The sequence below is a fragment of the Notamacropus eugenii genome, chromosome 7 (assembly GCF_028372415.1).
Source record: "Notamacropus eugenii isolate mMacEug1 chromosome 7, mMacEug1.pri_v2, whole genome shotgun sequence".
Classification (NCBI taxonomy): Eukaryota; Metazoa; Chordata; class Mammalia; order Diprotodontia; family Macropodidae; genus Notamacropus; species Notamacropus eugenii.
In genome coordinates this window covers 44,002,503-44,074,591 of record NC_092878.1, presented here as the reverse complement: position 1 = coordinate 44,074,591, position 72,089 = coordinate 44,002,503, and the positions used below count along the sequence as shown (strand labels likewise).

Here is a 72,089-nt window from a genome sequence, read left to right as displayed (position 1 = left end):
GAGTATTTATACATTTTTCAGAGCCAGAGGGCATCACAACCTTAAGGAACTAATGTCTTAGAAATTAACAAAAGGTATGGGTCTCCCCTAATCGAGCTTCCTTTAATGGGCAGGCTCATCAATGAGTGGAGAAAATCTTTAACTCTTTAATTAGCATTACAGTTACTCCCTCTTTGAGCCACTTCTTACGAGAGTGTGGCTCAAGCACTCCCTGCCACTTTTCCCATCTTCTTCTCCACTGTAAAAACTCTTTTGTATCTCTTTTTGTGAGATAATTTATTTTATTCCACTTTTCCCTTTCTCTTTCTCCTGATGCTTTCACCCATTTTATTTTGTTTAGATGCCATCCCATCATAGTCAACTCACACCCATGCCCTCCAACGAATGTGTACTGCTAACTGCCCTAATAATGAGAAAATCTTAAAAGTTGCAAGTATCATCTTCTCTTGTAGGAAAGTAAACAGTTTTACCTTACCAAATCCCTTAAAATTTCTCTTTCCTGTTTACCCTTTCAATGATCCTCTTGAATCTTGTATTTGAAAGCTAGATTTTCTATTCCCCTCTGATGTTTTCATTAGGAATCAAGCCTATCTTTTAACCTTCAGTCCAAATTCCTCCCTGCTTTCTACTCTTTCATAGCCCTCTACCCTTCAGACACTGGTACAAATGCTGTTCCTATTTAGATCACCATTGTGCTAAGTTGGAGTGTTCTTCCTTAGTTCACTGTCTCTGTGGTATCTCCCACTTCTCACATGAACTCAGGTTATCCCTTCCAACTTGCTTTTAGGAAAGCATGAGCTTTTACCTACAGAACAATATAAAAATTCTTCCTCTTTCTCCTAAATCTTTCTTTTTTATCATTAGCCCCTTAGATCTTTTTTGTTTCTTGATAATCTCTCTTTATCCATTATCTTACATTCTAATTTCTTTACTTAAAAAAAGGTAATAAATATGAGAAAACATTTCATTCCTTAGCAACTTCATGATAAGCGTGCTTAAGTTTTCTTGTGTTTCTCTTGTTTAGGATGATTGCAAGTTATATTTTCTATTCACTTCTATTTCTTTTGTGGGGGTAGAATGCTTCGAGTGACTTAGGTCCTTTTCTTTTCCCCTTGCCCCCACCACCTTTATTCTAGGAAATTAAACTTAGTTTAGTGTTATTTTGATATACAGCTTGAGCTTTTTCTTTTATAATATCCTATTCTGCTTTTTCCTCCAATTTCTCATAGTTGTATAATAATACTGTTATTTGAATTGGAGCATCCTTTGTCTTAGCTGCTATCAAAATTTGAGTTTTGAATTGAAACTGTAAAATTTAACTACTACTTATTTTGCAGTCTTAAGTACTTTGTCCACATTAATATTCTGTTGATAGACTTTATTACTTCCTATGGTTATCATGAGGTTCAAATGAGATAATTTATGTCAAGGGTTTTGCAGACCTTAAAGTATATAAAATGCTGTTAGGAATAATTATAGTTTAAGAGCTCTAGTTTCTTTCCTAACATCTTATTTTAAAAGTTTTATCTTTCTTTTGAACCATTCTGGCATCTTTTGATGTGTTTTATCCAATTTCTGGGGAATTCATGGAATTCTGTTCACTCCCTCACTCATTCCCTCTCTCTTCCTCTCTCTCTCACTCCCTGCATAATTTTTCTACACAGTATAATAATATAATATAATATAATACTCATTGAGACAGTTAGGAGGTGCAATGTAGAGTATTGAGCTTGAAGTCAGAAGGACCTGAGTTCAAGTACCACTTCAGCCACTTACTAGCTGTGTGTACCCTGGACATCGCTTCAATGTCCTCAGCTGAAAAATGACGATAATAGCACCTATTTCACCAGGGTGTTGTGAGGATCAAATGAGAAAATATTTGTAAAGCACTTAACACAGTATCTGGAACATAATAGGTATTACATTATGTATATTCCCTTCAGACTACCCCCCTCCATTCAAAATGTTATAGACTTTCCTTAAACTTTTATTCATTCTGTTTTCTACATGTAGGAGTCTTCACTGTACTTTTATCTACTTGGCCGCTAGCTTGTAGCTAATCCTTTTCTCTTGCACTTTGACATTTAGCATTTTACTTATATTCTCAATTGTTCAGCCTGTATACTAATTCTTAGTTTCTCTTTCTTCCACTATTATAGAGACATTCCAAACTACTAGACCTCCTCAGTTCTGTGCTCCAAAGCAGTGGTGGCAAACACCAGTAGAAACATATCCCTGTTGGTTCCATATTGCTGTACAAAACTACAAATTAATATTATCTATATTGAATTGTATTTTTAAATTTTATTTTGTTAAACATTTCCAAATTATATTTTAATCTGGTTCAGGTGAGTCTTACAGGCTTTGCACTTGATATCTTTGCTCTAAAGATCATGGCGTCTTACCTCATTTGTTTCTCAGAGTAAACTGTGCAGATGATAAATGGCCTAGTTGGGTTTCAAGTCCACTTTCCCATTCCCTAAAGATTCTGCATAGATGGTTTTGTGTTGCCTTTGTTACTACCCAACTCCATTTCTCTTTGAGTAGTTGGACACAATCAGTATCTTTTGCTTATTATGAATTAAGAAGAGATTCAGACTGATTTATTGTCAAGAGGGATATGGGCAGTGGCCCAAATAGTTGAACTCTGAAGACTTTGAGGTTGATTGATCTAGCTTATCAGTAGAGCAACATGGGATATGTGGGGGATCTTTATGGAAATCCAAATATTTTAGTTGACCAATGTAATTACATGAAGTTTTTACCTCTTGTGTTACTTTTTTCTTATGGATTCTATCTACTTCCAATAGTTTTTGTGCACTAGATTTTGATGTGAAGTTGGAGCAACTTTTGGAATATAATCGCTCTGCCAAGTTGCAGGTCATATTTCTCCCCTCCCTTTTTTGAAAATAAGGAAAGTAAACCATATTCTCTGTGGTCTTCATTTTCCTCATCTCTTAAATAAATACGGACTAGGGGATTTTCAAGTTACAATTTCAATTCTGTAATTATTTGGCATGTATATTAAAAAAGATCACCAAATTCCCCATTGAATCTAAGATCATAAAGGTATAAAGGTAAAGAAGCAATGCTTTGGAAGACAGGGTTTATTTATTTATAGCACTGGTTATAATTACTATTGAAGAGAACTCTCTAGGAAATAAAAACACTCTGGGAATACAATCCCTAGTTTGACCTGCTTTTCCATGGATTGTCTTCTTGAGTAATCTCATGAGCATGATTTTTTCCACAAGTCATAATCATTTGGAAATAATTAAGACCTGTGAAAAATGATGGATTTCATAGTTATTAACTAATTGAAAATGAAGAATGATGGTCTCTATCATTTATGTCTACTTTCTTTTCCTTTAAGAAATAGTGGAATTCCTCATTTTCAACTTTAGTCGCCTCATCAACTTATTATAGTTAGATATAATGTGAAACAATCATAAACCAATTCAATAGAATCAAGTTGTCATCTGTTAAAGCTATTTTCATAAAATTAATTTCAGCTAAGTACAGGATACGTAATGAAATATGTAACTTATAAAATGTTCCTTTGGTATATTTGTATGTTTTCAAATTTGCCATACCTTTTAAATCCTAGACTTAAAACATAGTGTTTGTGGATCAATTTATGGCAACCAAAATATCTTCATATATGTATTTGTTTTATATTTTGGATATATAAATACATGAGTATTAAGGAAAACTATGGTCAAACCTTGTTAAGAAAACAATTTTTGCTACTACAATCTACCTTACTTCTACATTGAAGTGATATTGACAGAGTCACAGAGTTGCAAAGGACCTAAGAGGTCACTAGATGCAAATCCATTTCTGACTGAGAATCCTCATGGCCCGCAAACATGTCTACGTAGGGATCACTGAAACTTCCATGGGGAAAAGCTATGTGGAAAAACTTAATATGACATAATCCAACACATTTCAATTTTTGGATAGCTTCAACTATAGCACCATTACATTTCACCTCATTTTTTTTTTTTTTTTGTATATTCCACCCACCATTTCTAATTTATCTTTTGGAGCCAAGAAGAACAAGTCTGATCATGAATGGCCATGAAACTGTCGAAATCAAATGTGTGGTTGACACTAGTTGGGAAATAAATGAATGAAGGAAGGAATTAAAAATAAAATGAACAAATAGTTGAGCACAGAAATATACAAATAAATGATCAAGGTACATTAATCTCAAGCCACTTTTAAAAATGTAAGAAAACTTATGTGCATCTTTTATGCTGCTTAAATTTCCTCCTTTGCCCTCTCTTCTCCTTCTCCTAAACAAAATAAGTAGCCACAATTGGTGGCTAATATTATTTTGTTTTCCTTTTGGGACTAGTGCTAACTGGCATCAGTACTATTAACTGGCTCCAGTACTATTAATGGAATAGGAAAAGAAATAGCTCTTTTGTTCATTTTTACTTGGGATGGGATTTTGAATTTAGCCTTTGCCAGTAAAAAGGTGTTTAGAAACTTGTGAACAAAGGCAGCCTTTTTTTTTCCTTCTAGGCAGGGAGATGATGACAACAAGGTTGTGAGACATGTGGTGTTGCCTTTAATAATAGCTTTCCAAAGGATGGACAGATGTAATGGACAGATGGGTGGACTAACTGAACTAAGTGTATTATTAGCTGTTCAGACATTTGTTGAACGTCAGCCAAAATGACTGAAACATGGCAATCGAGTGCTCTGAAACACATTCCCATGGGATAAAAACCTCAGTGCATAAGATAAAATTGTGGCATTTTTATCCTAAGCCTCCTCAATTGAAAGAAAGGTAGAATTCATAGCATTTATACCAAAGTGATGTTTTAGTTAAATTCCAAATGGGGCATTAAAGTTGCTTTTCCACCAACATTTAAAAAAAAAAAAAAAGAAACCACCACATCTTGTCTTTCTCCCTCTCCGTAACTGGAAAACTAAAAATTAGTTGTTGGTATTTTCATTGTTTTCAAAGCAAAGACAATAAATCAGAATGTTTGGCCATAATGTGACATTTAGTGGGGGAGGAACAGGAAATCAAATTCTAGCACCTAGTGATAAAGCAATAAGGCAGATCAAGCTTCAAGTCTGCATTAAGCACATGCTAATTGGAAATAAACTTTAAGTTACCCAGAAGAAGGTCAGGTTATGTGATCCAAAACGTAATGGTGAATAACACTGGAGAAAACAATCTGCTTTCTAACATGACAAGGATTATTTGCAGTTAATAATGGGAGGAGGGGAGAAGGCCAGGCATTTCTATTATCCTTGGTTTCACCTAGACAAAAAAAAGAACCATTCCTGTTGCCTGTGAGTTCCTCACTTTCTTTCTGGTCATTACAGCTTAGTTATATCTTCGTGATGAAATCTGTCATTACTGACTTTATTGACATTAAAACTGATTTATGTGTGTGCCTGGAGAATAAAGACTGCTTTATGTGACCTGCATGCATTCACTGCTGCTCCAGTACTTGAGATGGTGAGTGCAGCCCTCACTTAATTGTCTTTTACTGGTTCACTTACCTTCTAATCTCAGTTGATGCAGGCTAGGGGGAGTTGCTGCTGCAGGATGTTGAAGGTGAAGAAATATAAATAAATTTGATTTTGCAAGGAGTACCACGGGAACTGGGTCATGGTCACCATTAATAACTATGAAAGACAGGATTTGAATACACATCCCTCTAAACTCCAGGTCCAACTTTTTTTCCATTAAACCATTCTATTTTTTTTTATGAAATGTGCCATACTGTTATCCATTATAAACTTGAGAAGACTAGTTAAGGATAAATGAACTGTCCCCAGAGTAATGATTTCCTGAACGTGTTGTTTAGACCTGTGACCAAAAATATTTCATTTGTGTCTGTATACACACACATATATGTATATGTATGTGTATAGTTTGCAAAAAAATTTACTTTTCTGTTCTTAGCAACTGTCATATTGTGACATATGAGAACTATAACATGATCTCATAATTATGTTGTACAGTCTGGCTGGAGGAAGTCAAATATTGAATGTGACATCTGTCTAAGGTAGCAAAGTTTTTTTTTTTTCTGCTAAAGCAAGCAATGTCTTACGCCAAACACACTTTCTTACCTACAATATGTTCACTAATGCCAAGTCAGGGAGTAAAACAGGGGCCATTGTCACTTCCCCAAGATTTAGCCCTACTTTATAGAATATTGCTCCTCTTTAAAATAATCCTTACCTTAATCACTTTGCTAAGGAAATGGCAGCAGACTTTCATTCCTGATGGTTCTGTCTTCAGAGTAATCCAAACGATCTATTTCTGAGCAGGAGAAATGGAAAATGAGACCCTAAAATAAAGTCTCTTGAGGTGATCCAGAAAGTCTGTCAAGTATATTAGTGCATAGAAGGCAGAACACTGGAAAATATAATTTTATATATTTACATATATGTGTGTGTGTGTGTATATATAAGTATACTTATTTCCTTATTTATGTATTTTCGGTTTCCAACATTCACTTCCACAAGATTTTGAATTCCAAATTTTCTCTCCATCTCTCTCCTCCCCTCACCCCAGGACAGCATGCACTCCAACCACCCCTTTCCCCTATCTCCCCCTGCTTCTATCACCCTCTTTCCCCCTTCTTCCTCCCCTCTGTTTCTATACTCCATTGCCTGTAGAACTTACTTCCAAGTTGTATGCAAAAACAATTTTTAACATCCATGTTTAAAGCTTTGAGTTCCACATTCTCTCCCTTCCTCCCTCCCCATCCACCCTCATTGAGAAAACAAGCAATTCAATATAGGTCATACACGTGTAGACATGCAAAGCACTTCCATAACAGTCATGTCGTAAAACACTAACCACATTTCCCTCTATCCTGTCCTACCCTCCATTTATCCCATTCTCTCCCTTGACCTGTCCCCCACAACAGTGTTTGCTTCAAATTACCTCTTCCCCCCAATCTGCCATCCCTTCTATTATCCTTCCTCTCCTTTCTTCTTTCCCCCTTCCTTCCTGCAGGGTAAGATAGGTTTCCATACCCAACTGAATGTGTGTTATTCTCTCCTTGAGCCAAATCTGATAAGAGTAAGGCACACTTATTCCTTTCACCTTCACCTTCTTCCCCTCCGCTGTAAAAGCTCTTTCTTTTCCTCTTTTATATGAGATGCTTTAGTACATTTTACCTCTCCCTTTCCCTTTCCATTCCTCTCAACACTTAATTTTATTTTTTAGGTATTCTCCCTTCATATTCAGCTCACTCTGTGCCCTCTGTCTATATCTATATCTATAGATACACACACATACACATACACATACACACATACATACACACATATACAGGCAACATATAGACATATATTTATACACACATACATATACCTATACATATATAATATACACATACAACACACACACACACACACACACACACACACACACACGCATATTCCCTCTAACTACCCTAATACTTAGAAAGGTCTCATGAGCTGCAGATATCATCTTTCCATGTAGAAATATAAACAGTTCAGTTTTAAGGAGTTCCTTATGGTTTCTCTTTCCTATTTACCTTTTCATGTTTCTCTTGATTCCTGTACTTGAAACTCAGATTTTCTATTCAGCTCTGATCTTTTCAACAGGAATGCTTGGAAGTCCTCTATTTCATTGAAATTCCATTTTTCACCCTGAAGGCTTATACTCAGTTTTGATGGCAGGTAATTTGACCTCCCACATATCATATCCCAAGGCATCTGATTTCTTATTGTAAAAGTTGCTATATCCTATGTTATCTTGGTCATGTTTTCACAATAATTGAATTGTTTCTTTCTGGCAGCTTGTAGTATTTTCTCCTTGACCTGGAAACTCTGGAATTTGACTACAATATTCCTAGGAATTTTCCTTTTGGAATCTCTTTCAGGAGGTGATCAGAGTATTCTTTCTATTTCTATTTTATCCTCTGGTTCTAGAATATCAGGGCAGTTTTCCTTGATAATTTCTTGAAAGATGATGTCTAGGTTCCTTTTTTTTTTTTTTGATCATGGTTTTCAGGTAGATCAACAATGTTTAAGTTGTCACTCATGGATCTGTTTTCCATGTCAGTTGTTTTTCCAAGGAGATATTGCACATTGTCCTTTATTTTTTCAATCTTTTCGTTCTGTTTTATAATTTCTTGATTTCTCATAAAGTCATTAGTTTCCATTTGCTCCACTCTAGCTTTGAAGGAATTATTTTTTTCAATGATGTTTTGGACTTCCTTTTACATTTGACCAATTCTACTTTTTAAGGCATTCTTCTTCTTATTGGTGTTTTGGATCTTTTGTGCCATTTCGGATAGTATACTTTTTATGGTGTTATTTTTTTCAGCATTTTGGGGGGTTTCTTCAGCAAACTTTTGACCCCATTTTCATGATTTTCTTGCATCATTCTCATTTTTCTTTCCAATTTTTCCTCTGCTTCTCTTACTTGATTTTCAAAATTGTTTTTGAGCTCTTCCATAGCCAGAGACCATTTCATATTTTTTGGAGGCTTTGGATGTAGTAGCCTTGAGCTTACTGCCTTCTTCCAGTTGTATGCTTTGATCTTCCTCATTGTAAGAAAATACTTTTTCACCAGGAAAGTAACCTTCTATAGTCTTACATTTTTCCCCTTTTTGGTCATTTTTCACAACCAGTTACTTGACCTCTGAAATCCTTGCTAAGTATAGGGTGCACTGCCCCAAGTTTCAGGAGCTTTGTTAAACTGCTTTCAGAGATATTTCCAGGGACCTCTAAATTCTCAGCTACTCCAAAGTGTTATGATCAAAGCAGAGGTGGTTACTTCTCTTCTAGCCTGCACTCTGGTCTGTAATGGAACCACAAGCACTCTTTTATGCCCTGGATATGCAAGTAGGATTCCCTCTCCACATCCACCACCAGTTCCACCACCACCTTCACCAGGCCAACATTCTCCATTGCCCTAGGACTACCATCTAGGACTGTGATCCAGATCAGCAGCATGATTCTCTCTCTTTTTATAGGCTGAGAGCTCCAGAAAAAGATGCAGCTGTGACAGTGGCTGCTGCCACCCAGGGGCTGGGGCTGGGCCAGAATACATTCCATTCTCACCCAGTTGAGACAATTGACCTTTGAAGCTGTCCTTGGCATCTGTGGTTTTAGAAGTCTGAAAACCATGGCTCAGTGATTCAGTGCTCTGAGGCCTGCTCCAGCCCTATCTGTGCAAGCATAGCCCATGCTGGCCTGTGCTCAGCTCTGAACCCAGTGCAATAGACCCATGCTGTCATTCTTCCAGATTGTCTTGGGCTGGAAATCTGCTTAACTCTTTTGTTTTGTGTTTTCTGCTGTTCTAGAATTTGTTCAGTCATTTTTACAGGTATTTTGAGGGATTTGAGTCGAGAGCACTGAAAACTTCCAAAACCCCAGAGCTAGCAAAGAAAATTACAATGCAAAAATACCTGAAGCTTGAGACAGAGTACCTGTTTTTGTAGGCCAGGAACAGAACCTGACTTTAATATAAGGTTCTAAATCAAGAAATGAGGTATAAAAAATGAGCAAAAAATAATAACAAAGAACCTGACCACCAAAAAAAAATACAGTGGAAAACTCATAATACAAACTCAGAAGAAAATGAAGCCAAAGCAGTTACAAGCAAAGCCTCAAAGAAAAAAGAAATATGAACTGGACAGAAGCCAAGAAAAAAGTGTCAGTAGTACTTTTCTCCCAATAGTAAGTTATTATTATCTACTTTAAAGCAAATAAACCCCATTAAATATTTAACTATTTTCAAACATTTTTACCACTTTCTTTTAGTACCTCAATTCATAATTGAACAATGTTTGGATTGGAAGAAAAGTGTTTCTCTAATAGCATTTCTGATGCAATGGTTTACTAAATTTCACAATATGAGAAAATTTGGAAGCATTGTGATAATATATAATGTGATAATAAATAAAGTATAATATAAAGTGATAATATATACAATTTTAGGAATTTAGGACTTTCACACATGACATGAAAACTTATTACCAGTCAGATGACATCAATTTAGTCAAATTCATTTCCAAATTATATTACATAGAAAATCATTCATCTTATTAACTTTGGTATTTTATACCAATCATATCTAAAATGCAGCATAGATTTGTCCAGTATGGAATAACTACATTCAATTAAAGAAATGATAATATTAAGAACAGTTAACAGTTATGTAGCTTATACTATATTCCAGCTGATTTCTACTATTATTATCACTCTAAAGATTAGGAAACTGAACTAATCAGAGATGAAATAACTTGCATAAAGTTACACATCTAATCAATTTCTGAGGCCAGATTTGAACTCAGGTTTTCTGATCCATATAGTTAATGCCAAATAGCAAATATATCTGATTTACCACAGTTATCATAACAAGAGAACATATCTTACTGTAAATGATACCACATCTTACTGTAAATGATACCACATAATTTAGTTTTAGAACAAAATTTCAATCAGATCAATTTTGCTTTTATAATCATATGGTCCTCCAAGAGTCATTTACTGAAAACATTTTAAGTAACAGGGAATACTTCTTTCAGTTAGTCTCCTACCAAAGATTTAAAGTGGTAGTATCATATCCTTCACTTCCTCTTTTATGGTTATTAAGTTTTTATATTCTTCATATAACAACTAAAATATACTCAGTCTTTCAAAGACAGAACTTCAGCAACCTATCCTTATTCAGTGTTGTAGTTACATTTCTATATTTTCCATATCATAAACAGCAATCAAAAAAAGTTTCTCTTTTTTCTCTTACCTGAATGAGATCAGGTATTTCCTTTCTCAAATATTTCCAAAACTGCAAAACCCTTTACATTTCAAACCCTGTATTCACACTGTCAGTGCAAGCAGACTACCAATCCTTACCCTTCTATCAATCTCTTCTTATCCCTACTTGCATAAACTTTCTCTCTTCTTTTCTCTCCCAGTTTTATCCCAGACTACCTGTAGAACAAATTCATTGAATTTCTATTTTGCAAATTAGTACAAATTTTATTATAGATTACCCATTGTAACAGCAAGCAAAGTAGGATCTTTGTTGTTTTACTGGATTGAGTTTTCAGCAGTCACAAGATCTGAGTTTCTTCTTACAAGATATCTAGATAGAATGAAGTAGACAAAAAAAAGGAAGTTGAGTTTTCATGTTTTGATGCCTCAAATAAACAAAAAAACCCAAAACAATCTATTTCATGGTAACATAAAGGAGTTATGAAGCAGAGGAGTTACAGTCAGACTTTAGATGTTAAAGCAATATTAAAGACTAATAATGTCATCTCGTAAAATCACCAAAAAGAGAATACTCAGCAATATTGTAACCAAATTCCAAAGCTTCAAGCAGAAATTATTCAGATGCCTTGGAACCACAGTCATGATAACACAAAATTTATCAACTACTACTGTTAAGGAGTGGAAGCCTTGGAAAATGATATTTCAGAGGGCAAATGGAGCAGGATTACTACCAAAAATGATTAATCTATCCAGGTTCTGGAGAGCAATTTGGAAATATGTCCAAAGGGCTATCAAGCTGTATACCCCTTTAATCCAGCAGTATCACTTACAAAGGATCATAAAGAAAGGAAAGTACCTACATGTACAAAAAAATTTATAGCAGCTCTTTTTGGGATGGCAAAATATTGGAAACTGAGGGCATGCCAATCATGTGGGGAATGATTGAACAAGTTGTGGCACATGGATGTAATGGAATACTATCGCTCTACAAGAAATGATGAGCAGGTGGATTTCAGAAAAACCTACAAAAATGTACAAGCACTTACTTGAAAACTTACATGAGGGTGAACGAAGTGAGTAAAAAAGAGAAAACTGCTTGGAGTTTCCTTTTTCCTGACTATATTCTTAACATTTTCCCTTTAGTCATGACCTGAAGGAAAGGAGAGAAACTAGAAGAAAAAAGTCATGCAAAATCTCTTTCTCCTCCTTTTCTGTATACTTCTGCCTATGCTATCCACATTATCCTTCCATACCATCTTTACTTATTTTCCTTTTGAAACTTAAAGGCATTATGAACCCCCCTTTTCCCCCATAGAAAATATTATCTAAATGTTAAACTACGTCAGTATCGTACCTTCTCTGATCTTTTTCTTAGAACATTGATTCTTAAAGTGACTTTGCCCTTTCCTTTGTCCAAACTTTATAAAGATTTTAACAGACTAGGGAGGCCATATGATTTATTGGAAAGAGGACAAACTTGCCATCAGAAGGCTTAGTCTTGGGATCCGGATCTACCAGTTCCTATCTGTATGATCCTAAAGAGTCACTTAACTCCTATGGACTTGTTTCCTCACAAAATTGAGGACAAGCATGCACATATCATGTATCTCATGAGATTGTTTTAAGAATCAAAGGAGCTAATATATATATAAATTTCTTGGTAGCTATAATGTGTCATATAAATGTGTCACATAATTCACAGTAGTTTCTTCATAGAAGGAAATGTCCTCACTAGAAGAAGAAAATGTGGTTCTTGTCCTTGAGTCTTTCACAGTTTCACATGTTTAATTCATAATCATTTTAAAAAGAGGAGAACACACTAAGCTCATTGTTCCTTTACTTCATTAGTCACAGATGTGTGAGCCAATGATTGTTTTGGGCCCAGGAAAATACTATATATATAAAATGCTATTTATAAAGCTTCTCTCTTTATATTTCTTGTTCGCCGCTATTCCCTAGATGGGACACATTACTCTATAGCCCATATTAAAAACTCAGTGCTGTGATACTCAGCAGCTATCTGGTGACATGTTAAGTGAAGCATTGATTAATAAAAATTTTTAAAAAAAAACAGTAATAAAAATCTCACAGATTTGAAGTCCATTATGGGATCAAGTAAAGTTTCTTATAAAGAGAAATACTTGTTATTAAAGTATCTACTCTTCAACAAAGCTGACCTTCTCAAATGCTAGTATGTCACAAACCATGAGATTTTTTAAAAATCCAATAACAAGTCTCCCTACTGTGGTTTCAATTGCATTTTCAGCTCTCCCACAGTGTTTTGATTCAGACTGAGATAATGCAGAAGGTTTATGTCCAAAGAGGGTAAAATAGCATATTTTTATACCAGAGTAATCAGAAATAGTCTTTCAACATTGGTCAAATGATTTAATATTTGATCAAATCTCCATTTCACTTGGCTTTATTATATGAATCCTTAATGTGAGAATTTACAACATTTTTGCTACTCATCTGTAGAGAGTTTAACGATATAACTCATTTCATGTAGTTCATGACACCATATTTTTAAAAATCACATGTTCATTAATTCCCTGTAATCTATTTTTCCTTTCTTAGGAGACTACTACAATTTCTGTCCCCACCAGCTTTTAAATTTCCTAATCAAATGGTCTTTTCTACAGTCTCATTACATTTGTCCTTTTTGTATTGTTTGATTATATTGACATATGTGTATATATATATATATGTATGTATACACACACACATACACACACATACATGTAGTGTATAATATTCTCTCCTCCTCTGGCTTCCATGACACTGGTTTCTTCTTTTCCAAATCCTACCTTCTCTCTGACCATTCCTTCCTTTGAAATCCTTTTTGTCTCTTCTTTTCTCTTTACACTCTTATCTTTGGGTGATTTTATCCATTCTAATGACTTTAATTATCAACTGTATGTGACATTGTGATATCTCAAATTAATATATCTAGTCCTTGTATCCCATCTGACCTCCGGACCTATATCGCAGACTTGAGCACATCTCCCTCTCCATAACCTAACACTTCAACTCAAAAAACTACTAAGAGATGGTATAGACCGTAGTAAAAGCTAAAATCAAGTTATAAGTCAGTTATAGGAAAGGAAGGGAAAGATAAAAAAGAAAAATACCCCTAATATGTAGCATTTCACTTTATTGGTAAACCAGAATAAATTATAATGTGTGCCATAGTAATAATAAAGAACGTTAACTTCATCTCCATTTATTAATTCTCTGCTTTTGAATAGGAAGTCATCCTGGTGACATTTTCTGATAGTCATGAAAGCACAATTGTTAAACAATATCTTAACTCACCCATGTGATTCTTTCCATTGAAGACTGGTGGAGAGCACTTGAGACATACGGAAACTAGGATAATTTTTTTAACCTCTAACTTATAAAAAAATTTTTCCTTTTGCATGGAATGTTATGACCACATGATGAAGTGAAAGAAAGAGAAAATGTGTATTCTTTATTTGTGTAGGGAAAAACAATTCTGCTCTTACATATGTCAGCCTATTTGTGGGTTGAGATTTTGGTGGTGGATAGGGGAAGTCGAGTGTGAGTTGAGGTCATGCAGAAAACAACCATTAGAGCTTTAATTCTCAAACATAAATACACACAAGAGGGGAAAAGTATTTTTTCCAGTATTTCTGTGAAATCGCTGATTATCTAATAGTCTGAACATTTGAATATTCATATTTCTCATAGTATGGAATCAATGAAGCTGAATTTAGTCTTGGAGGAAGTTTCTACATTGAAGGAAATAAATGCAGAATATTTATTTTAAAAGCTTGTAATAAACTCTCCTTAGACTAGTCTGATTTTAACTGGAGAGGCAAGGATAAATTTGATTTGAAACTAGGCACATACTTGTTTTTAAGTTACAGGGAGTTTATATCTTATACTTAAATCTAGATTCCCTATTGAAAAAAATTATTCATGCTATTTCTATGATATGGATAGCAAGAAACAAATGCAAGGAGATGATTAAAGAACAAAGCTTAATTACTTTGAGCATAAGTCAGACTTGTAGGATGGCACTGATGTTCAACAGCTTTGGAATCAGGAAAATGGAATAATGATCTCTCTTTGATATACATATTATCTCTGTGATCATAGAACTGGAAGGTATGAGGTGGGTCATCTAATCTAAACCCCTGCACTTTGCAGATGAGAAAAGTGAACAGTAGGGAATTTAAACAACTTACCCAATGAGTTACCACTCTTCTATATTGACTTGTACCAATGAACTCTTGTATGTGCAAAACAAAAAAAAACAAAAAACAACAACAACAACAACAAAAACTGCTTACAATGAGATATAGAATGTTTGGGGAAAACAATTTTTTAAAGATGTGGGCCTCAAATATTTGGAAATTGAATCATGATACTAAACATAACCAAAGAGGAACTGATTTTACAATTTTGTTTTACACACTTTAGCTAAGGCCACAAGACCCAACTTGGAATCACTAAGGATTTGAATCAGATTCTTAGAGATGAGCCTCTGCTATACCACTGTGATAAAATGAATCTGTCTAAGTTTTCAGAGTTTAATCTGCATAACTTTGTATGGCAAACATGACCTCAGACAACAGAGGCCATAAGTACTACCTTCAACTGCACCAAAGCAAGCATGGATTTTAGTGGGCAGAAAGTCTTTCTTTCTTGTCTCCCGATATGCTGGCTTGGTAGTGAAACAAATGACAGCAGGACTAGAATAGACCTTTTAAGCAGCCCCCTGGTTGTTGTAGGGGAAGAGATCTCCTGGTTTTGAGGTTGTTTTATCATAAAAGTAAGATAGTTTTATTTGATTCTAGCTGAGAGAAGCTGAGTTTTCTTTCCAATAAAAGTGAATGTTAAACTTGATTAGGGAGATGGGAAAATCACTCTGGGAGAGAAGAATCTGACAGGTGGAGTTTTGGCTGATAGTGGAAGGTAGTCAGGTGTGGAGTAATCTGGGTTTCAAAGGAACCAAAAGACATTTTCAGATGTCTCCCTAATGTACCAGCCAAGGGCACATTTCCCATTCCCTCTCTGTGCCCAGCAGAAACAGAAGCCACATTGAAACGGGATTTAGGTCTCAATTTTCTTCACTGTTAAGCCTAGAGCTTAATTCAGGCAGGATCTAGCAGGATCCATTTTCCTTCTTTTTTTTAGGCTAGAATATATAGGTGCCTCTTCCTGAGGCAGTTTTGTAACCAGAAGTGGGACATCTTCTTTTCTAACTCTATAAATAGCCTTGAGGTATAATTTCAGTATTACACAAAGTAGGTGGTTGTTTGCTTTAATCTTTGAATTTTTAGCAAAAGCTCTGTGATTTGACTATAATTAGCTGGAGAGAAAAGGAAACTGTAAAATTCTTTCAACTTCTGTATCCAACGGTAAAAAATGAAAGATTATTTACCTTGGGAACTCCAATGACATTACCAAAGAATGTTTTGTGGGCTACGGGAGCTAAAAAGCAAGATATTTCTATGCTCTTTGCTTCTTTAAACCTCTTTCCATCTTCCCTGTGTTTTATTCAAATCAGTGATCATGATAAAAAGAAGAAAAAAAACATCTAAAATGAGATTCTGCAGTGTTTTGGTTTTTGGGGTTTTTTTGTTTTGTTTTTTTTTTGGTTGCTAGCCATGAAGCCTTGCTGCCACAAGGTGGGAGTAAAACGTTTGGACAGTTTCAGAACTGCCCTTTACTTTCAATTTTGGTGAGAATACAGACAAAACCACCACAAACAAACAAGCAATCAAAATCCAAAGACATGTTTTAATAAAGTGTAAATATAGTTACTTACACAGAACATTCTGTGTGACACATTCATCAAGGCTCCCAGTCTCTATCCTATAAAGATTGGGAATTAAAATTGGGCAAACATTGATATCCTTTTTTTCCCATTCCTATACATGAAAATCACAAAATGCCCTTTTTCTACTAAACCTCAAGGTAGACATGTAAGTATATAATTGATCGTGAAGCCTATATTAATAGTAAAAATCACTCATACTGCAGAGATGTAGGTGAATGATGCTAGAACTAGGCTTATGTACCATAGATTCAAAAATGTCTTGAACAAACTTCTTCTATCAGTAGGTTATTATAGAGTGAGTAGGAAGGCAGCCTGGGAGAGTATACTATACTATTTGAGAATGTTTTACAAGAAATCTCATACTACATGAACGTATACAAGAAGTTAAAAAATTTAAATAATCTCTGTTCATTGCCCCTCCCAGATTGAAAGCCATGTAGGATACTGTATATAGTATTGTTACTTCAGGTTGCTCCATATTTAATAGCTTTAAGGACTCTACTGCCTGCACTTGGAAGTATAAGTTTCAAGCTGGACAGTCTGGGTATACTTGACCATAGTGGCAATGTGAACAGATTACAGAGCCTCTGAGGCTGAGAGCTTGAAGCAGGGCTCTCTAGGAAACTGACGTGTAGAGGTGACAATGACAAGCCCAAGGGACCATAGGTGATTCTAAGTGGAAAAGGCTGCTACCTTCCTTGTATAAGAACATGCAAGGGTAGAGAGAAGGCATAAATTGGTTTGCCAATTTCAATAGTTTGGTCTCCTTCCGTACATGAATAAAGAATGGACTAATGGATGGAACTGTTGCTGTTGCTGATGTTGTTAAGATTCTCTGGGAAGATTTACCCAAACAGTTCTTTTTATCCTGAATATACAACAGACCCAAGGCCACATTGCTTGCATCAGTTTTCCTTTTTCTTTTTTTTCCCCAGTGACAGCAGTGGCAGGATAGACACAGTAGTGCCTCAGGCCATAGGATTGATGCTTTGCTGAATGGATGTGCAGAGGCTCAAAGGGAAGATGCACAAAGGTTTGGAACATAAATTCTGTGTTCCAAGGATTGACAAAATATTGCATTTATACACAAAGTTGTGTGTTTGTGTGTGTGTTTGTGACTAGGTGGATATTTTTGAATTACAGACATTTGAGACAGTCACCCAATGAAGAAAAATGTAATGATGCTTGAGAATAATACATTAGACAATTTTAGAAAAGATGTGTAAAACTTGAGGCTGTTAAGAAAGAACATAATTTAGTGTAATGCTTTTCTCTAAAGCATGGGTATATGACTACCAGAAAATCACTTCCTCTATCTGCCTTACAAGTTCATTCCTGTTCCTGCATTAAGGATATTGTCCACAGTATGGGATTTGTGGAGGACAGAAAAAAAATCATTGATTACCTTAGAATGGAATTTCAACATAATATAGAAGGATGCCCGTTATATTCCCCATATACTTACAATTCACACTAATTGTTTTGCTTCCATGCTATCTACTTCAACTCAAAGTTCTTCAAGTATGGAGACTGTAACTTATTATGTTTATATTCCAATATGTCAGTGTCTTCCACATAAATATTTCTGAGATTATTGAATTTAAGTTTGGGTTATGGATTTTGCACTAACAAACATTAAAGAGAACTAGAGTCAATCTCTAGAATGGACCTAAATATCAGTTTCATATACTGGTTTCAGGAATCATTGTGATTGGGACTGATTCTCCACCTTCTCTCCCTCCTCGTATCCAAGCTGTTTTCATGTCTTGATTGTTTTACATCCACCCTTTCTCTCCACTCTCATGCTCACCACCTCATTTCAAGGTTTTATCACCTCTGACTGGGACCATTTATATCACTCAGTAAGTAGACTATATCTTTTTCTCCCTCTTCTTACAACTACTGAAATTGTCTTTTTAAAATAAAACTTGACCATATCACTCATCTACTAAACAATGTTGAGTTGCTCCCTATTATCTTCAGAATAAAGTAAAAATTTCTCATTTTTAAATATAAAAGTCTTTTACATTCTTGTCCTGATCGTTTTTCTATGTCTATTCAATGGAACTGTCTTTATACTTAGTATATACTATGGTATATACTATATACTTAGTGTATATATCACAACTTGGACAGAATAGGAAATGGTAGAAAAGTTGAGGAAAAATACGAGTGGTAGAAAGGTGACTTTAACTATCCAATCATCTGCTTGATCTCTCTCTTTGGAGAAAAGAGTAATATTAACTTCTTGATTTGCCTCACTCCTTCAAAAGTTAGAAGAACCATGCAGAAAATCAAATCAATAGTGGATATGATTGTCATAAACAAGTTGCTAGGATGAAAATGATGGAAGCATTAGGAAGGAATCACTACTCTCTACTCTAATTCATAATGGAGGAGAGGGGAATTGATTTTACTCTGAGAGGTACTTTGTAGAGAACACGGATTTGAAAGGGTCCCATAATATAAAATTCTACACAAAAAAGAAATAGGGAACTTAGTATGAAGACAAAAGGGAATCAATTCCAGTGAAGAGGAACAATAAGGATTGCACATCAACAACCTTAAATTTTTAAAAGATGTATGTGGTAGAGTTAAGACAGTGCAGTGGATAGAGCACTAGACCCGGTCAAATATGACTGTGAGCAAGTCCAAAATCCTCTCAGTCACACTTTACTTCATCTACAAAATGGGGGGCTTACTCCCCAGGGCTGTTGTGGGGATAAAATGAGGTCTTTGTGTTTTCTTTGAGATATGCAGCAAATAGAACAAAAATGAATTTCAGCATTGCATGATCCTGTAATAGTATCAGAAATACTAAAGCTCCGAATAAATTGAACCTTGAGTAGGGAGCTAAGGACACACACATAGAGACACACAAATATTTAACCATGTTATTAACTGATATCATATAAAGCAAATTAGCCAAGATGACAGAAGATGAGGACTACCAACTTTCAAGAGGTTTTGTGAAGATAGGCATATGAGTGCACTGTTGGTGGTGATACAAAATAAAAATCTGGAAAGTATTTGGAATGGTGCAAATAAAGTGACTCATAAGTTATACCTTTTGACTCAGAGATTCCACTTCTAGGCAGACATATGTGCCAAGGAGATGGTTGTTAAGAAGAAAGCCCTCAAAAAAACCAAAGTGTTTATTAACAGAATTTTTGTGATCCCTAAGGACTGGAAACAAAGTTACATCCATTGACTTAGGAACAAGTAAGCAAATAGTTATATGTGAATATGTGTGAATGTAGAATTTTGTGTTGAAAGTAAGAATATGATGAATGCCAAGAAGCCCAGAAAAACAAACTGATTCAGAGTGATGTAAGCAGAACCAAGAAAATATCACTACATAGTAAGTAAGACAACACACATAGAACAATCACAAAATTTTAAAAAAATGATGCAAATTTAAAAAGAACATAACCCCAGAGAAGAGATATGGAAATACACCTCCTACCACCACTTCTTTGCAGAAATACAGAGGCATGGAGCTTGGCATGTGTCTTTAGATCATTTTTTGATCTATTGATCACATTTGTTGATGTTTATTTTTCTTTTAAAATTCTTTGTTATATGGGATGGTGGAGGGGGGAATGGGGAATAACACATTGGGGAATATAAGCAATGTACAAAGTATATCAGTGAAAATTTTTTTAAAGAATTTGGGGTTTTTGTTCTTATCCTTTTTTAGTTCTGTTGGGAAAAGGAGAAAGATCAAAGATCAGGCATCATGTTTTAGGGGGAAGAAATTAGGAAAACGGACAAAAGTTAAAGGGGTGAGTTGTATATTTTGTGTTTTAATTTTGCTTTCTCTGCAAAGGATGACTTCTGTACTAGAAATAACCCCACAAAAATTGTTAACGTGGAGTTGATATCTAAGATAATCAAATCAATCGCAACACTTACTTGATTTTTGCTGAATTCAAGACATCTGAACCAGATGAATGCCATCTTTGAGCAGTGAAAAAATGTAGTTCAAGTTCACTTTGATTTTAGAAAAGTATTTGCTAAATTATTTCATATTATTCTTGCATAAAAGAATGGACGTGGATTAGAGTGTCTAATCCACATCCCTCCATCTTTTGTACTTGAAATTGAATTTGCAAACTGGTTGAGTGGCCTGATTTGTAGTTTTTTGTTTTTTTTTTAATTCTTCTTCAGTGAACTCATGTTTTAACGTTGCCTACATTTCCACTCACATCTCTCCTCCCCAAAAGGTGCATTGTATATAACATAGAAAAAAAGAGCTAGATAAATAAGAAAATAAATGAATGATGAATAAATGAGGAAAAGAAAAAATCCAGGAAAACCAATCAACACATCAAAAATAGATATGATATAGTTAATATGGAAATATATTTTGCATGACTTTATAGGTATAATGGTTGTCATATGACTTGCCTTAATGGATGGAGGAAAGATTAGAGAGGGAGAGAATTTGGAACTGAAAATTTTAAAAATGAACATTAAAAAACAAGCATGATAAATATGGTGGAAATGTTTGATAGCAGTGTGCTTGAAACGCTCCTATAGTTTTAGTGGAGTAAATGCTCATCATATGTCAGCAGTGTGTCATAGTCAAAAAAGCGAACAAGATCTCGGACTTCATTGAGAGGCATACCTTTTGGAAATATGGAGGCAAGAACCTGTACTTTGTGCTAGTCAGATTACATCTGGAGTACACAGTCTCATTCTAGCTCACATAGTTTAATAAGGATGTTAAGCTATAGGAGTCCAGAGGAGGATAACTAGTTTGACGAAAGACTGAGTTTGCCTGATAAGAAGATCAGGTAAAGGGCAGTGTATACACACATATACAAATACACATACATATACATATACACACATATATGTATAAACACATGTACACACATGCATATATGTATAAATATATATGCATATATACACATACTTCTCTCTGTATGTATATATGTACAGGAACTAGAACTAGTTTTTGTTTCAGGGAAATAGAAGTCATTTTTTTTTCTTCTTTTGCATTATTTGCAGGTCATTTAAACTTTCCTGGACCTCAGTTTCCTCATCTGTAAAATAAGTGGGTTGGACTAAATTACCTCTACTGTCCATTTCAGCATTAGAACTATGGTCCTCTGATTCTTTGAACTATAGATGTTTTGCTTACAGAAAATTCAGGGGCAACAGCTAAGTATTTGAAAATCATTGAAGGAGAGACAGGGCCCATAGGCAAGAACCAGAAATAAGAAACTGCAGAGAGGGAAATTTGATGTTGGGGAAAATTTCCTAACTATTGAAGCTGTCAAAAAGTGGAATGAGTTGCCTTGAAAGGTTGATTTGTTACTCTTTGTTAGATGTCAAGAAGAAGTTAGATAACCATTTGTCAGATATGTAATAGTGGGAATTCCTTTTGGGTATGGTTTAAAAACTTACATTTCCTCAAAACTATAATTCCAGTTCTTACCTCCATGTTTTTGCTGTTCTTAAGTTCCTGGAAAACAATTCCACTTCAAATGTGCCTTTTAGAATATCTAACCATTCAAAACTCATTTTATTTGCCAAATCCTATAAGCAAACCTTCCCAATCCCCATTGCTGGTATTCTTTCCTTCTTATATATTTCATATTAAACAAAATATATGTTGTATATTTCCTATATGTATATTGTATATTTCATATTCAAAATATATATTGTATATTTCATATCAAACAGAAAAAGAAAAGAAAATGTAAGCTTCCTAAAAATGAGACATTTTTTCATCTTGCCTCCATATTCCTAGAGCCTAGCATAGTGTTTGGAACTAGGCAGGTACTTGATGTCTTCTTCTTAGGTTGAGTTAACTTGGATCTAAGCTAGAACCCTTGGAGCTCATCAGGGAAACCAAAATGTGAGGCTGACAGTTTAAAACTGTACTGGGCTTTGGATGATATTTTCCTACTTAATGAACTTCCCACTTAACATGATGTCTTGTAAGGTAGGTACTTAAATACATATCTCTGGGATAAAAGTGAATTGAATTGAGGATACATTCAAGGGGTGAAATTGTTTAAGTTCAGAGGCTTAAAATAGTACTTGAAATCTCTGAAAACTCTTAGGTACCCTCATGATATATTCACATGCTGCAAATGGATTGTCAGGAAGGTTCAGGCGATTAATTCATTTTAGAATCAATCCGACACCATAATGAACCATAATAACAAGAAATAAAGTTTAGAGAGTGTCTTATGTTTTAAAGAGGCAGGGAAGTATGGTGGATAGAGAATGTGGTCTAAAAATCAAGAAACATTGGGTTCAGATTCTGTCTCTTGTACATATATGGGTTATGTAACTCTAAGAAAAGCCACTAACCTCTTAGTGTTTTAAGCAAATCCCTTTTTGTGAAACAATCCCAGCCTAGTGGCCCTTGAATCCTGGATGCTCTTCACAAGGTGAGCTGTTGCTCCTTCCCTCTCAAAGAGGACCAATGACCTCATAAGGGTGAGGTTTTTATTTGCAAATGAATTGGGTTTAAGTGAGACAGAGCTGTGCAGAGTTATCAGCCTCACTCTCTTCCAGAGTCATTAGAGACCTTACCTGGGATTTCTGTAAAACAATGAAGTCACAGGTTGAGTTCCCCTCCTCTTTTTTGGTTTACATAGCACTTTCTTTACTACGACCTGATGAGTTTGGCTGTGTTCAAGTATTATGTTTCCCATTTTATACATGAGAAAATTGGGGTTTACCCAAATATATGTTTTCTAGGGCTGGAAGAGAAATGAGAGATTTTCTAGTCCAACTCTTTTGTTTTTCTTATAGGGGATAAGATCCAAACAACTGTACTGACTTGTCTAAGGTTACCCATTCAGTCAGTAGATGTAGCAGAGCCAGGAGTCCCCTACTCGAATTCCAGTGCTCTTTCAAATTCATTATTCTTTATTTTTTTAGTCAGTCAACAGTTGTTGCTGGCAACAAAGCTTTTTCTTCTCCCAGTTGAGTTATTAATCTAATAATGTAATATCACTTTTATTGAACCACTTCATGGGAGGAAAAAAGAAATGCATTTACTGCTTAAACTTCATGCCACGGTGCATAATTGTATTACACCCCAGAATGAGAATCTGTAACTGGATTAGCTGTCATTAAATTTGGTTAACAAACTACAGATGAGTTGCTTGTAGGAATATTTTTTTATTTCTGTTTCTGCTATGATTTCTGTGGCAAAACATCGCAAGAAAGTACCAAGATCTTGGTTAGTGAAACCTTTGTAAAGGCTCACAAATCAATAGCTGAAAGGGATATCAGCAGCCACTTAATCTAATGTTCTCCATCCCTGTTATTTCAGAAATGGGGAAACTAAGGTCCAAAGAGTTTAAATGTCTTGCTTAAGCTAACACAGATGGAATTTGAAATTAGATCTTCTGACTACCAAATCAGGCTCTGACCATTGTACAATGCTGTCTGAAAATGACAAACTCTATCTTATTGTTCTTCTCTGTAACTTAAAGTAAAATAAAAACCTTTAAAAAAAATCTAATCTAGGCTTCAGTTGTCTCTGTCTGTCAGGAGTGGAATGAAGGATGGACTGTAGCCTCGTTTTTTTTGGAATTTGCCTTGGCAATTTTGTTTTTTCAAAGTACGCTGGAAAATTACTTGGCACCTTTATATGAACTCCTAGAAATCTATTAGGCTTTTTCTCGCTCCTGGTCTCATAATTGATTCATCCACCAGAGGCTGCAATAGTGCTTTTCCTGAGTGCAAGACAATGATAAACAGCAAGGTTCTTCAAGATATGAGCAAAGGCAGCTATTGACATTTTTAATACAGATATACATATACATTATGTGTGCATATAATACGTATGTATGTGTATGTATATATATGTATATATATATATATATATGTGTGTATACATACACATTAACAAATAAAGATCAGGTGACTGTCTCTTAAGGCATTAGATTGTGCTTAATCTAAGATTGAGTAAGAAAGAAATGAGAAAACACAAACAGCATAAACTTATTTTATGCCCCTGCATTAGATGTCAGTTTCATTACTGCCTGCTGAACTCCTATTACCAAAGCTAAATCTGAAGTCCTACATTGCTCTGTGTTGAATTATCAGAGGGCTGATTTTGATATGAATTGACATCCTGTCTTGCTAATATTCTTAGGACTCTGTAGCCTGACTATGTGAAAAGCAGAATATTTTGTAGGGAGAAATCCTTCCAAGTCTCCCTGGGAAGAAGTCTCATGAAAAGAAATCTATCCGTTCCCCCGCCTCAACCCCACCACTGTTTTTTTGTCTTTTGCAAAGCCAGTGAGTACAAGCACACATTCATTTCCTATGACAAATACTAAAATCCAAAATAACAATTTTTTTTTTGTCTCAGCCCACACTCTTGAGCCATTTCGTGATTATACATTATCATACAGATGGAGCTGTTGGTATCAAAGCCTATTTGAATTTTTTGATAATAGCTCACTTCCATAGTCAGTGATTGAATTCAATAGGAGATAGGGGATAGGTTTTTGTACTTAAATGCCTTTCTTTTTAAAAGTACAACTGCGTTGTGAACAATGGAAGGAGAGTACAAAAATCTATCACATGTGACAATAACCAGACACAATGGACTCTGATCATAAATACTGCAATGGGCAAAGGAGAAATAAAAGACTGGATGTGTTAAGTTTATATATGTATGTTATGTTACATTCAAATGACTCCCAGAGGTGCCTGCCTTACTACTTCCAAAAAGTACCCACGATTGAGGTGCCATAGGTCTTGTCCCCTGAGCCTCCTTAAAGAAACAACAACTGTTCTGTAGTAATGTAACAGATGTTAGAAAGAATCATTAGCAATCTAAGTGTTTGTGGGAACAGATGTACCACTTCTGTTGCAGCTAACTTTGGAAGGGAGTGGGGCGGGGAGGCAAGGAGAATAGAGAGAGGCTGAAAAGTTTGAAGAAAATCAATTAATAAGCAGATCTGTGGGAGAATTCTCTTGGAGTTTTACTTGTGGAGAGTCGGGGGGGTGTGTAGGTGCACTAAGATGCTACTCTTAAGGAAGACAATGGAAAGAATTTACCTCCCCCCTGCTCCATTGACTTGGCATGTATTATTAGATCAATGAGAGGTAAAAGTAGTGCAGCATTACCAAGGAGTTAATTCTAAAAGTGTAGTTGTGATGTATTCAATGAATTTCAATAGAAAAAGTAGAAGTGGTGGAAAGGGGAAGAAACTGGAAAAGGCAGTGAAAAGAAGTAGCAAAATGAGAGAGAGAGAGAGAGAGAGAGAGAGAGAGAGAGAGAGAGAGAGAGACAGAGACAGAGACAGAGACAGAGACAGAGACAGAGAGACAGAGAGAGAGAGAAGAGCTTATTGGACTAGATGACACCAAGTTGTGTCTTTATTTCCCCTTTGTGGCAAAGATGACATGATTAACTTCACTATTTGTTTCACAGTCATTCTTCTGAGATTTCCTTTTCTTCACTGATGATCATGAATCCTTAGGATGTGTTTCCTTTCTTCCCACCCCCCCCTTAAAAAAGTGATAGAAGCCAGAAAATATTTTAATTCTGATCAATTTCCAAAAGCAAATATTGAAGAAATGGGGGAAGGAGATAAGTTGGAAAAAATACAAAAAGCTACCTTATAATTTTGGATTTCAAACTAATATGCAAAATAATTACAGGGTATAAAAATTGATAACCATTAATAACATAGGGAAAATCCCATAAAAACATGAATTATACATTTGGGAGCATTTTTCCTTATACTGTGAAACAAATTTAATAACAGGTTTGTTTTGGCACTGTCTACATGGAACCCCCTATTCAAACATTTTGATCAAAAACTTTCTTTTTCGGTACCAGTTTACATGGCAGCAATTTAAAAAAATGATCTAAAGGGCAATTAAATAGATGGTAATTGGATGAAGATGCATGTACAATAAAATGCATAACCTCCTGCCTCTAAGTAACTTGTAAAGGCAGTTTTGATGTTAGTCTTTTACTTATACAAGTAGTAATTCTTTTGATGATGTTCTACTCCAGAATTATTCTGGCCCAGCAGCTCTTGCCAATACCCAATCAGGTAGCAAGATCAAGAGTTCAGGTGAGAACAAGAAATATGAAAACACTTTGAATGACACTGAAACCTCTGCTTTTATCTTTAAAAAAAGTGGTCATCAAATCTTTTTCCTTCCTTCCTCCCTCCCTCCCTTCATTCCTTCCTTTCTTCCTTCCTTCCTTCTTTCCTCTTTCCTTCTTTTCCTCCTTTTCTTCTCTTCTTCCTTCCTTCTCTCCCTCCTTTCCTCCTTCCTCCTTCCTTGTTTCCTCCTTCCTTCTTTCCTTCCTCCCTCTTTCTTTTTTTTGCCTAAAATGTTTTGCAGTTGTCCTCTAAAATTTCTGAAATTTCCTGAAGAGGAAATGACTGGAGCTTTATAAGCAAATGAAATCCAAATTTCAATTATAAACCACAAAAAAGTGACATTTTATGATAATAGACTGACCACTTATAATAGATCATCACACTGTGCCAGATTGTAAAGGTTAATAGGGGTTTAAGCAATTGGACAACTGGAGAGCTTCATTATTTATTAAATTCAAAGATATTCACAGTGTTGGTACTATATATCTCTGGACAAAAATAATACAAAAAGAATGGTCATTTCATGTCCAGTTTGAGAGAAGCAAAAACAGTTTCCTTACTAATCTATGGTGAAATTCTAAATCCATGTATTAGTTTTCTGGTATTCATTTGATTTTAATGTTTCTAGAATATTTTTACATGCTGGAAGAGAAATTCGGTTCTTAGAAGTCATTATTCCTGACTTCATAGAATATACAGTCTAGGAAAGAGATAAGACATAGTCATAAAAAAATAGATAATAAATGACAAACTCATTAGAAACTGCTATACAGGTAGCATTTGTTTGACAAAACAATTGCTTTGTGATAGGTAGCATCCTGTAGAGCTTAACATGTTGGATTTTGGATGGGACAACCAAGATTGGAATCCTTCTCCAGATGCCTATTACCTGTGTGATCATTAGTATTTTACTTAACTTTTCAGAGCTTCAGCTTTCTCACATTTGTACTGATTACTTCACAGAATGATTGTAAGCAAAGGGTTTTGCAAATCTTAAGGTGCTGAAGTTAAGTGAGGTTCAAGGAAAAAAAATTCTTACACCCTAGATTTGAGGGGAAAAGGAAAGTTTTCATGGAGGAAATTAAAGATAGATAAAGGGCATTTCATATACAGGAGACAGTTAGAATAAAGACACAAAAGTGATGAAGTAAAAGGCAAGTTCAAAGGACCAAAGTCAGGTCTGGCTGGCACTTGGAATCCATTCCAGAGAATGCTATTGAAGTAAGGTTGAAAAAGTTGGGTGGCATCAGACTATATCTCACCTAAATGCCAAATTACAAATTAAGGAAAGAAAAGATATTAAGGAAATAAAGGCATTTGATGCAGTCATTTTTTTTCAAGAAATATATTAACAATTATCTGAATTTAGAGCCATTGATCATTAGTTTAAAACTCATAAATGTATGAGGGTTATATATGAGTCTTCAATATTACCAACCCTATACCACTTGTCTCCTACCAACCTTACACCTTGATTCTGTTTCCTTTTCACCTCACTTCTAGCGTCTTGATCTTTTAAACCATGATTCAGTTTTCATGACCAGACCCAGATACCCCAAAAGAAGATAGAAAGAGAAAGGGGAGTTCCTCAAAATCTGTGGAGTTTGTGAGAGATGTCAAATACATGGTAGGTATCCTATCTAGGAGCTATGGATAAAGTGAGAACATCTGAAGACTCATCTTAATTTAAGAATGAAAAATGGAGATTCAGTGGCACAGCATATGAACAGGGAGGTTCCTACCCAAGGAAACTGGAGGGTGAAATTGTGGGATCCAAGTGAAAGGAAGAAAATCTTAGAAAAATCAGAGACATTCCAATCCTGGACATGAAAGATAAGTAAATAATCAGTATCCTAGAGCCATTATGAGCTCAAAGCCTGGATTAGATTCCATTGATTGGATTCCAGAATGCTAGAGCAGTGAAGACAGTGGCATTAAAACAATGGAGTTCCCAGGAGAGGTCTTGGCAACGAGCAGCAAGGCTAAGAAGAAGGAACAGAACTATAGCATAACATATATGGGATAGTAAATGCTAATTTTGCTTCTCAAAGGAAGAATATGATAAAGATGTTGACTGACTTTTTAGGAAAATCTAAGTTATTTTCCCTTCATTTGATCGGGCATAATAGAGACATTGGAAAGAAAAATGCTTTCCTTTATTTGCTATAGATTCAATTTCAAAACCCTTCTCTCTCCTTAATTATGTCACTAAAATGTGTTCTTATGTTTGATGGCATAGGTACTAAGGGGAGCTAATAACTCCTTAAGGTTAAGTTCTTTAAGTTAAGGAACTGTGTTACCTTGATATTCCCATATACAATTGAGTAGGGTCAAATGAGCCAGATTTGTGAGATAAGCGAGCCGATGGCCATTCTTTAGGAAGAGGTAAATGCTGATAACACCAGTTCACCTCCTTAGAAGATGGTAAATCATAAAATTTAGCAATCCCCAAAGTGTTTGTAGGGTACTTGACACAAAGGTTACATAAGAATGATAAACGTGATGAATATGGAAAAGAGAGAAAGAAAATCATCCTAGACATTTGAGGAATCTAGAAAACATAAAAAAGTTAGAGAAAATACCTTTGTCTGAATTTCAAAATACAGGAAATCAGTTCTCCTCTTATTCCCACAAATGATACAATAAAATCCAGCAAATATATTAAATATGTGAGTGTGTGTGTGTGTGTGTGTGTGTGTGTGTGTGTGTATGTGAGGGAAGGACATGTTGACTAGGGAGAATTTAAACTCATGTCTCTTCAAAGAAAACAGCAACACAAGTTCTCTTTAAGCTAAGAATTTGATGACTGGCCCCAGCCATTGTTTTTATTCTCCAGTCACAATTCTCTTAAAAGAAACTTTGAATCGCTAGATGAAAAAGATCTATTAGGTCATCTTGTCCATCTTACTGCCAGCAGAGGATTGCTTCTGACAGTAAAGAAGTTAAGTTATTGACAGCACTCCTTAAGCAGCAATTTACCAGGTGAATCCCTAAAGGCAGGAATGACTTCTCAGGTTTATCTTTCCCTTCTTATCATTGCTGTAGTTAGAAGACCCATTCAATCTTCTCTACTTGGATGAGGGAGAGAGCCTAAAACCTTGAAAACTTTTTCTTGCACCTACAAGAAAATTAAGAATGCAATCATTTGTATTTTGAAACTTTAGATTCAGAGAGGGAAGTAGTTCTCTTTCTGCCAATTTAAGCCCCATTTTGTGGAGTTCGGGGAACTACGTGTCCTTCTGTACTATAATCAACAGAAAATTATAGGAATTCAGAGTCTCCTTTAATACAATGGAAAAGAAATGTTTAATACACACAAAAAAAGGGGGAAGATGGAGAATAGTATTCTGGAGAAAGGTCTCCAGAGCAAAAATCCTAGGGCTTTAACCACCTACTAGGTGATAGAATTTATTATCAATCGTCATCATCATCCAAATAACAATAATACTCATATACCTCATGAAGTACTTTATTCAAAGCACTTTACATGTTATTTCATTTCATTTGATCCTTACAACTTCATGTTAGTACTAGATAATCCCTATTTTATAGATGAGTACACTCAGGCTAAGAAAAATGAAGTGACCAAGGTCACAAAGCAAGAAAGCCTCTGAGGCAAGATTTGAACTCAAGACTTTAAACTCCAGCTGCAGTACTTTATCTATTCCTCTGTCTCAGGGCAAATGCTGGCAGAAAACTATGTAGGGTGTTAGTGCATATCCAAAAGTGGATTTTTCTTGCTTTCTCTGCACCATGATCGCAACTCTTTCAGATCTAACGAATGAAATAATCTCTACTCTCTAAGAGCTTAGGGAGAAATATGTAAATATATGCAGAATAAATATTAAACTGGTTAAATAAAGGTTAGATAAAATGTAATGTTAAGTGGTGATAAATAAGTTGCTAAATTAGGGGAATAAAGAGTTAAAGAAGGGGTTAGATGAGATCTCCACTCCAGATTCCCCAGACTTTTCTATCATGACAAATTAGCCTCCTTACCCTGGATGTTCTACCTCTGGCCCCCACACTGCAAGTATTTTGTGTCCCTATAAATTTCTCTGACAGACTGATTCTTCCAGAACCTTCATATTAAGAAAAGAACCCAGACCAGCTATGTCTTTTTTCTCCTCTTGGCTCCTCTCCTAAGGAGTAACTTTCTTTAACTATGCTCTCCATGTCCTCTTCCCTGCTCCTCATTTTTCTACTTCTTTTTGTATAGTTTTCACCAGTAGAATATATGTTCCTGGATGGCAAGGACTGCATTTTTTTCTGCTAATATTTGTGTTACCACACATATCACCAAAGCAGTATTCACAGCACTGGTGCTGACTGTGAATATGCATAATTCTCAATCACAAAGTATAAAAGACTGTCCATATAGAAGACGAAAAAAAAAACAAAAACATTTATTTAGACACCAGAAAGTCAGATTCCAGAACCAGAAAGCAAAACTCACTCACTTTCTCCTGGTTCTGCTCTACCCTTCCTGTTCAGCAAGCTCCTCCCAGCACCTGTGTCTTAGCCTTCCAGGTGATTCAAGCAGATCATGTGGGCCTCTTAATGAATGAGAAAGCTCTTTCCATTTAAATTGCTATTGTGCCACACTGCTTGTACCATAGCAAATGCTTAATAAATGAGAGTTGACTTGAGAATAAATCCAAATACCACGCAATTGTATTTCCAAACTACAATGTACTTCCAAACTGCAATGTAGATTGGAAGGGAAGACATTAGTATTTGGAAGTATCTGGAAAGTCTTCATCTGAAAGATAATCCTTGAACTACATCCTGAAGAGAAAGATTCCATGGGGCAGAAATAGAGAGAATGCATTCTATTGGGTATGAGGGTAGGAGATAAAACTTTTGGCTGTGAAAAACAGAAAGGTCATTATGGCTAGTTTAATGAATGGAGATAGAGGTGTAAAGTAATATATACTATGATGAGGGTAGAAAGAAAGGTTATGGCTTGGTTGTGAAGGATTTTAAACATTAAGTAAAGGAGTTTGTATTTTATCTGAGAAGCAATATAGAACCATGGGAGTTTATTTAGTAGGAGAGTGATACGATCAAATTTATGGTTAAAGAAAATCACTGTGGTAGCACTGGGTAGAATGAACTGGAAAGGAGAGAGATTTGAGGCTGGAAAACCAGTTAAGAAGTCCGTGCAATAATCTAGGTGAGAGACGATGAGAGCCTGAATTTAAGGGCTTTCTTAGCAATGAGAGCTCAACCTATGTATAGATTAGGGAGCCACCCAGGAGGTGCTATTTGAGGGGCTCTGACAAAAGAACTGTTTGTTCCTTGAGCAGCATTTATCAAAGTAACAAGAAATAGAGGGAAAAGTTAAGTTTTGAGGGGAGTTGTTGTGTTTCTCCTTCCTTTTCAAAGAAGACCATGACATCAGAGAAATGATGATATGACTTGCACTTGATTTTGTTTTTAGTGAGGGAAAGCTGTGCAAGGTCACCAGCCTCACTTTCTCCTCCTGAGTCATCTGGATCCAGTGACCAGATATTCATCAGAATGACAGGAGATGGCCCAGGATGCAGTGGAAGGTGTTGGCCTTTTAGGCTAAGGTCATTTCAGGTACACACTTGGAGGGACATAATGCTCACTCAATGAATGGGCCTCTTTAAGAAGTAGTCTGGGAAAAATCCCTTTAAATAGAAAAGAAAAATAAATAAATCAACCTGGGAGGGGCAGGAGCCTCAGGACCCTCACGATTATTGTTTCAAGGGGAAACAGTTACTTATGACAGTCATTCTAAGCCAGGAGTGTTCAAAAACAGCCACTGAGAGGAGCTTGGGCAGGGACCCATTGCTATTCAACCTATAGCTGCAGAGTTCCTCCAGGTACAGTTGGGTATTATCTCAGGCAGGCCTAGAGAAGGACATCCTCCAGGGTATAGAGAGGATTTGGAGAAATAGGGGACCAAAAGAAGGTAAAAAGTAGACAAAGAAAGTTCCTGTCTTGCAGCTAAGGATGGGGAAGCATCTTAATATAGTAGGGTAGAGTTCTGGACATGGAGAAAAAAACTCCTTAAATGTGCCTCTGACACTAGCAGAGTAATGAGTAAGGTTAATGGCATATAAGATCTTCTATGCCCACTAAAAGGCCTCCCATGGAGTCCTGAGACAGTCAGTTAGACTATGGGCCACAGGGATTCCCACACCTTCCCAATTAAGTGCTGATTTCCAAGCTTCTCAGCACTAAACGAATCAAGTGCTCAGTCTTTGATTGGAAACTATATATTGTTTTGCTTAGAGGGAAAGGTGTGGGCAGAGAGAGAAACCGGCTGAGGAAGAAGCAGACTGAGAGAGGAACTTATCTAGGGGAACTTGCTTATGAGGAAGCTTGACAAAGAGAAATGTTGATGCTCCCTGGATTGGTAAGGAGTACTTTAGTAAATCTTGCCTTCTGGTATCCTAATAGGGATGTTTCAAATAAATATTTTGATTTCATCTTGGAGAAAGAGAGTTTGTTACATTTTGTGAACTAACCCTGGAGATATGCATATATATTCACTGTCCCTCTGTATCACCACCTACAACTAGGAGCTGCTGACGTCTCTAATCCTGGAACCATTCAAGGTTCCTTCCTTCCTTCCCTTCCTTTCTTCCATTAGGAAAGCTACTGAGAAAGCACTGTCACCAACCTATTGTTATTGGGGTCCATAAGAGATCTTATCTTGGAAGTAAGTCTGGGCTGGAAACCAATTCCTAATACTGAATGGAATGGTGGAAATGGAGTTGAGAAGACTTGAGTATAAGCTTTGCCTCTGGACATTGTTAGTACTGTGACAATTAATAAATTTTTTTCTACTTGTATCTTAGTTATATCATCTGCAAAATGTGGATAATAATATCTACATCAGAGGATGATTGTGAAGCACATACTTATATAAAATGTTTTACAAAATTTAAAGTGTTTTACAAATATCACTTATCTTTCTCAGTAAGCGAGAGGCTTATCTTGGAGGAGCAGGTTTTTAGGAAATGCATTTGATGATATCTGGGACTTTTAGGTACCATCAAGCTAAAGAAAATTTCTTGTATCACTGTCAAAGGAAGGAAGGAAGGAAGGAAGGAAGGAAGGAAGGAAGGAAGGAAGGAAGGAAGGAAGGAAGGAAGGAAGGAAGGAAGGAAGAAGGGAAGGAAAAGAGAAAAAAGAAAGAAAAAATCTCAGCAGAATTTTCTCATGTCCTTCCAACTCATCTTACTGGTGAAAAAATGGCAATAGTCATTTTGGTGATCAGAGAATTAAAACTAGAAGGGACCTTTTAAGATCATCTAGCCCAGAGGTAGTGGCCTGCAACAATCCAAACCAGGTTAAAATGTAATTGGAAAATATTAACAAAATAAATAAAAATACAATAAAACATAGATCATGTTAATGTGTGGTTTTCTAAGTAAATCAGCAGGAATTCTTATGGAAGATTTGGTGGTCCTTGCTTTTATTTGAGTTTGATACTACCGATCTGGCCTATTCCTTTATTTTACAAATGAAATAATTCAGGCTTCTGAGGAGTGATTTGTCCAAGGTCACAAAACTAGTAGATTGCTGGGATTTAAGTTTAGTACCTTTGGGTTCCAATCCAACATTCTTTCTATTATGTTATCTTCCCTTGAATGAACTGTTCTGCTTTGTAGCAAAAAAAAAAAAAAAAAAAAAAAAGATTACTTGGGATTTGCTGTTTTTCTTTGTTATTTTATAGCATCTTGGCAAATAAAGGTGCCTTGTTTAAATTGTTACTGAGTGTATATTCACTGTGTGAAAAAAGAAAAAAACTGATTTTGAAACATAAAATTCTTACATGTGTAAACCTCTACAATGAACCCTTAAATTGTCAAGTTGATAATTAAGGTTGTAATTTTGAGATAAGACTTTACAAGAAGTAGCAAGGCCTTGTGGTTAGCATGCTTGCCATGGACTCAGGAAGATCTCTGTTCAGATCCCACCTCTTATTCTAACTACTTAACTGTGGCTAATTCATTTAACCATTCTTAACTTTAGATAACCCTCTATAGTACAAAATTATGGGCTGTTTTTTATCTGCATAGGTGTGGGAATCTGCTTATTGGCATCATATTTCACAAGGAGGCAATGAAACGTTCCTGTGGAAAAGTGTGGAACAACTAAATGGCTCAATGGATAGAATACTGGACCCAGAATCAAGAAAATGTCGCCTCAGACATTTACTAGTTGTATGATCTTGGGCAAGTCACTTAACCTCCATTTGCTTTGTTATTGAAGAGGACTATTGGGGTTGATGTCTTGCTGTGAATTGGATTTAAGAGATGTCTTAAATCCAGAGTCTTGATGTCTACCAGCAAAACAAAAGTCAAGAGGACTGGCCTAGAATACAGTGAATGATCTCGCCCATAGTTGATGTCTGACTAAGCTCTTCACAAAGCCTGCTTCAGTTGCCTTAATGGCCATTTGAACAAATTGTTCTTATCTGTCCATTCTGCCAGGGGAATTCTTTATATGTCTGGGATAGACACCCCCATAACTCACCAATGGATTTGAGGCCTGTTGGTTAACCTCAAACTGGTTTAGACTATCTGCTGAGACTGTTTGCTGGCTGTTGTGCATGCTGCAGATTCTCAGAGCCACAAGTGAGAATGGAGGGTCAAGTAAACACCAAAGGTGGATGAGCAGTCCTGAAAAGGGCTCAGCTAGCCCTCATACCAGAGGTACTAGTCATCCTTGAACACCGTATGCAACCCTCTGTTTGCCTCAGTCCCCTGGAGAAGGAAATAGCAAACCATTCCAGTATCTTTGTCACGAAAACGCCCACAGACAAGTATGGCTTCTGGGGTCAAAGAGTCAGACATGATTGAATAACTGAATAATAACAATGAAAAATATAAAGAGACTAGGAAAAAAGAGACTTAAGTTCTAGTTCTCCACGTCTAATTAGTTGTAAAGTCGTTTTTTTATTCTTTCTTCTCTACCTTTTTTTCCTCTTGCATCTTTTCCCCAACGTTTTACTCATTCTACAAATAATTTAGCCCAAGCCCTCATCACCTAGAAAACTGCAAACATTTCCTAATTCATCTTTTTACAACTAATCACTCCTATCTTCAGTACAGCTGTATCAGTAATCACTCCAACATACAAAGAGAGAGCCTGCTATCACAGGTTCTTAGATATGCATTGATAAAAGGAAAGGCAACTTTTGAGGGGTTAACAATCACTTTGATCATGCACATGTATCATTCAGTTAGTTCAGGGGAGTCAGAACCCTGAATTTCAAAGAAAACACAGAGAAATCAAAAGATCAACCAACATGACTTCCTCTGCCTGAGTTCAACAGACAATTGGACTCCAACTGCCTGACCATAGATACCAGAGAGGGAAGCACATCATCTGAGTTCTCAAAGTCAGGGGGCTTCTTAGCAGCTTCCAAGAGTTCTCATCTGGCATTCAAACCTTCTTGCAAAAACTAAACCCCAAAGTAAAACTTCACCCTCAGAGTATTTATATCGTTTTTTAGAGCCAGAGGGCATCCCAACCCTAGAGAACCACTGCCTCATTAACAAAAGCTGAGGGTGTTCCTACAAATCTTCCCTAATCAAACTCCCCTTAATGGGAAGTCCCATTAATGAGTGGAGAAGATCTTTAATCCTATTAACAATACAAAAAAAATTATATATATATACACACACTGTTTCTAGTTAAAGAAACTCTTGTTTTGGTACTTGACTCCTTGTAAAGACTCTTGATTGATAAAGGCAAGATTTAATCAGAGGTACTTGATTACACTAAAACAAAAACAACAAAAGGCCCTATTTTGATTGCCAGGCTTCAGTATATCTGCCAACTTGGTATTCCTGAAGTCTAGGTCATACCCAGTAACCACGGGTATCACCAAAGGCTCTGTCTTGAGCCCTTTTCTCTTCTCCCTCTGTGATGTTTTATTTGGCGATCTAATCAGTTCTCATGTTATCAAATATATCTCTATGTAGATAATATGTATAAAATAATTAAATTGTCAATGCTGAGAACATTGTTTCATATAAATACATAGTATAAAATGGCAGAAGTATGTTTAGGGCCATATTAAAAATTGTTGGAAATTCTGTCCTAATTCCAAGCCAAAATTAATTTAACAATTTTATATGTACAGTAAAAACACTGCAATTCATAACATACAATAGTCTTGAATCTCAGCTGTTTCTGGCAGTATTTGTTGGCATTGCATGGCCTGACACCATGCTCAGTGCAAAGTGTGCATGTTGTGTGTTCAGAACCAAGACTGTAGTAAAGCTGCATGATGCTACACAGGCAAGCACTTAGATTCATTACATGTTTGATTTTGAATTAATTTTTAGTCATTATGCATCCAAAAACCTTTTACTGCTGCCAAATTTTTCATGACCCTCTACATACAGTTATGCAACCCCATATGGGGTCATAACCCAGAGTTTAAAGCACATTGACCTATATATATTTATCCACCTGTCTATCATCTATCTATCTATCTATCTATCCATCTATCCCTAACCCATCTTTTGAACTCTCAACACCAGCTGCCTTTTAGACTTTTTGAACTGGATGTCCCACTGGCATCTCAAATTCATCATGTTCAAACCCATTTATCTTTCTCTCCAAACCTCCCCCTCTTCTGAACTTCCGTATTATTTTTAGAAGCATTAACAGTATATCCTCCCCATCATTCAAGCTCACAGCCTTGGTACCATCTTTGATTACTCACTCACACTTACTCCACATATCCAATCTATTGGCAAGAGTTAGTTTTTCAACCTTCACAGCATTTCTGAAATATATTCCCTTCTTTCCACTTATACCTTTCCACCATCATCTTGATGTAGGCTCTCATCTAACCCCTGAACTACTGCAATAACCTTTTGGTTGATGTTCCTGTCTCAAGCCTCTCCACACTCCAATCCATCTTCCACTCAGCTGCTCAAGTGATTTTCCAAAAGTACTTTCTGACTTTGTGTAAGAGTAAACAAAGTAAGATCTTTTGCTGTTTTTGGTTTACTATATAATCAAGAAGCATAATTCTCTGCTTGTTCCAGCATCCATAGCCATTTAGATTGTAAAGTGAAGCATCCTGGAAGTGATCCTGGAAGGGTGGAGTGTGATGGCATGCAAAATAGAATCTTTTACTGTTTTGTTTTAGTATAATCAAGTGCCTCTGATTGAACATTGCCTTTATCAATCAAGAGTCTTTACTAGGAGTAAAGTACAGAAACAAGAGTTTCTTTAACTACAAACAGTATATGTATTTGTGTTATTATTTTCAAGTGATTAAAGATCTTCCCCACTGGTTAATGGGCCTGCCAATTAAGGGAAGTTTGATTAGGGAAGATTTGTGGGAAGACCCAAACCTTTTGTTCATGAAGCACTGGTTCTCAAGGGTTGGGATGCTGTCTGGCTCTAAAAAAGGTATAAATACTCTGAGTTGAGATTTTACTTTGGAGATTTTACTGAAAGTGTTTGGCCAGATGAGAACTCTGGGAAGTGGATAAGGAGCCCCCTTGGCTTGGACAACTCACCTGTCATGTTTCCCTTTCTGGTAACTATGGTCAGACAGTTGGACTGTCTGTTGATGGCCAGGCCATGTCTGTTGATCTTTGATTTCTCCAAATTTTCTTTGAAGTTCAGGGTGCTGACTCCCCAAACTAGGTGAATGATCTATGTGCTTGATTAAAGTGATCACTAACCCCTCAAAAGTTGCCTTTCTTTTTATGCATGTAGATCTAAGAACCTGGGTAGCAGGCTCCCCCATGTATATTGGGGTGCTGTTATACTTTGTTATTCCCATACTCCACAATCTCCAATGGCTCCCTATTACCTTCAAGATCGAATATAAAAATATTTTTTGATGTTTAAAGCTCCTGAGAATCTTGCCCTTGCCTATCTTTCTAGCCTTCTTATACTTTATTCCCTTCTAGTTATCCTAAGGCTAACAACACTGGCCTTCTTGCATTTTTTGTATACAACACTCCATATTTTGACCTTTGAGACATCACTGGCTATCTTCTATACTTTGAATGTTCTCCTTTCTCCCCTCAGCCTCCTGGTCTGGTTTTCTTCAAGACTTGGCTCTGATCCCACACTCCACAGGAGACCTTTTCCCACCCCCTAGGTTCATCCTACCCCTTACTGCCAGCAGCTTCCCTGCTGAGATTATTGTAACCTTCTAGGCATACATTTGATGTTTGCTTGTTGTCTCCCCTATTAGAATGTAAAATCCTAGTAGGCCAGGAGCATATTTGTACCTTCCTTTGTATCATCAGGCATTTAGTAAAGCACCTGTTGACTGACAAGGCCTGACAGCTTCACTTATCTGACCATGAAACTTAAGTGGCTCACCATTGCACTAGGATATAAAACAAGCTCTTGTATTTGACATTTAAGTAAAATAGTAGATCTAGCTTATGTTCTTGCACTGATTGACATAGACCTGGAAATCATCTGAATTGAGATAATATTTAAAGGCATGGAGAGGGTTAAGATTTCCAATTAAAATAGCAGAACTAGCTTATCTTCTTAGACTGATTATATATAATTTCAACTCACATCCTTTACCCTCCAGCCCAAATGGCTTATTAGCTTTTTCCTGTACACACTATTCTACCTCCTAAATTAGGGCCTTTGCAATAACAGTCTGTCCCTCATTTGTGGAGTATTCACCTTTGTCTGTTGCACTTCTTAGAACCCTTAGCACCCTTCTAAGATAACCTCAAAGGCCACCTTCTTCAAGGAGTCTTTCCTGATTCAATGCAGTATAAAACTCTCTTTGAATAGCTTTGTAGTTATTCATATACAGAATCACTTCTCTGAAAACATCTTGTAAAATCCCTATACATGAGCTCCTTGGATCTCTCTTTTGTATTTGTTCTCCCAGTATCTAGTGAAACTCCTGTTATACAGAGGTAATTAATAAATGTTGGTTTACAGGTTTGGCCCTAAGAAAGTGATGAGAAAATTATACTTCCCTCACAAGGTATGTTGGTTAATGTTTAACAATTGGTTTCCCAAAAATAGATGCACAATTTTAAATTCAATCTGCAACATTAACAGTTTTTCTCCATCATTTTCCCAAGTCTAGAAAAATCAACATAAACAATAAATGAAGCCCTGACTTGTAGCATTTTCCTATTTCTAAGGTGTAAATGCTTACACTGAAAATTTAACCTTAGGTTTTGGGGAATCTTTTAGAACTGACGGTAGAGCATCCCTGCTTCCCTTCTTTGCAGAGGTGGGGGACTGTGGTTATGGAATATTGCATATAATGTCAGATCTGATTGACATGGAGTTTCCATTTCACCCGCTGTTTGTTTCCCCTCTTCATTTTTATTCTTTGTAGCAAGCAATGATTATTAGTAGAGGTGGGAAGAGAGTACATTATGGAATGAAGGTGAAATAAAAACAAAATATGGCTTTTCATGTTTTTAGTGGTTATGTATTACTTAATACTCTCAGCCTTGCTATTAATTCATTGTGTTAGCTTGGGCAAATCACTTGCTTGTCAGTAGTTTGGTTTCCTTATCTAGAACATGAGGAGGCTTGGTCTAAAAGTCCATATGATCTCTAAAATCTCTTTCCATATTGACATTCTACTACTTTTGGACTTGAAACAGCACTTTTAAAAATCTTTATCATTCCCACTTCAGATCGGTAAAATTTAATGTATTCATCAACTGTTGGTCATAAGAGTATTATTTCAGTTAGTCAATAAATCATTACTTCCACCTTTCAGAAGCTTAGAAAATCTAAAGTGATAGCAGAATCATGGAATTCTATGAATTCCTTATCTTGCATAACCTATGTAAGGCTAAAAAGAGTATTTTCTTTAAAAAGTAAGTATATATATCATAGTTCCCATAAAACAGAGATTCTTCACCTTTTTATGCATGTTGTGGACCTTTTGGCAATCTAACATAGCCAGTGGGCCCTTTCCAAAATAAGAAACAAAGTAGAGCAACTGTGCTGAAATAAAAATTCATTTCCCCCATATTCATGTTAACCTTGGGGGTTAATCAATCGCAGGTTAAGAACCAGTGAACTATGATTCTGGACTTTTTCTATAGTCAGTTTCAATATGGCCTAGGTGTATCACTACTACACTAGCATCATATGTAGTCACAAATTAGTAACTGAGATATAATAATTTGAATAAAATTTGCTTCACAAAATGAACATTTCAATGTGTTGATTTTAGAGAAGAGCAAATGAACATCTGTGAGTCCTCTCCTCTATGACACAGGGAAAAATTCACAGGACTTGGGGGAAGGAGAAGTTGGCTTTAGTTCCAACTCTGCCAATAACTGTCTGTGTGACCCTGAGCAAGTCATTCAACCTCCATGAGCCTCAGTCACTTCATTTATAAAATGAGAACAATGGTAGATGATCTCTCAGGCCCCTTATGGCTCTAAAATGGATTGATTCTGTGATCCTGTTTCCCAAGGCTCTCATTCTGCTGCTGCCTTTCTACCTCTGGAGTATTTTTATTGCCAAAGAAAAAACACAAAATCTGTCCCATCTTTCCTCAATACATCATAGACAGTAGGGTACAGGAAAAGAAAATTTTAAGAATTAGGAAGATCTGGATTCCAGTTCTTTCTATCCCCTACTAGCTTGTAAGTTGCCAATCTCTACTCAAAAACTGGAAGTTATAAAAAATAAGAGGGGGAATTTCATGATGCCAGTGGCATCTGAGATGGAGCATAAAAAGACAAGTAGGTCAAGAAATGCACATCCCTTGTATGGAGTTGGATGCAACAGTTGGAACAAGAGTGAGAGAGCAAAAGGCAGATATATCAATGTGGAAATTTTGAGATATCCGTTAGCGAAGAAAGTTTTCTTACCTGGAGCTCCCAATAATGATGTAATGTCAGGTCTGAAGGAAAAAGAAAAAAGAAAAAGGAAAAAACCTTCAGTGGTTGTTTTAGTCTATATTTTTATGCCTCCTAATGTCTTTTAATCTCTCCAAGAATGGTAAAGTTGTTAGGGGATGCGGGATTTTTGTTTTGGGTGGGAGGGGAGCAACACTATTTTGCATTACTAAAAAATCCCTCATTTTGCCTTTTTCTCTGCTTAATACTGAAAGAACTCACTGAGACTGCTAAAATCCATGATTTGTATTGTGCATAATTCCTTGCTGGCACAATTGAGATCAAATAATGATTAATAATAATTTTAAAGCCAAGGTTACCTATCATAAGGGTATGTGTGTGTGATTAATTGAATTTGCATGTCTGGATTTTTTTGAGGTTCATTAACTCAGCATACATTTTAATAAACAGAACTCCTTATCCATAGCCACAGACATTTTTTTTTTTTTGCAAAAGCTACTGTTAGTCTGAAAAATAATCATTCACTCTCTCAAAATGTTGGTTTTGTGTTTTATTTTTTAAATATATGTGCACTGTATTTTTGTTTCCAACAGATTTAATCTGAGGGTTTGTGTTCTCAAAGCTATTCATTTTTGCCACTTTTACAGACATGTCATTTTTCCCTCCCGGCATTTTCCAGAGCAGGTTATTTTATTTATTTGTCTTTAAGGGAGGGGGAAAATACCTCCCTTTGTACTAAAGCTGTTCTTGTCACTAAACAAATGCTTACCTCTGCCTCCAGACTGAAGGGAAAGAGGACAAAGGCACACAAGGCAGGGAAAAATAAAGCGCATCAGTGGACTGCAAAGGACAATCAATTAGATTCATTATCTGCTCTACATTCCAGTCACTTCTTTAAAAAAAGGAAGTACATAATGCCATGGCAACAGTGTGAGCTGGAGTACTTTATGGTATATAATCATTAAGGGTTCTTCAGCATTCCCTGAAAATGGATATGGAAAAAAAAAAATCACAGTGCTACACAAACTACCTACATTTATGCTGATTAAATGACAAGTTTGTAATTTACAGGTGTCTTATTGCCAGGGGAATTGCAATCATACATTTCCATTTTAGAACTCAAGGGCTTTTGAAACATGCGGCATGATCGTTAGCTGGGGCTGCAAGCTACGATTAAATGGAAAGGATGGCATGTAGATTTTTAGAACATGGTGTTGACATTTACTGGCCAATCAAATTTTGCAACTCTCCTGCATGACAGCAGATGTTGACCTTTCAAGCTTTCCCTATCTGCTCTCACGCATTACCTGCAGAAATTAACATTAACTCAGCTTCCTGCTCCATGCTGCTAGTAATGTCATCTGGGAATTGAGATTCATGAATTCAGTTATTACCCAGGCTTGAGACCCATTTTATACTCTAAGCACAGAAGTACAGCTCTTGGGAACTGGTATTTTTGGATGCTGCTTCAACTACCTTTGTGGTTGAGGGATAGCTGGGAGCTATGGTGTAGGAAATGTCACTGAGAACAAGAGGAAAAGGAGCTGGAGGAGGACAATTTCAAGGAGAAACCTACAGGCCAAATAATTGCAAATACTCTGGATAGGAAAACTTAAAAACTAAACATACATTTTAAGCAAGGCAAAGAGTGTGGTACTTGAATTTTTCTCCTCTTGTTAACTGAACCATGAAAATGGACCCCAAATAATAGTATCTGATCGTGGTAAGCTTCAGGGTTTGCTCAATAATGCCTGGAGGCCTGTCTCTATCTGGTTTGGAAGGGAAAAGAAAATCTAAGGAAGATGTGTCATAGGCAATCCTTAGGAGCTGGATGCCTAATCAGTTACTGCTTCTTGTGGTTTCATTTAAGATGAAAGTCCTTATGTTTCTTGGCACCTGATTCAAGATAGTTTTTTTTCACCTGCTGCTGGCCAGGGAAGCTTAGCTCCCCTCTTTTGTCCTGACTATCCTTCCTCTCCCATCCCCCTTCCCTCAAGACCGCCTTCTTCCCCTCCCCACTCCTCCTCTTCCTTCACTCCCTCCCACATATGCCCACTTCCCTGATCTCCTCTTTTCCCCCAATCCCTCAGTACCCATACTCTTTATGTATGTATAGCATCAGCTAACAGGTAGGAAAAACCCAGGAGCACTCAATAAGTGTGGGATTTCTTTTTGTAATTTTTCAAGGTCAGTTAAGGATCCCTCACTTGGGTTTTCTACATTTCGTGTTGTTTTCTTCTTTATGGTCTTTGAAAAACATCTAAGAAGTATTGAGTCATGGTTCTTTGGAACTATTCCTTTGAAAAAAAGAGCAGACCCATTTATACCCAATAGAGAGCTCCATATGTCAGCCATGAGATAAGCATATGAAGGCTACTTCAGTGACATTGTTGTGACCTACACTCAGAGAAATACAGCTATTCCATCGTAATTTTTGTGCTTAAATTATAATATTGACATCAATTCTTTCTGCTTTGTATGTAAACCTAGAGACAGCATTGAACACATTGGACTATATATGTGTGATTAGATGGGCCACCAATTTTTTCTCAAAAGTATCTCCACTACTCCCCCCACCCCCCCCCCAAAAAAAACAGGAGGATGTAAGTAGTATGTGTTATAATGATAAGAGAACTGGATTTTTAGCCAAAGGACTGTGGTGGTCCACAAATATCTGTGACCCTGGGCAAATCTCTTAACTTCCATGGGTCTCAGTTTTCTTATCTGTAAAAATGAGGGGGTTGCACTCTAAGGTCTCTAATGACTTTAGAGGTATGAGATATGATTCACTATTTAATCTTCATAGGGTACTTGCCTTATGAGAACTCCACCAACTCATCTGTGGTAAATCCCAGTGGGCTGCTTGAGGAATACCTTAAGCAGCTTCTCAGGGTCACACAGCTCCAAAGGGTCAGAAGAAGAAATTGAATCCAGGTTTTCCTGACTCCAAAACCATCACTTTCTCCACTGTTTTCTATGGCCTTTATGACTCTATGCCATGATACCTTAACTCCAACCGTTGACTTAATTATCGTTTTGTTCTTGGTGTCCTTATGCCAAAGAGGGGTCATACATTAAGTCACTAACACTAAAGTGTGAATTATTTTAACGATGTGCCTTCCTCTTTAACATTTAGAGAGATCAGTACATTTTGGGAGTGTCAGATACCTAGACTGGAGAGACATGTTAAGATGTGTTGAAAGTTATGTTGACCCAGTATCCTATTGTTCCCAGACCTGCTTATCAACCAGTGTTAAGGAGAGACCAAGTCTGCAGTTTTCTGTTAAGACCTGCTCTTTTTCATGTATCCCTGCCTGCAAACTGTCACTTTTTTGCTATCTTGGCAAAGAATTGAGATTACAAAGGCTTAACTTCGTTTCCTGAGGTGGACTTATCTGAATGTAAAAGCTGCCCCCACCTTGAAGCCATTGTGGATCTTCAGCTGGTCAGCTTGTTGCTACCTTGACATATTTTTAATAAAATCCATTTAATTTTCTTTGTCCTGATTTTTGCCTCATTAATCAGGGTGAAAGCCTATTCAACAGATGGAAAGACTACATGAAAGGTGGATTAGGCTGCATATTCCCCAACATAACACTTGTGTCTTGAGCATTGCCCTGGCTAAGACAGAGTATATATAACCTTCTCAAATTTCTGAACTACCAAGTATCTGGGAATCAATCAACTGAAAAAAAAAAACCAAACAAACAGCAACAACATTTACTAAGAACCTTCTATGTTTCAGGCACTGTCCTAGGTCCTAGGGATGCAAAAACAAAAATGAAATAGTCCTTTTTAAAACTAAGATTCTGTTTGGGGAGATAGCATGTACATATAAATAAATATTATATGTGTATATATACATATATGGAATATAAGCTTGTGGAATAAATACTGGACCATTGGAAGATAGGCTATGGAGGAAAAACAGTAATTGGTGGAGATGAGATCAAGAAAGTCTTCATGGAGAAGGGGGTATTGGAGCTGTATCTTGAAACTTAAGGAAGTGAGGAAATAAGGCATACTATATTATGAGTTAGAGGGGAGGAAGTGCATTTCAGGAATGATGTGGTTTGAGAAGGGTGAGGATTGAGAAAAATATCATAAGATCTGGCAATTAAGAGACTGCTGGTAACTTTGAAATTTGAGTGCTTGTTGAGTTTGGAATTTCATTTGAGTGATGAGGCCAGAGGTCAGATTTCAAAAAAGTTGAAAAGTGAGTAAAAAGAAAAAGAATGGAAGTGATGGATTTAGAAAGGTTTCCCAGGAGTTTATCTAAGGAAGGGGGTGGGAAGGTTAGATATAGGATAATAGCTTAAAGGGACATATAGTCTAGTGAAGGCTACTTTTTTTCTTTTAAGGATGGGGGAGATTTGGACACATTTGTAGGCATCAGGGGACCAATTAGTATTTAAGGAAGGATAGGAAGTTAGAAAGGTAGGATGACTGAAGGGGCAATCTCTTGGAGAAGATGGGAGATAATGAGATCAAGGACATATGCTGGCCTTGGTGACTTGAAGGGCAATCTCATTATTTGAGACTGGAAAGAGTGGGGATACCAAGGGATTTTGAGAGAAAGGGAGAAGCAGCTCATGGTAAATAGCCTATATTTTCTCAGTAAAGTCTAATGTGACATCCTCAGGTGACAGGGGGATGGGAGAGAGTGAAGCAAAATATTTGAGGAGAGAAGAGGAGATCTGGAACATCTGTGAGGAGTGGGATAAAGATTCAATTATTCAGGAGCAAATGTATTGCCTTGTGGCAGTGACGATCAAGTTGGAATCTGATAACATCAAATTGTAGGGGACCCAAGCAGCTGAATATACTAAAGTTTGTTCATTGCATCATGTATACTTAAGGACAAATCTAATTTATCTTGGTACTGTGTGGGGGTCTGTTTTCATATGAATAAGTATTTTAAATTAAGGATTCTGCCTCTTCCCATATGACTGTAGGGGTGGTTATTATTAAGGGGTTAGATGGTGCTAAAGGTTTTCTTGCTGTCTATTCATGTTTTTAGAAATATATATGTGCATGTACACCAGTAATTAAAAAAAAATAAGGTTTTTTTTTTCATTGATATAGGTTTTCAACTTAGTGATTCACTACACTGATCACTGATGCAGAATGGGTCTCAATCAGTGATAACTTGGGCCAAATAAAGGGACTTAAAAATTGGGAATCCAGGAAAATCTGTAGTATTGGGAAAATAATTTCCCTACTTATTTGTACCAGGTTGTTGTTTTTGGGGGGGGGGGGTTTGCTTTGCTTTTTATAACCATACATCTCAACTATGACTTCATATAGTTTAAATGTAGCAGGAATCATCTTGAAGATGTAAACACTTAGTTATGTGTCTGACCTGGGGAAGGTTGGAGAGAGAACAATTTTTCCATAGATAAAAGTTTACTTATCTTGAAAATTGTATGGCCTATTCCCAGCATGCAATGAGTCAGAGAAGGAAAAAAAAAACATACACAGGAGTCAGGATGAGAAAGTTAAACAGCTTATTTGGTGTTTCTGAATCTGGGCATCACAGGGTAGTTTTCTTATTCTGTTGGAAGTGAATGACAGTACTCAGGCAAACCCCAAGTTCAAATATTTGTTTGTTTTTAAACAAACATGATAAAGACCAATATCTAAGAGGAATTTCTGAAAAAAAATTCATTTAGAAGAGGTTTTTCTTGGTATGCTCCTATTAGCAGAATTATGTTCATTGCCACAGACCCCCAAACACTGTAGAATTCTTCAGTGAGTTCAATTGTAGCTCCAAAGATATCATTCTGGTCATTGACATGGGGAAAAGTGATTTTAAATGCCTACATATGTTGGCTTTTGAAGCTCCCCCTAGTTTTCTTAGACCAAGCTCTATTCTCTTAGCCAAAGGAGAAACAGTTCTTTACCTCATCCAGGCTATACTGAAAAACTCAGAGGCCTAAAATCATATCAGATCTGCAGTCTGAATATTTCTTAGAACTCATCTGTTAACTGCTCCTCTCTTTCAGAACTCTTGAAGTAAAATTCTTTTTAACTGACTTCTAAACTGAATTAATATATATAGAGTGTCCCCTGGTTCTCTTAGTTCAACTGTCATCTGATGTACTGTCAGGTACCCAGTCTTTCAGCCTCTTAGGACTTATCACCTGGTTAAGATGAATCTCCCAGGGTGTTGGTTTTTCACAAGGGAAACAAAATTAAGATAAACCAGGGTAAAGAAATTGTTTTAGCCTTACCCCAGAAGCACTTCTATTTTATGAAAATCAACAACTGCTGGTCCTATGTCCCTCAGTACCACACTGTGGGCAGTCTCCCTCAACTCTGTCTCCAGTGACATGAATCTGGATAGCTACTGAGCTAGTGCATAAGGGCATACATATCTTGGACAAGCAACCTTACTAGATAATCAACTGGATCTAGAATTTGAAAATAAATCAGACAGGATTGCAATTAGGGTACTGTATAACACTTTCAGTGCTCTCAAGTTCCTTAAGGCTTTAAAGATCAATTTTTTTTTCCTCTTTGAACACAGATATTGTAATGCTATGAGATTGTGAGATGCAAAACACGATCATCTTAGAAAAATGAAAATTTGAAGTGGTTCAAAGTTCTATGGAAATTTTTGCAGTCAGGGAGCATAGGATCTACACATTACCATTGAAGACTGATGTGTGAGAAATGTCATATATGACAATAAATGACAAATGAATGACAAAAGGTAGACCAGTTATGTAGCAAGAGTGAGGGATAAACAATAGATAACTCTATTGCTGGTATTCTCCAAATAAAGGGATTGTAGAAGAATCTCTAGTCCATTAGGCTGATACGCTACGTGGGTAGGAGTGATATGGGAAGATATAAACAAGAAAATGACATACATGAGATGGTATGACTGGGTTATGACCTGCTTTGGAAGATGCCCTTACACTGATAAGATCACAGATCAATACATCAAAGTAATGACAAATCAAAAATCACTATTGTCTTAGATAAATACTGCAGGTGGATGATAAACTGGGCCCAGAATTGAATAGAAAGGCATGTTGGATAACTGGATATGGTGTCAGAGAACCTGGGTTCTCTTCTCAGCTCTGTTACCTATCACCTTTGTCTCCCTAGCCAAGTCACATAATTTTCTTATCAAGCTATCCTGAGATCCTCAGATTTTCCCACCACTGAGAACCTCCAGTTTCTTTCAAGGCTCAGCTCAGAAGTCATCTCCAATGGCAAGATTCCTCCTACTTTTCACTGATTCTGTTTTCTCAGATTGCTGTGTCTATATCACACAGAAGAGTGTGACGTACTCCTTAAAGACAAGGGCGTGAGCCTTGTAACCTTGTGACCATAGCACCTAGCACAGGGTTTTGCACAGAGTAGTTGCTTAATAAATGATTACTGTTGAGTTGAATTGAATTTGGGCTACATTTCATTTGGAAAATGGAAAAGTAACTTTCAATGCCCTCAGCTGATTCTGGAAAGAAAATTCCATCTTTTTAGTAGCAATATTCTTTTTATAATGCTATATCTTGAATTATGTAAGTCTCCAAAGAATAGGATTTTGGGTGACCTAAAGGACAATGGAGAAAAACATGGTGGGTGTAAATAGTCTTGTATATTTCTAGAGTGGGCTTCTTTTATACATGACGTGGCATAAATTATATCATCCAGAAAATGCATGATTAAAAAAGAAACAATAACTGGTTAGTGGGTGAAGGATAATAAAAAGACAGGCTGTGTTAAGCACTGCTGTCCATAAAATAATGAAAAAAAAAAAAAACCTAGGGAAAAATCTAATGCATATTGGCTCTTCTATGGAGAATTTATGAGAAGGCATGGACAGAAGTCAAGCATGATGAGAAAGCTTAGATGAGTTGTGTTCTCAACCATATCAAAGAAGTCATAGAACTATTGGAATATTGAACTGTTTTTGCTCATTGAGGTCCCTGGGGCCCCAATTTGTGTAGGCAATTGAGAACTGACTCCAGGGATCTGATGTTACAGCTACTATTACTCAACCATGAACTAATGGCAAATACTAGACTGGGACCCTAGCTAATGTTCAGGGTTGAATTTAATCCCTAAATACCCCCCTACCGATTCTATCAATGAGATTTTATTTTGTTTTGTTTGCATAGACCTATGATCTTATCATCATAGGGAGACCCCTGTGGCAATGCAGATCAGCAATTATTTCACAGCTTTCAGTCCAAGAGAATTGCTTAGGGAACTTGGCTAAGAAATTGTGACTTAGCCAGGATCACATAGCTGTTCTGTGTCACAGGATGACCTCAAATTTATGTTTTGCCGACTGAATCTGCCTCTTATTCACTACCTGCACTTCTTCTCTGAGTTGTCTTTACTCCTTTGAAAAGCAAAATTACTTTCACTTCAAGAGAATGGAAGGCACATTAGGAATTGTCATCTGTTATGGTTTGGGCATACCATGAGAAGTGGATGCGTACTTTTTGAATTTAATCGCAGTATTATCTAGCACCTCAGGTTAAAGGCATACTGTAATTCACTGTTAGCTCTGTTATAAACCTTCTTCTTTCAAACCTCCTTCAAACCGTCCTTCAGTATCAACCTTCATAAGTATCATCTAGAGGGGAAAAAATGATCTGACGTACTGTGAGATTCTCCCTCACCCTCCAGTTCTCCATCCTGACTTGCAAAGGTGTGAGGTACCCCAATAACATGCTAAAATTCCCACGGAATATTAAAACAATGAGGGTATAGTTTGGTTTCCTAAACAAATGTGTATCTCTTAATAATATAACCAATAATTCAGTACCATTTACATTCCAACATAGTTTTCAAATGAAATGAAATGAGATGGGGCACCTTCACTACCTCCGCACAGATGGTCCCTATACCAATATTGCTTGCCTCCAGACAGATCAATGAGTTTTCTTTTCTAGTTGGCTCCTGCCTAACATTGTCTGCGGGTGATTTAGCTTTCTGTTTTGTGCTTGATGTGATGCCATATTTTTCTTAACATCCTCTACATCTCAGATATGATTCCTCAAAGCATTCATTTTCCATGGGATGCTTTTGTAGGTTGTTTTTCCCCCCTTCTCCTTTTTTCAAATGCTGGATATTATCCTCCCTGCGCAAAAGAAATGGACCTCATATTTCAACGCCTCATCTAATAGGATTTTTGTTTCTGCTCTGATGAAATGTGGCTTAGATATATTTATTTTCTGTGTTACTCTGCTTGCTAAAAAAAAAAATGCTGTATGGGAGTTCTTTGTTTCTGCATTAAGTGTTGAAAAAGAAATGGAAGGACTTTGTGTGCAAATGAAATCTTTGGCACCAAGTTCCACCTAGTTAAGCACCTAAATATGCACCCTGCAGAAAATTAGGTACGGAATTGTACACCAATGTCCTTAAAGGCATTAATTAGACCTTTAATTTTATCATGTGGGAAATGTGCCACAGTCAAGAAACACCTGGTGAAGACAAACTTGAAAGAAAACAATCAAATTAAGGCACCTCCACAGAACAGCTATGAAAAATTAAACAAAATGCCTTATGAATAAACAGGGTACTAGAGACAAAGGGAGGAAAAATAAACACACATCATACTGAGGCTTCTAAACATATGCAAAATAATTGAATTCTATCATCCAAATAGATACTGCCAGGAAGGAATAACAATGTTTTTGATATTGGGTACTGAAAAACTCTTGTCAATGAATTGAAGTTCTAGAATGAAAGGTACCTCAGAGGTCATCTAGCCCAACTCAATCATTTTACAAAGGAAAAAGCTGAGGCCCAGTGATATTAAGTGACTTTCACAAGGTCACAGGACAAAGTCAGAGTCAGAAGTGGGATATGAATCCCGGTCCTTCTGATTCCAGAACCAGTGTTGTGTTTGGAAGAGAATTTTATATTAGTACAAGATAGTTGCAATATCTTCACTCAAGACCTCCATCAAAGCTTCAAAGTAATAGTAGGTGATCCTGGGTTGTCAAAGTTCTCAGTGGAGAGTAAATTTATGTCAAATCTGATAAATTTGAAAAAAATATTTGAGTGTGGGCCCTGCTTTGAGGGTCCACAGATAGAATGTGAGACTGTCTTTCAAGAAGCAGCCTAGCTAAGCATAAAGAGGCTCATCACCTGAGATCTTGGTAATGAGGTAGTGATAATTATTTAGCCATAGCAACTCATTATTTAAGTCCCGAAGAACTTTTAGATCCTTGAAATCATAGATCATTGAAGCATTGAAGGAGACTTTGGTATCACCCCCAACTCACAGGCCATCCCTTATGTATTTTTGAGGGGTTTGTCCTTTATTAGCTGAAATTCAAATTTCTCTTAATTGGATATTAGCATGTTACTGTCTGGGCCCCCATTATGTATGGGCTCCTAGGGCAGTACTCATCCAAAAGCATATCTCGCAAGTCTCCTTGATATATTTATTTTAGTAGCAAATGAGAACACATTAGGTCAAAGGAAGACACATTTGCAGCTCAGTAAATAAAATGACAAGCAAAGATGCCTCTTAAGACCCCTCTATGCACATATAGGGCCCACTTCTACAGATTACCATACCACCAGAGGGAGAGGGTAGGCTTGCAGAGAAATGCACATAGTGGGTACACAAGTACACGTAGCCTAGGAATATAGATGAAGGATCATGTGCCAAGAACTAGGTGATAAGGGCACACATGTGGATTGTATCCACATAGGAAAATGGTTGGCCAGAATGCACTTTTTATATTGCAGTTACCTGTGTCTTCTTGTGGTAAGCAGATACAGCTGTCTGCTAGGCACTCAGTTGGACATTGCATTTTCACTTTCTAGTGGACAATATATGATTTCTGAGCATTTATTTCATCTCAGACTTGGCATTGTCTGTCGGTTGTTTCCACTGGTATCGTGGCTGCCAAGTGTTCTCTACTGACGCTTGCTAACTATTAGTTACTTAACCTCTTCAAATCAATAGTTCTCTGCTATTATTGGGGTACAGTGGCCAGTACCTGGCAAGACCAGATAACAAGATATACTTGTTTGTTTTTTAAAAATTTCGTTTAGAAAGCTTTGCTTAACTTAGTACTATGAGGCACTACAAAAAGAGAAGCAGACAATAAATGCTAGAAGAAACCTGCTGGCTAAAATTTAGTTTATTGTTTTACTATTCCTGGTCTTCTAGGGATTCAAGATCCTTGTTTCCAGACAACTATATGCCTTGGAGTTAGAAAATTCCTTTTAGCTCCAGTTGAATCCCTGATTTGGAATTCTGTATAGTAGAAACTCATTTGGGAGACTCACCCTGTCCAAAATCTCACAAGAGCTGAGTGTTTTGGGGGTCCAGATTTCCCTAGCTCCCAAGGATGCTCCCTTATTCTCCTGTGAACCAAACAGGAACAAAACAAAATGCAGGCAGGGTCCTTAATTAGCTCAACCTTTTCATTTCACATTCCTGTCTTTATTATGCATCCTTGATAAGACCCTTAGACTTGTAAATCTTTGGGACAGTTCTCTAAAGCCTTAGACCTAGCAAAGAACTTCATACTTAGCTAAAAACTCAGAAAAAAGTTGAAGTATTCGGGTGGTAGAGACTATACACGGCTAAGGCTTCACTGGTAAAATCTGTGACATCTTGGCCCAAATCAAACTTCATGTCTACAGAGCACATTCTAGCATCAACAAAATCAAATGTTCTTGAGTCTTTTTCATTGAAGTTGACAGCAAGAAATATTCGACACCTGCTATCTGCTGAAAGAGAGGGCTTCTGTCTCAGTGGAGGGAACCTTGTGAGCTTTCTTTGTAGAGAAAACCTGCTTTAGTGACTGAAATCCAGATAGAAGATGACCTCGGTGTACAGCAGCATCTTGACCAACTGCCCATTAGCCATCAGGAATTTTGGAATTTGTTTCCACATTCCACTTTCTTCTCTATTCACATGGAAATGATCCTGGACTATTAAACCCATTTGTTTAATTTTTTTCAGAGGGTCTGTAGATATATTCCATAAGAAGGGTTTCACTACACTTGAAGGATCTTCTTCGCACTGGCAGGCAGGATGCTCAAGAAAATGCATTCATTTGTTCATGGTAGGAGCAGGAGGAGATAGATCCTTTTGTGCTCTTGATGTAATTCAGTGGGAAAAGCACTGCTCTTGGAGTTGGAGGACCTGAGTTTAAGTACTGGCCCTGCTCTGACAAATCTTTGCCTTTCTGAAGTCACTTCACTCTTCTGATCATCAGTGCCTTTAATTGTTTAAACATATCTGTATGTTTAACTTACATTTATAGATTGTTATGAGGAAACCATCACCTTTAAAAATCTATACAAATATATAATAAACCTATGAACCTTAATTTCATCAGAATCATTAACATATTAGTTCATCTTGGTATGAATCAAGACGAGAGCAATAGGTATTTCTCTTTCCTAGTTCTAGGGAAATTTAGAAGAAATCAGTCGCTCATGTTCAAAGGCAGAATGGGAAATGAAATAGTAGACAAATTGCTATCAGAGAAGCAATCGGGATTTTTTTGCACATGGGGCAAGGAGTAGTAAGGCAGGAAACTGGCAAAGGGAATGTCACCTAGAGTTTAGTTTCCTTGTATAAAAGATACATTCTGGGACAACACAAGGTTTTTATTCCATTTCTGAAGAGGAATATAAAGAGAATAGGTGGAATAGACTTGGGCATTAGAGTTGTAGTACATAGTAACTTCGAAATTTAGCACCCTGGAAAAAAGCCCCAGTTATTCCACCTTAGGTCACTAGTTCATTATTCCTTGATGTCATGGTCTTCTTCGAAAACAAAGGACAAAACACAGACAGATGGACACCGCGGCAATTGTTAGTACATTCCACTGGCTCTGTTTTTATAGGACTAAGTTATTTTCATTGCCAAATCTATAATCACAAATAATGTCCACATCATAGGATAGCAGTAACTTTAAATTCATGCCTCCTCTCTTTGTCATGAGCAGATATTAGCAGAAATAACAAACATTCATGAGTTATTCAGATGGTCCTCATGACTTCCCTCCAGAACCATGGTGTTTACCCACAATTCACTCACACTTTATAGAATCAGAAATGGACATTTCCTTCAATACCACAATAAAGTTTTATTTCCCCCATTCCTTGAATCCTCTAGGGTTCACTCTATAAAATAAGGCAGTATGAAACTAAATTATCTCTATGGAAATTTCTAGCTTTTAATATTCTATGATTTTATTATTCTCATTAATCCATTAAAGATGGAGGCTGTAGTATCCTCACTAGAGTGATGAAATTGCCATGATCTTTTGTTATAGTATTGATTACTAAAGATGCAAATCTAACAAGTTCTACCTTAGCATGGTTAATAATGGTAAGAACTCACATTTATATAGCATTTTAGAAATAACTTTCCCCAAAGAGGTAGGTAATCTGGCAATGCATGAATATCATTTTTGCATTTGGGAAAACTGGGGCTCAAAGATATTATGTGAGTTGCCTAAAGTCACACAGCTAGTAAATGGCAGAGCTTTCTGGAGGGGGAATCTAGATGAGCTTTCAAGTAGCTGGGAAATACAAGAGTGTCACACTAAGTCTTTGATTAAGAGAAACTGAGGCACAAAATCCAAGCACAATCTTTTGATTGGCAAGGTTAGTAATTGCCAGTTATAGAGGTCAGTGTTCCTTTAGTGACTAAAGACATATCTTAAGATCAGAAGAGTCTTTTATACAGTTTGGTTACATAAGTTTGTCACGTAGGGTCCACTAGTACCAACTAAACTAAACTGGTCCATAATTATACTGACTTGCAAAAGGGAGGGTCTCCAAAATCCACAATAATGAGGAAAACACAGAGTTCAACATCTTCTGGAAAGTCTCTAACAAGAAACTTCTTCTCCATCCCTAAGCCCCCAGAAAGATCCAGTGCTAGGAAAAAACATTTCCTGGCCAGGATAAATAATCTCTTTATCTTCCTCAAGAGGCAGAACTGGTCTCAGCTGCGTGCATAGTCTCTTACAAACTTTTCTACCAAGGCCTATACAAAATAAATCCATATCTAAGCCCTAGAAATTGGTTGCAATAATTACTCACACTCTTCTCTATTAATTAAAATTAATCAATAATCTGAATTCCACAAGAGGCAGAGATAAGAAGGGAGTACATTCCAGGCTTGGGTGACATTCTAAGCAAACGCACAAAATTAGAGAAGAAATGCGGCAGACAAGGAATATTACCTAAATTGGTTTAACTGAGTGTGAAGGGGAAAAATGTGGAATGGACCTGAAAAGACCTAAAATCTACCTTTGCACAAGGTACTGAGCTAGATATTGGGGATACAAATACAGAAATGAAACACTTTATGCCCTTAAGTAGATTATATTCTTTTCAGGAATATAGCATGTAACCAGGTCACTAAATGCGAAGTATATGCTAAGTAATTTCAAAAGGGCAAAATTTTTAATAATTGGAGCATAATGAAAGAATCCTTGGTGGCAGATAAAGTATGCTTTGAAATAAGATAGGGAATATAGGAAGTAGAGGTGAGGAAGGTACTCCATCTTAAACCTAAATTACCACTTGTTGAAAGGCACAAAAGCAGAAAATACAATTATTTATTGGACTAGAGTACATGAAGAATATTAATATGAAATAATACTCTGAAGTTAAATGGAAGGACAGATTGTGGAGTGTTTTAAAAGGCAGATTGGGAGTTTTATGTATCATTTTAGAGGCAATATGGAGACACTGAAGATTTTAAAGTAGGGAAATGACATGATTAGCTCTGCATTTAGATATATTAATTCAGCAGCTATATTGACAATAAATTAGAGAGGAAAGAGATGGGGTATGGGGAAACCTTTTATGAGCTTGTGTCAATAGTCTAGGCTACACATGATAAATGCCTGACACAAGCAAAAGACAATGTAAATGAAGGGGAAGGGGATAGCTGAAAAAAAATATTATGGAAGTGGCATGAAGATTTATTGACTGATCCTGAAGTAGAAGGAGGGAGAGGAAAGAAACAACTCTTAAAAGACTATAAATCTGTATACCAAGAAGGATGGTCATGCCATTGACAAAAATGGGACCATTTGGAAAAAGAGTGGGTTTTCCTTTTTTCTTAGCTATATGATGAGTTTCATTTTGGCCATGATGAGTTTGAAACATACATTGGGTATCCTGGTAGAGTTGTGCAGGAAGGTAGTTGGTGATGCCAAACTATGGCTCAAGAAGAGTTGAGACATAGATGTGTATGTATATTGGGAGTCATCTGCAGAGAGATAATTGAACCCACTGGAACTGATGAGATTATCAAGAGAGAGGGTAGAGAAGATGAAAAGAAGACAGGCAAAAAACTGGGAGATGACCTCAGTTAGTGAGGAAGAGGAGAGAAGTATGAACCAGCAAAATTGCTGTGTTTGTCCTTTCTGTCTTTCTGTCTGTCTGTCTACCAGCAAAGTAGACTGAGAAAGAAGAGTGAGACACATATGAGAACCAAGATAGAACAGTGTCACCGAAGCCAATGATATGTCCATAAAGAACGGGTGGTGGACGTTGCCCAAATTGGCAGAGAGGTCAAAGTTGAGAACTGAGAAAAACCTGCTTCATTTAGAAGCAATGAGGACCCTAAAAGGTAGTTTTCATGGACAATTTGTGGCTTCCCATATTCAATCTGAACTCTAGTTTTCATGATTTTATTGAACAAAAGAGTTCAAAAGAAATGGCAACATGTTCTGGGTGTTCAAACAGAGGAATTACAAGAAGAAAACAATTTGAATAGTAACAGAATCGCAGAACTGAAATATTAGAATGGCTTTCACACAGCCAAGACCATAATCTAAATCTCCTAAATCACAGAGCTATTTCTGCTAGCCACTCCCTGCTTCGATTCTGATTTCTACCACTAGCTTGTTGTTTTCAAAGGTGCCTGAGAGATAGGAAAGCTTCACAATGGTTTTCAATTCCCTTCTCCCAGGAGATCAGATTAATTACTTTGATGCCAGAGAAGAAATGTTATGGGCCCAAATTATGGTAAAGAACATGTGGGGATCAGTAATAAGGTACTTGTCTTCAGTTTGAAAAAGATGGACCAACCAAAGGGTAACTGGGCATTTGCTCAGTTTCCTACCATACTAATTCACTAGAAAAAGGATAGAGGAAGGAAAAACATAGAATAAAATTATTTCCTCTCTGTAAATTCATCATGAGAAGAATGTTCTTACCTTCATCACTAAAAATTCTAAGGGATCATCACTTAGTTCAGGGGACAAAGTTAGCACCCTGAACTTCACAGAAATAACCAGCAGACACGGCTTCCAACTGTCTGACCACAGACAATACATACGTTATTACAAGAAAGAGAAGCACCGACATCTGGGTTTTCAAAGCCAAGGGACTTCTTAAAATGCCTGCCCAGAGTCTCATCTGGCATTTGAACCTTCTTCCAAAATATAAGTCCCAAAGTAAAACCTCACCTCATAGTATATATACTCTTTTCAGAACCGGAGGACACGACTCCTGGTGACCCAATGCCTCATTAGAAATTAACAAAAGGTATCTGAGGACTATTAATGGGCAGGGATCATCTTTAACTCTTCTCCCCAACTAAGAGTAAGCTGATTACATTAACCTTGCACTTCATTGTATAACATTTTTTACAAGCTAAGTAAAATATTTTTTCCCTTTAAAACAAAAAAAAAAAAAAAAAGAGAAAGAAATGGGTTTCAGTAGCTATCTAGTACATAGCATTTTCCAAAGTCATTGTCGCTGTGACACACTTGACAAGTGGTCACCTATCCTCTGCTTGAAGACTTCTAAGGAGGGGCCACCCAACCACCTCTCAAGATAAACCATTCCATTTCAGACAAAAACCAAAGGAGAACTTGTGATTTTTTTTCTCACAAGCCCCTTGTGTATGAATCATTTTTTATGATTCCCATTTTACAAATGAGGAAACTGTCACTGGAGAAATTGCTCTGTCATATTCCTAATGAGTGGCAAAGTCAGGATTTGAATATTTATCTTCAAGCTCTTAAGTGCATTGCTTTTTCTACTCATAAAATCCTATGTGGAATAACCTAGAAAAAGGATAATAGATCTGGAAATAACATCGAGACTCGGAATCATTGAATTTGGTAGGGATGAAAATCCAGAAAGCTCACATTCAGATCTTTTGTAGCAAACAAAGTATATTTTTTAAATTTTTTTAAAAATTGTCTTTCGCTTTCATGGAGGCAGAAAGCTAAGAAAGATAGAAAAGTAGTTATTTCATTTTTTTATTTTTTCCCCTTCTATCATCACCATCTTTAAAAAGACATTCAAGATCAGGTAACTACAACAAAAACACCTGTGAAAGAAAGATAGGATGTTAAGCTGCAATAGGAAAGATTACATTGAAAAAGCTGATGTTTTCAAATCGGCAGGTTCTGACGACTTGTATGCTCAGAATTTTTTTCATTTTTTTTTTTTTAAGAACTTGGCTGATATTATCATCCAGCTTTTAGCTATTATTTTTGACATCTCCTGGAGGGTAATTGAGATCCCTAAGACCAGAAATGTAATGATAGAAATTATATGCTAGTCTTAACCAACTTTGTAACTGCAAGACAAATCCAATAGTTGATGGAAACACTTAGGATCTGGATTATTGTTGTTGTGTTCGTCCCAAGTTGCAGAAGACCATCGTGCCACCAGAGAAATGATGACATGACTTGCACTTGACTTTGTTCTGAGTGAGGGAGGGCTGTGCACAGGTCACCAGCCTCACTTCTCCTCCAGAGCCATATGAATCCAGAGACCTGATATTCATCAGGATGACTGGAGATGACCCAGGATGCACTGGGAAATCTTAGCTTTAGGTCAAGGTCTATGCAGGTACTAACTTAGGGTGAAGTAATTCCCTTTCATTGAATAGGCCTGTTTACAAGAAGTAATCAGGGCATGGCCCCTTTAATGAGCCAAAGCGATCCTAAAATAGTAACTTAGGATCTGAAGGTACTAGGGAAAACCCAATAGGATTTTGAAAAGAATGAGTTATAATGGACAGATTATAATGGACTTGTTCTGAGTGACAGGTTATGTTTATAAGAACTAAGAAGAAAATAGAAGAAACAATGATTTCCTTCACTAAAGTAAGGGGATATTCAAAGATTTGTCCCCTTTCTCCCACCTCCCCCATTTAGACTGGTGAACATAGTGAAGTAGGCCTATTTTTAAATATCAGATTATACTTCATAGCCCACATAAGAATGTCTTGTGAAGTGATGAATTGTATTACTCTTCATTTTAATTAATGAATTTCAACAAATGGTCTCCTTAATCCACTCCTTAACTTTACCAATGATTTCACAAAACCACAATGTTATTAGAAAAGGGGAGAATTCAAGAAAATTTTGCTAATCGTAATTTTCCTAATGCAAGTATTTATTAAGAACCCATAGGGCTATTCTTAGCAATGGAGTTGAAAGACAAAAATTTCCTTAAGGGGCTTATATTCTATATTCAGGAAAGGCTTCTTAATGAGTTTTTAAGTTAATTGTAAGAAAAAAAAAAGAATTCTGACCACAGATCTCTTGGGTGTTTATAGGATTGTCTTTACCAAGGAACTTCAATAGTAGAAAGGATGGTCATTCACTGATGTGAAATGAGTTTGGTAAAGTTTTGTGCATCGATGAAGAGAAACTTCAGTGTTCCCTTTGAATCATTCCTACCTCCATGGTTCTGTGATTTCTGTATATATGCATACACACACACATACACCATATGCATATATGCATATATGTGTGTGTATATACACATGTATGTGTATACATTTGAAACTCCAAAGGTTTAAGAAAGTGTGATTAAAAAAAAAATACCCCTCCCAAAAAAAACAACAAACACAACTCTTCAGTATCTCACGGCTTTAGTCTTCTCTATAAAATTTGACCAGAGCACAGAATAGCAAACTGCCGATATATTTCTCTTAGATAGACAGTGGAGAGAAATCATTATTTAATAAGAGCAGAATAGCACGTTTGCATTTTTCTTGGACCTCATTTTCCATGGCAAACTGGTAAACAATTTTTTTTTATCACCTTTGATCTGCTTTTGTTGCCTGAGACACGTACTATATCTTTTAAGATATCTGCTAATGGTAATTTGAGAGAAGGAAGCTCTGGAATACAGAGGTATATTTTGGTAAAGATCAAAAGTGAAATATAAGAGGCATGGAATGGAAATACCAAAATTGGTCTTGCTTTTAAAGCAGTTAATGCTTGACACATTTTTAAATGTTTGACATTCTTTAGGTGTTATTTAAGAATATGGTATCCCCAACGATTTTTGTTTTCATTTCTTCTCAATTTCAATGAATTTGGCTTATGAATTTGTGTCATAAAATTTGGGAGAGCATGAATTCTTTTAGATACAGACTCAGATGTTTCACTGCTGAATGAGATAAATACAGCACTATTGATGGCTGAGAAAAACAGAAATAGTTGTTTCTCTTTTTTATTAGTGAAATATATTCCTGTAGGTACAGATTATGTATGTGTTTGTTTATATGTATGGTGATAGGGGTGCAGAGTCAGAGAGATTAAGCGCGGTAATCTTTTGTTGGTGGTATTTTTTGTTTAGTCTTGTGACTTAAGCAAGGGCTATTGGATGGAGAATATAAAAGGATATGGTAGGAATGGGATTGATTTTTGCTACATGATCCTAAGAAGGACCTTATAATAATGTAGATGAAAGTCCACGAACAGGGGCATCCAGATGTGTATTCCACACCGTCCCCACTATGTTCTCTCCCTTGTTAGCACCGAATTCCACAATTGCCACTCTGTAAGCTCAAACAGTAATGTCTCCTTTCCTTTAGTGAACTCTGGTCAGTATTGTAATACGGTAGGGTATCAACATAAACCTTCTCATAAGCAAATATCCTTGCAGGGTTCTAGTCCTCTCCATAAAGTCTAGTGTCCTGGGATCTGAAATCTTTCTAAATCAGAAGACTTCACCTTTCCTACCCTGCAAGCAACTGAATTTATCTTAAAAGCAAGTGAATTAATCTTTAGAGGCTGATTTGCGTTTAATTTTCAGGAGACTTGCCCAGGCAGTAGTTTATGGTGCTTGACCCAAGTGCTGTGATTTATGAGTTATTGCTCTATATTTATTGTTATAGATTTAGATTTAGCTGCTCATCTCAGCTTCTTATAAAGTCACTTTATTTTGGTAATTTGATTTTAATATGTGTGTCTAATCTCACTTCTGATTATGTCACCTGCATCACCCAAGATGCCGATTCATTTTATAGAACATGTACAAGTACATTCTGTAGTATTAGAAACAGAGGAAAAGACAAATAAAGTTCTCCCCTTAAGGAGCTTGCATTCTTCCAAGAGGATACAAAATATACATGAATAAGGAAATGCAAAGTTCTTTGAGTGGGAAAAGAGTGCATGGGGTGGGAAACAAGGGAGGACTAGAGCAGATTTCATTCGAGAAGTAGGGACTGAGCTGGGCCTTGAAGAGATTTAAGAATTAGGATTCAGAAAGCTAGTAGTCCATTCCAGCATCTCAGGCAGTTTGTGGGAACGGTAATGCGATGAAGTGGGAAATGAATGCCCAGTTCAAGAAACAAGCTTCCAATTTGTCTACAACAGAATAAAGACTTATTGACTGACTGATCTGAATATCTGACCCCAGTTTAGTTTATGAAACCTTGCTTTCTGTTCCTCCCTTTTGCTTGTTGATTGATTGATTTTTTTTTTTTTTTTGCTCTTGACCTAGGACTAGAACTCTTAGCTAAGAAGTATATCCCAGCAGGTAGTAAGAAAGGTCAATTGAAATTAAAATTAATAACTTAAGAAATACACCCTTCCTAGCCCAATTCAATTCCATTCAAGTATCTATTATAACCTTCTGCTTTATGTAGGTTCTGTGCTAACAAAGTACTTGAATGGATGTGGGATATCAATTTGGGTATCCCCTCCATTACTGTGGATCACAATGCACACATGCCTGTCCTAACTATGCTACTTGCGTGCATGATCTAACATCCAATATTCTGGAGCTTTTCCTCACTTTATCCTGATTGGAGTTCCACATTGGCTATACTCTGTAATACAATGATCTCCCTATTGCCCTCCAGTGATATTTGTTTTTATTTATTTGGAAACTGTCATGTTCTAAAACTCACAGACAAATACTATCACTGGTTTGTGATTCTAGGAATACAAAACAAAGAAAAATACAACTTGTCTTTAAGAAGCTTAATTTTCACGATGATCATAGAAATTCTTCTTTTCAACATTCTCATGAGTTTGCCACTGAGGAAATTAATCAAATATATGGATGGCTTGTTTGTTGCTAGCAATTTATACTTATGAAGGTCAAGTTTTTTGCTAGTCACATATATAATAACAAAATAGCAGTGAGTCTATAAAGAAGGAAATGACTTTGAACTCTGGGTTTAGGATTTGTTGCTGTGACTTTCATAGCTCCCATTCATTTATATGGACTAAAGGGATAGAAAATTTGAAAAATGGAAGACCCTAAACCATAAAAGGCATTGGCAATTTTGGGGGCAGGCAATCTTGAAAACAAATGCCCATTGGATGACTTAGTGAATTAAATAAATAGCGACAAGGAATTTTGAAACCTAAGTCAGAGAGAAACCCTTCCCATGATAACCAAGAAATACAAGCAAAAATAATAATTTCATCCTGAAAGTAATATTTATTTGGAGAGCCTCTTACTCTGTTGTCCAAAGAACTTTTCTGTGAAAATGCCCATTTTTTACTTAGGAGTCTACCTGCCAAAACAAACCCAGGGATTATATGAACACAATTACAAGACACTTTTTGCACAAATAAAGTCAGATTTAAGTAAGTGGAAAAACATTAGTTGCTCATGGGTAGGCCGTGCTAATATAATAAAAATGACAATTCTACCTAAATTAATATACTTATTTAGTGCCATACCAATTAAACTATCAGACAATTATTTTCTAGAGCTGGATAAAATAATATCAAAATTCATTTGGAAAAACAAAAGGTCCAGAATATCAAAGGGACTAATGAAAAGAAATGCTTGGGAAGGTGGCCTAGCGCTACCAGACCTCAAACTGTACTATAAAGCAGCAATTATCAAAACCACTTGGTATTGGCTAAGAACCAGAGAGGTAGACAAGTGGAATAGACTTGAAACTCAAGATGCAGTAGGCAAGGAATATAGCAACATTGTTTGACAAAAATTGCTGGGAAAACTGGATAACAGTGTGGTGGAAATTAGGCATAGACCCATACCTGACACCGTACACAAGAATAAAGTCCAAATGGGTACATGATTTAGGTATAAAGATTGATACCATGAATAAACTGGAGAAGCAAGGAATAGTGTATTTATCAGATCTATGGAGAAGGGAAGAATTCTTTACTAAAGGAGAGATAGAAAGCATTATGAAATGTAAAATGGATAACTTTGATTACATTAAATTGAGAAGTTTTTGCACAACCAAACCCAGTGCAACCAAAGTCCGGAGGGATGTAGTAAACTAGGAAAGAATTTTTACAGCTAAGCTCAGGGATAAAGGCCTCATTTCTAGAATATATAGAGAACTGACTCAAATGTATAATCATACAAGTCATTCCCCAATTGATAAATGGTCCAAGGATAAGAACAGGCAATTTTCAGAGGAAGAAATTAAAGCTATCTATAATCATATGAAAAAATGCTCTAAATCACTATTGGTTAGAGAGATGCAAATCAAAACAACTCTGAGGTACCACATCACACCTATAAGATTGGCAAACATGACAGAACAAGAAAATGATAAATGCTGGAGAGGATGTGGGAGAGTTGAAACACTAATTCATTGTTGGTGGAGCTACAAGCACATCCAACCATTCTGGAGAGCAATTTCAAACTATGCCCAAAGGGCTACAAAAATGTACATACCCTTTGACCCAGCAATATCGCTACTAGGACTATATCCCCAAGAGATCATAAAAATGGGAAAGGGTCCCACATGTACAAAAATATTTATAGCAGCACTCTATGTAGTTGCCAAAAACTGGAAGTCAAGGGGATGTCCATCAATTGGGAAATGGCTGAATAAATTATGGTATATGAATGTGATGGAGTACTATTGTGCCATAAGAAATGATGAACAAGAAGACTTCAGAGAGGCCTGGAAGGACTTATATGACCTGATGCTGAGTGAAAGGAGGAGAACCAGGAGAACTTTGTGCACAGCAACGACCACAGTGTGCGAGAGCTTTTTTCTGGTAGACTTGGAATTTTGTAGTAACGCAAGAACTTCTTATAAAAAAAAAAAAAATCCCAATGGTGGTTCTCAAGGCAAAATGCCTTCCACACTCAGAGAAAGAAATATGGAAGTCATTCGCAAAATGTAGCAGATCATGTTTGTGTATGTGTATGTGTTTGTGTATCATGTTCTGATTTGTTATATGATTTCTTTCATTTATTTTAGTCTGACTACATAGCATGATTATAGTGAAAATATACTCAATAGAAAAGTATATGTAGAACCTATACAGAATTGTATGTAGTCGTGGGGAGAGAGGGGGGCAGTGGGGGGTAGGTATAGGGGGGATAAAATCTCAATTGTATGGCAGTGATTGTTAAACATTAAAAAATAATAAAAATAATAATATATGAACAAATAAAAAAAAGAAAATGCCCATTTTTGTCAAGACTTTGGAAAAAGGGCCATTGAAATGTTCTTTTTCCCTTACTCTTACAATTGAGCATATAATGGCCTCTGCCTTTTTTGAAAGAGTTGAAGAAGAAAAGACTTCTGGGCTTTAAGATAAAAGAGTGATGACAGACTTCACCCAGCAAAACTTGGAATCTGGAAGCAAATAGGATAATCCCAACACAATGACCAGAGTAGCTGTGTGACAAATAGAGACCAGGACAAGAGCAGAAAAAATGTTAAGCAACAGCACACAAGCCTGGAAGGCAGGAACGTCCATCAAAGACTATGCACTCAACAGAGACTATACATCCAGCAGAAACTACTTAGCCAGCAAAGACTACAACACCAGTGGACAGCGTGCATGTCTGGCACACCTAGCAAAGATTACAGACCACAAAAGAACAGCTGGGAATAGGTCTAGCGGAAGGAGCTCAATGGCATCACCAGAAGATAGCAGCAGCCCTGAAATATCAGAGGTACGCATTGCTTCTCCATATGTCTTTACATCATGTGCATCTGTAAAGATAATCACTCATGGTAGCACACCTGAGGACTGATACTGTGAATGATGTCAAGTCTAATCATGTAGTATAGTGTAACGAGCTCTATTTATTCAATAACAAACTGAACATTGTTCAGTAAAGCATAACATTCATAGCAATATCATTAAGTAAAACTTATCATTATATATATTATATATATATATATCATATATGTATATATAATAGCAACATCCTTAATCAATACCAAGTATCCAAGTAAAGTCCTTTTTCAAAATACCAGACCATCCAAACCTAGGTCACAGTAAGAACGATTATCTTAATCAACACAGTGTCCAAGTAAAGTCTTCTCTCATCTAGACTCGAGGCTGACTTCCAAACCCCACTTCTGCTCCTCTGTGGGCCAACCGCTCCCAGCTCTTGCCTGGGTTCACAAGCAGGTAGCTCTCTGCTTCTTCTCCTTTTCTCAGCTCTTGGGGACTGCTCCACTTGTAATTCTTCCTTGTTTCTAGGAAAACAAAATTTAACAGGGCTATAACAATATTTATACACATTACCATCTTCTCAATCCACTCGTAAAGACCAACAGACAGGACTTCTCTGTCTGAGAAATCAACACAGATCAACAGATAGGACTTTTGTCTGAAAAATCAACACAGTCCAACAGACAGGGCTTCACCATCTCAAGTATTCTATCTGTTAGGCCTCCCCACAAACAAATTCCCCTAGCTACTCTTGGTTGCATCTCTGTCAGCTCTACTTCTGACTGCTCTTTCTACAATATATATATATACTGTTTCTAATCAAAGACTCAGTCAAAGGCAAGACTTAGTCAAAGGCACTTGACTGGCTAAAACTCAAACAGCAAAAGATTCTACTTTTTTTTTTGCCAATACAGCATCCCTAAACACACGTGCTTTTGCCCCAACATTTTCCCTTTACACACATTTTTGTCCATGCTTTCTACATGTTTTCACTCTTCTCCCTCTGATGTAGTATGTAATTGTGGGGAGAATGAGCACTCCAGGTTTATTATATGTGTTACTTTTCTTACTCTTATGTCATCTGACTTTTTGGTAAAAATACATGTATAGTCATGGACTCATGATCTATGGTTCTGAGACAATGAAGTATAAGTTGCAGTTGTGTAAGTTGGGAGATGTCCTCTGGTGCCTGCTAATATTATAAAACTATTACTGCTATTAAAATATTATTTGCAATTATACCCCTTTGTTTTATACATTTTTAAAAGTGGAAGCTTTGTTATAAAGTTATAGACAGCTTAATGTTATTATTATTTTGCTAAAATACAGGAACCCCAACCTGGTAAATAAAAATACTGTGGTGATAATAATTACAGAATTATTATACCTCCTAAATGCATGTCAAATATTAATGACTCTCTTGGCCAACCACTAATATATGCCTCATTAGAGATTTTTCAAATGCTGGTGGAAAAATGTATCATGAGAATCTTACAAGGGGCACTTGTGTCTACAAGACTTGCCCAGGACAATCCTCAGAGCCATATAAAGCTAACCTCCTCTATCAATGGAATAGCAACCACCTAAGTAGTTTGATCTAAAGACTATTCAAAGACTCCCATATACATTAAGATCTTCTCTTTATTTCACATCCCTAATCTCAGTCAATGCCTATAGGTACTTCATATGATAGCTCTAAGAGCGTCCCAACTTTCCAGGTTGGTAGAGTAAAAAACAAAAAAACCTTTTGGAATCAGAAGATGTAGATTCAGATTCCAATGCTGCCCTTTAAACCTGTGTGACCTTAGGTAATGATGGAGCTTTAAAAGAAGATGATGGAATTAGACAAAATATAAGGTCCCTTCCAGCTCTAACTCTATGATCTTATGACTGGATTGAAGGAGCATTGCTCAGCATATGAACAGAATGAGGATTTTTTAATGCAAAACTATGGTTTTCAATAAATTATGTGGGGGAAATTGAGGAAGCAACTTACTATTATTGATAGAGCCAAGAGCCCTTAATTCAAATCTTGATTCTTTCCTTGTAAAAGGGACAGGGCTGTACTGCTGACCTTTAGATCTACATGTGGTTTTAATGTACCAAAAGTGATGTCTTGCTTTCAATAAGGGGAAAGTTAAGGAACAGGGGAGAAGGACCATGGCTAAAGACATGATCTGACAAGAGCAGATCTTGGGAGTAGAACTTAAAGACACAGCCCTTCTGATCTCCTGGTATGACTTGTTTTATTTTGTTTTCTTTTTTTCTTCCAGGTGAGACAAAACGATTGGTGCTACAATTCTTTCAGATCTCTGGAGAGATACCTCAGATTCTCACTGATGGCTCCATGGCAGGTCTACTGGGTTTAAGACAAGTATTAATGAGTAATACCCTGCATCTTTCATTTTGGATTCCCCATCTTTGAAGAAATTGTTAAGGATTTTTATTATGTAAGAATGTTTTGATAGACTTCTATATATTTAATTAGAAATTTCAATCCAACAGTTCAAAATTAAATACCTCTCTCACATTGGGCAAACTTGTTTGTTCATTTAGTGTGGCTGTCCTTGATGACCAGATGTTAAGAGTACCGATCCTGAAAAGATTTTGGGCTACGAAAAGATCATTAACATTCATAAAGATGAATGTACTGTGTTTTCTATGTGCCAAGCATTGTGCTAGAGATAAAAACAGAAGAGTCAGATAGTTCATTACATTTGCAAAGGGAATATAATACATACAGGAGAGTGGTAGCTAAGGAAGAACGGTTTTTTGGTCTGGGAATCTACAGAGGTGCTGAAAAGAACAATAGGATGGGGCAGTCCATTCATACACTCTTTCCAGAGGCAATGGTATAATTCATGTGATAATAGTTGTCAGAGCAAGAGGTTGACTGGGGGCAGTGGCAGGGAGAGACAGATAACAGAATGAAACAGAAGAAAGATGAAGTTGCAAAAAGGAGAATATAGACTTGAAGTTAGGAAAAAAGCTTCCTAACGATTAGAACTTTCCAAAAGTAGAAGGAGATGTTTGGGGAGAAACTACATCTTCAAGCAGAAGCTACATGATAACCTATTGGCTACATTATAATTTAGATTTCTTTAGGGGATTGTGAATTGTTCTAGATGGCCTTTAAGTTCCCTTTTAACCAAAGTTTTTGATTCTGCGAAGTGTATGTATTATATATGTATTTATGTGTGTGTGCATATATATACAACATGCATACATATATGTGTATATACCTCTACATTTATTTTATAGGTAATTCCCATGCACACACACAAGCATTAAGCTTTAGCCATAGATTTATAGATTACATAGGTATATACTCTGAGCACTAATACTTCTGATATATAAAGGTGATTCATTTATTTAATTATTCCTTTGATATTCTGTCAGAAACCTGGATAGGAATCAACAAACCCAAGACCGAAGAAAAGCTCATTTAGTCATTGTGAAAGTGAGAGTAAAGTAAAAGAAAATGGCGAGTGACACACATAATGTGAAAATGTTTACATGTGTTGAATTGGGGCAAAATATTTGCTTCAAGTCCATTGGTATTGCAGGATGATCCCTTTTCTTCAAGAACATTTGAATGTAGAGTTGCTTTTATTACCAAGTCACCCATGTTTGTCCTTTACCTTTGCCCATTTGTAAAACAAAAAGGAGTAGTACAAGCAATTTCTTTTTTATAAACTGTTGTTCAAACTAGCATTGTTTAGGGCTTTATATGACTAGTCTTTTGCTAATTATGACATAGGGACTGCAATTTCCACTGTTTTGTCTTCTGACAACTGTTGGTAAACTTTTCTTATGAGGAATAATTGATCAATATTACTATAGATTTTTTAAAAATAGCTTTTCTCTAATAAGACTTTTCTTTAAATTGCAAGGAAGTTGTAGATTCTGCCATGTAAAGAAGAGATTGCTTGGGCCCAGAGTGAATTTTTGTTTTCATCATCATTTTCAAAAATAAATTTCAATGCTTTTGTCAATTGAATTGTTATTGAATGAATAGCTGGAAAAATAAGAAACATTCACTGAATGCACATCTTAGAAATAAACTCCTTTGTCCTCATGAACCTCTTTTTAATGTCCTTTCCAGCTCATTCCCTGATCTTTTCCTTTTGTTTCTAGAAATGAGTTATAAAATGAATTATTATTACTATAATTCTTTATCTTATTAATTCATTTTTAGTCACAGCAAACTTCTGGTTATTCTGTTATTCCCCAAACCAGAATTCTTTAACTATCATCTTCAAATATCTACAGGACCATGACAATTTATATTCATAATTATGACCCTGAGGCAATGCGGTGTCCTGGAGGGCCTTCTAAATCATCAAAAGAAAATTCATTTAGGTTACAAAATGATGTATCTTCAACCTCTAAAAAGAAAAAAATCAGTATTAAGTAAGGGAGATTAGGACTCTCCTTTGTTTTACCATCCCTCAATATTTACCTCATACAGTCATAGAATTATAAACTACTTCAGCTAAAAGGCTTGTCAAATGGTCAGCAAATCCAGTAGCTTCCCTTAGGCAGGACTCTCTCTAAATAGGTAGTTATCTGTTCTGTGCTTAAAGATTTCCAGGGATAGACATTCAATAACCTCCTCCAGTTTGGAAATTGAATCACTTTTAGTTTCTAGGTGCTCTTCATCTCTTCTAACAAATCTCTCTGCTGCAATTTGAATCTATTTGCTCTAGATCTGTTCTCTGCAGACAAAGAGAGCAGTGTTGTCTTTAATCCTCCCAATACTTATACTGATTTTGGCCTTCTTTTAAAAAAAAAAAAAACTTTTCATTTAATAGCTATAATTCTTTTGCTTTGTACCTATAGGTTTGAGAATTCACAGTTGAGGTTTAGAATTCAAAAGACCAGAATTGCCACACTAATTAAAGGAAGGAAAACAGTTTTTAAGGGATCTTCTCTGTTAAAAGATGGAATTTTTATTCCAGCCTTTGGGAGGACTCTTGTCTTACTCTAACAGATGTATATCCTTTGGGTTTGTTAAAGTTAACAAATAAGATGCCCTTGGAAAATGATCAAAGTCCTTCAGTGGTTTGGTCAATCAGATGGTTTTCCTTAGAGTTCCCATGCAAATTTTTGCTTAATGTTCATTTCCTATTTTTGTTATTCAAAATATAAAAGCAACCCCGTACTCCCTTGATAGTAGAACTCTCCTTCTTTGAAAGAGTAGGGGTTTTTATTTTTAATAGTAATATGTTGATTTTTTAATTCTTTAAAATAAAAAAAGGCTTAGAAATTCTATGAAAGACAGACTTATTTATTTAAGTCATGGGAAACAACATCATTGTGTGGTAGAAGGAACACTGTCTTTGAAGTTAAGAGGCACATGAATTTACATCCCAAATTTGATTTTTATTAAATGTCATTGGCAACTCAATATTTCTGAGTCTCAATTTGTAAAATAAGGATAAAATGCCTATAGTACCTACTTCACAATATTGAGCTAAGGCTCAAATGAGATAACGTGTATTAAGTGATGCTTAAACATTAAAAGGGCTGCATAAATGTTACCTATGAAGGGACTTACTTTGTTTGTTTGTAAAATAAAAAGGATGAACTCAGAGATCTCTAAGTTTCAACCTAATTTTGTCTTCTATGATACCCAATTTGTTCAATAGACAGTGTTTGTCCTTGATACCCTACATCTTCTCTTTCAAAATTGAGTCTTTTCTACTCGACCTATTAACCCCACCTATTCCCCAAAGATAGCCCTTTGACTATCAACATCAAGGTTTCCCACTACACACTGTATTCTCTCTACTCTTTCAAAATGTGCCTGCTTTATATTCCATAGGTTTTTTTATTGGCTGGTAAGAATATGGACTATTAATTTTTTACTGTTATTTACCAATGTAATAAGTAATATGCTCTCCTTCCTAGGGAACATATTTTCCTTGTAATTTATGCCATCTGAAGACAGCATGATTCTACCCAAAGAACTAGTCTTAATACTAGAAATTGGGGGCACCTCAGTAGGTACATAGGTGATTATCTATTCAGCCTATAGAGATAACTGGTTTGATAGAGGAATTCAATGTTGTGTTGTTCTTATTGTTGTTTGTCTGGTTTTAGTAATGTGTGTTCATCCTTCGTTGCTGAAGAAGACCATGCCATCAGAGAAATGATGACATAACTTGCACTTGACTTTGCTTTTTTTTGAGTGAGGGAGGGCTGTGCAGGTCACCAGCCTCACTTCTCCTCCAGAGCCATCTGAATCCAGTGACCAGATATTTATCAGGATGACTGAAGATGACACAGCATGAGGCAACTGGGGTTAAGTGACTTGCCCAAGGTCACACAGCTAGTGAGTGTCAAGTGGTTTTGGTAGTACAACCTCAGGAAAGAAAATTTTAAAAAGTAAAAATGAGGTAGGTAGTTGTTCAATAATTAAAAGGAGAAAATAACTGGTAAAAGTATCAGGGGTTTA

At 36.4% G+C, this 72,089-nt stretch overlaps 2 long non-coding RNA genes across 2 annotated transcripts; both read right to left on the bottom strand.

Annotated features, from left to right (window-relative positions):
* Positions 1-3,050: 3,050 nt before the first annotated feature.
* LOC140514407 (uncharacterized) lies at positions 3,051-11,107 on the bottom strand. The gene is made up of 3 exons (XR_011970591.1): positions 11,013-11,107; positions 6,212-6,292; positions 3,051-3,281 (listed from the first exon to the last, which is right to left on the bottom strand). It is a non-coding gene; the product is annotated as an uncharacterized lncRNA (long non-coding RNA).
* A 13,319-nt stretch (positions 11,108-24,426) lies between these two features.
* On the bottom strand, positions 24,427-47,821 carry LOC140514406 (uncharacterized). Its single transcript, XR_011970590.1, has 3 exons — positions 44,905-47,821; positions 41,499-41,530; positions 24,427-29,770 (listed from the first exon to the last, which is right to left on the bottom strand). It is a non-coding gene; the product is annotated as an uncharacterized lncRNA (long non-coding RNA).
* Between the last annotated feature and the right edge of the window lie 24,268 nt (positions 47,822-72,089).